This window comes from Caretta caretta, chromosome 24 (genome assembly GCF_965140235.1).
Source record: "Caretta caretta isolate rCarCar2 chromosome 24, rCarCar1.hap1, whole genome shotgun sequence".
Lineage (NCBI taxonomy): Eukaryota > Metazoa > Chordata > Testudines > Cheloniidae > Caretta > Caretta caretta.
The window spans coordinates 11,442,578-11,514,519 of NC_134229.1; the positions used below are offsets into that span (position 1 = coordinate 11,442,578).

At 46.2% G+C, this 71,942-nt stretch overlaps 1 protein-coding gene and 3 long non-coding RNA genes across 5 annotated transcripts in view; 2 read left to right on the plus strand and 2 right to left on the minus strand.

Moving 5' to 3' along the window:
- LOC125626181 (NACHT, LRR and PYD domains-containing protein 12) overlaps positions 1-4,523 on the plus strand; it is a 30,849-nt gene extending 26,326 nt beyond the window's left edge. For both annotated transcript variants that reach the window (XM_048828899.2, XM_075122962.1), the window contains 2 exons: positions 2,614-2,675; positions 4,024-4,523. In XM_048828899.2, the coding sequence (XP_048684856.2) occupies positions 2,614-2,675; positions 4,024-4,157 (196 nt within the window). In that variant the 3' untranslated portion in view covers positions 4,158-4,523. The remainder of the gene's footprint in view (positions 1-2,613; positions 2,676-4,023) is intronic.
- Positions 4,524-7,296: 2,773 nt separating this feature from the next.
- On the minus strand, positions 7,297-13,063 carry LOC142069951 (uncharacterized). Its single transcript, XR_012665912.1, has 2 exons — positions 12,197-13,063; positions 7,297-9,769 (listed from the first exon to the last, which is right to left on the minus strand). It is a non-coding gene; the product is annotated as an uncharacterized LOC142069951 (long non-coding RNA).
- Positions 11,435-41,008, plus strand: LOC142069952 (uncharacterized). The gene is made up of 4 exons (XR_012665913.1): positions 11,435-11,719; positions 36,959-37,168; positions 38,781-38,863; positions 40,074-41,008. It is a non-coding gene; the product is annotated as an uncharacterized LOC142069952 (long non-coding RNA).
- Positions 41,009-64,774: 23,766 nt separating this feature from the next.
- Positions 64,775-67,440, minus strand: LOC125626203 (uncharacterized). Its single transcript, XR_007353695.2, has 2 exons — positions 66,920-67,440; positions 64,775-65,709 (listed from the first exon to the last, which is right to left on the minus strand). It is a non-coding gene; the product is annotated as an uncharacterized LOC125626203 (long non-coding RNA).
- Between the last annotated feature and the right edge of the window lie 4,502 nt (positions 67,441-71,942).

Consider the following 71,942-nt stretch of genomic DNA (forward strand, 5'->3'; position numbering starts at 1 on the left):
TGCCCTGCCCGCAGCCAGCCCCTGTCTCCAGCCCCAGCCGCACCTCCTGCCCTGCCCACAGCCAGCCCGTCTCCAGCCACCCCCACACCCTCTGCCTGCAGCCAGCCCCTGCCACACCCCCTGCCCTGCCCGCAGCCAGCCCCTACCTCCAGCCAGCCCCTTTCCTGTCTCCAGCCAGCTCCACACCCCGTTGCCTCCAGCCAGCCCTGCACCCTCCTGTCTCCAGCCAGCTTCGCACCCCCTGCCCACAGCCAGCCCTGCACCCCCTGCCTCCAGCTAGCCCTGTCCCACGCCCCTGTCTGCAGCTGGCCCCACGTCCACTGGTGCCCCGCAGTTCCCAGGGCAGTAACCCTGCACACCAGCCTCAATGAGGGGGGCAGGGAGCAGCTGGGACCCACACATGTGCACACCCTAGGGTAACCAGACAGCAAGTGTGAAAAATCAGGACAGGGGGTGGGAGGTAATAGGAGCCTATATAAGAAAAAGACCCTAAAATCGGGACTGTCCCTATAAAATCGGGACATCTGGTCACCCTAGCACACCCCCAGGGAGTGGCAGGGACCCACACATGTGAAACGGAGCTCATTTCTAGTTCAGGTCCATCTTTTTAAAAAAGAACTTTAGGCAGGGTTAACACACACCTGTATTTTCCCAGACAGGTCAGGCTTTTTGGTTCTTAAATTGCCGTCCGGGAGGAATTTTTAAATTTTAAAAATTCCTCCCGGGAAAATACGAACGTATGGTAACCCTGTTGGTACAAAAAATACATACTGGGGCACATCCCTTAAACCAGAACTTTGTATAGGGAACCGGTTGTTAAGATTTTGGCAGCTCATCACTGCCTTCTACTGTCATAACTCCTGTTCCCTCCATACCCCTCTCCAGTGGATTTATGAAAGAGAGTAATGGTTGTCAGTGGAATTCTTTGCTGATCAGAGAACGGTCTGGGAAGGAGATGTTCAGTGTTGCCCAACCCATCTGACTTGCTATTGGATTCCTGTGTGCATACTCATTTGATTGACAATACAGGAACTCTGTGGATATAAGGGAGAGATGAGCAGTAGTAATAGGAGTCTGGTGGTTGGGATTTAGAAAGTTTTTAGGCTGTCTTGGTGGCTCAGTGCAGGAGACCAATGATGTCAATGGCCAACCATAGCGAAGAATTTGGCTCGGATTTTGACTATATAATAGGGCCACATGAGCACCCCATTGAAGAGATCTCTTCTGCATCCACAAAGATTGATCAGAGGGACAAGAGTTGACCGCTTGACTACTCTAGTCTCTTCCTTTCAAGGCTCCTTTTCCCCCCAGCAAATGTATCTAGATTTTTATACCATGCCCACTGGTGTGGTTTCTTTTTAGCATCTTCCCCACCTTGCTTCCCTCCAATCCACTCACAACGCAGCAGCCAAAATCACCTTCCTTGCTTATGTTTTGGACCCTACCACTCCTGTATTCAGCTCTCTCCACTGACTCCTCTGACCTATAGCATCAAATCACTTTCAGATTATGATCCTCACTTTCAAGGCTCTATGGCCAACATCCCTGATCTTGTAGCTTATCAGATCCCACCTCATCCATTTCACTTCACCAGCAGTTGCAGCCCCACTGTTCTTTGGGTGCTTTCTTCCACTGTTGTGTTTATGCCTCCTTTCAGGCCATCTGCTATGATCTCTCCCAGTGTGCCATCTTCTTCTCATTTTAATCCCACTGCTTCTGCAAAGCCCACTGATATAAATCCACCTCAATATCAAGACAGCACTGCCTCCTTCTATCACAAATATTAAAAAGTTCTTTATGTCCGATTGCTGGCTGTTTTTTTAAAATGCAAAAGTCATTGGGATAGGGACTTAGTCTCTTTAATCTCTTGTACAGCTCCAAGCACCCTGTTAGGAGGAGAGGCGGAGGGAACTGGGGTTATTTAGTCTGCAGAAGAGAAGAGTGAGGGGGGATTTGATAGCAGCCTTCAACTACCTGAAGGGGGTTCCAAAGAGGTTGGAGCTCGGCTGTTCTCAGTGGTGGCAAATGGCAGAACAAGAAGCAGTGGTTTCAAGTTGCAGTGGGGGAGGTCTAGGTTGGATATCAGGAAACACTATTTCACTAGGAGGGTGGTGAAACACTGGAATGGGTTACCTAGGGAGGTGGTGGAATCTCCATCCTTAGAGGTTTTTAAGGCCTGGCTTGACAAAGCCCTGGCTGGGATGATTTAGTTGGTGTTGGTCCTGCTTTGAGCAGAGGGTTGGACTAGATGACCCCCTGAGGTCTCTTCCAACCCTAATATTCTATGATTTAGTGCTTAACAAATAAAGATAATATTGAATGAGTCCTGCAGTAAGACACTAGCGTCTGTCATGGAGTTGTTTTTGCAGAAAAATGTAAGGTGCGATAGAGAAGTTAACTGCAACCTCTCAGAAAGACAGAGAGCATAGAGTCCTATAAACAGACTGATCCTGGAAGACAGATATTCCAGGTCTCTGGTAACATGTCCAATTCCTATAGGAATAGGACAGGACTACTGGCCAAAGTTTGCCTTGTAACAGTACTAGAGTTATAACCATTTGGGTTGTGGGTTCCCAGACAATAACCCTGCGTGTTTTCCCAATTTGTTCCTAGATTGAGTTTGAACGACTTCTCTCCAGCGGTGGAAAGGCAGCTGAGGAGCCTTCAGAGAGAAGGTCTGAAGATTCATATTTAAAGGACTCTTTAATCTGACAGGTTTCAGAGTAACAGCCGTGTTAGTCTGTGTTCGCAAAAAGAAAAGGAGTACTTGTGGCACCTTAGAGACTAACCAATTTATTTGAGCATAAGCTTTCGTGAGCTACAGCTCACTTCATCGGATGCTTCACGAAAGCTTATGCTCAAATAAATTGGTTAGTCTCTAAGGTGCCACAAGTCCTCCTTTTCTTTTAATCTGACAGTGCTGCTATGCTCTTCCATCCTGTGATAACAGCACTTGACTCTGGGAATTGCACCTCTCTGAATGCACTGCCTGGTTTAACCACCACTGGGATGATTTATTGTGGGAGTAAGACAGTGGGGGAAGGGGTGGCGGGGGGAAAATCTGATGCACATTGTGCTACACGTAAAACACCTGGAAATAACTTCCTGGAAACCCTGCCAAAACTTCCATCCCCAGCACTGGTGCAATGGGCTGCTCTTCTAATTCATTTCTTACTGCCATTAGTCAACTTGTTTGTTGGATTGAGATTCACTTACTCAGCAGATGGGTCTAACCAATCTTTATCACGGGAAAACATTCAGTAAGCAGTGATCATTTACAAGTGGGAAGCTCATCAGGATGATTCCATCGCAGTCACTTCCAGCGCTGGACAAAACACCTTCAACCTCCCTTTGTTACAGACTTATTTATGACTTTTTGTATGCTTTTCTTATGCTTATGTATTAGTCTCATTTCCATGTTAACTCTCCTCCTCTGTCAGTACAGGTTTAGTATTAGTTCAAGATGGGGTTTTCTAGCTTTTTAGTTACTTTATCTTTTCTTTTTCTCACAAATATGAGTACTCTTCAATTTCTTACACGTACACAAACTAAACATGATTACACTGCAGTTTCTTACACATGTACAGTTTTACTTATGCATACATTGTGAAATATTATCAGAAAAGACTCTTAAAATTGAAAGCAGGCTTCAATCAGGTCTAAATATGCTGTCATTCCCAACATAGTTTATTTCTTTTTGAATTGATTCCAAACCCATTGTTGTCATGGAAACTTCAGATTTGTATTGTTGTGTGACATGGCAACTACAGCAAAAAGAATTGCCATAAACTGAGTGTGATGCTGTGTATAAAGAAAGGTGGCCATTTCTATCACCATTGTTACCAGTGTCACACAATTTCCATAAATCTTGTACAAAGTATGTCATGTAAGGGATCAGTAAAAAGAGTTATGAATTGCTAAGTATGATTATCCTGTTTATATGCATGTATAATATTTGTATCTGAAGTTATGAATATTGGCTATGCACTTGTATCTTAAATGTGTTGTATTTCTGGGTGACAGCCTCCAGATATAGATTTCCATCATCTCCAGCGAGGCCGTTGGAGAAACTCATCCCACTCAGACAGCTTTGCCTCTGGATGCCTCAGACAGCGAGGAGCCAATGGCCGCCCCCCGTGATTCAGCAAAACATATAGGGGCATGGGATATGCTCATGTGACCTTGGACTAGGCACAGGGGCTGTGGGCTTTGTTTGGGACAGTAACTTTCCATGCACATGGCAGAAGATATAAAAGGCACTTGAGACATCTTCATTTTGTCTCTTTCCTGCTCCAATTCTCTGGACTGTGGATTTACAATTAAAAAAAAAAACGTATTTTGAACTATGGACTGAGAATCTTCCAATCTTTTGGACGTTACCAGAGAGACTTTTGCAAGCCAGCTGTCTGTAACATCACTGCTACAATCCTGATCTAAGGACCTTGGAATCATTTATATGTATAAATCTATTAATCCTTTTAACTCTGTTCTTTTCTTAATAAATCTTTAGTTAGTTTACTGAAGATTGGCTGACAGTGTGATATTTGGGTAAGATCTGAGGTACATATTGATCTGAAGGCAAGTGTCTGATCCTTTAGGATTAATAAGAACCACACATATGGTGAATTAGGTTTTCAATCACCCCTCACTATATTAGACCTCTTTGTCTGGATGGGAGCCAAGGGCTGGAGTGCCTAAAGGGGACTGTGTTTGGCTTCTGGTTAAGCAGTGTTATACTGCAGAGGCTCTTTTGCTACTGGCTCTGTGAATCTAATTTTAGAATACACCAGTTCTGGGGATTGCCTGCCCTATTTCTTGCACTCCGCCCTGACTATAGCATTCTCAGAGTGGTTCATCCCAGGCATCTGGTCACACCGAGTGCCATTCGGCCCTTTAGAAGCCTGCACTGGGGATGGCTCTGCTTTTACAGAGAGGACATCACAGCTCCTAAACGGCTCTGGCTATGACATTGTACTGAGATGCTGTTTCCTAGCTATGAGAGGCCTGCAGTTTGCATGTGTTCCTGTAACTCTTTCTGTAAAGAAGGGTGACACTGGGGAAATTTAGGAAGTTGTGTTTGGGGACGTCTACAGATGTGTGGCAGGTAGGTTTTGGGTTGGTCCCGGTTAGCAGAATTAGGAAGTGCAGTGTAAATTAAAGCAGCAACATTTGCCAACAGTTTTCTTTCAAGGGTTTCTGAGACATAGAATCATAGTATATTAGGGTTGGAAGAGATGTCAGGAGGTCATCTAATCCCGTCCCTTACTCAAAGCAGGACCAACACTCACTAAATCATCCCAGCCAGGGCTTTGTCAAGCTGGGCCTTAAAAACCTCTAAGGATGGAGATTTCACTACCTCCCTAGGTAACCCATTTCAGTGCTTCACCACCCTCCTCGTGAAATAGTGTTTCCTAATATCCAACCTAGACCTCCCCCACTGCAACTTGAGACCATCGCTTCTTGTTCGGTCATCTGCCACCACTAAGAACAGCCGAGCTCCGTCCTCTTTGGAACCCCCCTTCAGGCAGTTGAAGGCTGCTATCAAAACTCCCCTCACTCGTCTCTTTGTAGACTAAATAAGCCCAGTTCCCGCAGCCTCTCCTCGTAAGTCATGTGCCCCAGCCCCCGAATCATTTTTGTTGCCCTCCGCTGGACTCTCTCCAATTTGTCCACAGCCCTTCTGTAGTGGGGGGGCCCCCACAACTAGACGCAGTACTCCAGGTGTGGCCTCACCAGTGCCGAGTAGAGGGGAATGCTTATTTCCTGTTCTGTTCATACAAGTGTCTAATTTAGATGTTAAGTGGTTTTTATTCTATTCCTAGTTTATGTTTGTCTAATTTAGATTGCAATTGGTGGCCTATTACTGTTTAATAACAATGAAAATTACTAATAGCATTGCAGCCTGGGGTACCCCAAGCCCCAGTGCTCATAGAATCCCCTGCACCAGGCCCAGCTACTTGGGCTTGGTGCAGGAGGGATTTGGGCTACCAGCTGTCTGCCATCACATCTCTCTTTTTCTTTGTTAACTCTCAGTGTCCTGTGTCTGACTAGCTTGTTAGCCTCTCAGGGTACAGACCATGCATGAATCAAAACCTTTCAGGTCAGAATTGGAAATTGGGAGAAACCTTTGTTCAGGTGTCTAAATGGGAGTTGAGCTCATTTTGGAAATATAAGCATTAATCTCCCCCCCCCAGCTTTAAACTCTTAGGCAGGGACTGTGAGATTGTCCAATACCTAAAATGATGGCCCAGTGGTCAGGGCACTAGCTTAGGGCTTGAGAAACCCAGGGGCGATTCCCTCCTGTACCACAGGGACTTTGGGCCTGTTGCTCAGCCTCTCCATGTCTCAGTTCCTCATCTGAACCAGGAGGAGAACAGCACTTCCCTGCCTCCTGGGATGGGGTGGGGTCCTATGGTGCCGAGGGCCATGTAAGTACCATGGGTCAAGTGGGACCCTGATTTCAGAGTGGGACTGTAGGTGCTAGTGAAATAAAAATTAACCATAATAAATTAATAACAGAGCTGTTCTGGAGAGAGACAAGGTAGGTAAGGTAATTTCTCTGTGATTACAAACAGATTCCTGGATCTATTTTTTGCCTTGATCACATGGTTAGTGATCTAGGTACAGAACATGCTGTACTTTACCGGCAAGGTGTGTTTTAAGCCTTGCCTATTGTGTTATCTGTCCATAAATTCTAATATAACTTGTAATGTTTGCAGCACCAAATGCTGTAAATAAGGTTGCAACCTCACTACAACAAGAAATCCTTGTTTTCACTCAGAGCATTGTTGACAATGTTCTTTCTCCAGCACATTTACTGTCTGAAGAGAGTCCCATTGCTGGGTCTTGTGGTTCTAGCTCAAAACTCAGCAAGATCTCCCAAAGCTATCATGTTTTAAGGGCCGTTTCCCAATTCAATATCAGCAGGTGGCATATGACGGCCCTGCAGCCTTCTTATGCCTTCAAATGTCAATTGCTTTTCCCCCTAGACACAGGTGACGGAGTGTAAGATTAAAGAGGTGTACCACAATTCAGCAGCAAGCACTGCAGATGCTTCTGCAGCTTGGCCTTGTAGGTGCTCACCCTGGTGGGTCCCAGTTACCCCTTAGCACATGGCGAAGGGAAAGGGGATTTTACTAGGGCTCGCAGGAAAGGGAAAGGTTGCAAATCCTCTAGGTACAAAGGCTTAGAGTTTGAATTCAAAGGGAGTGTTGCCGGCACCCAGTGCCGAGAGGCTGAACAACAGCTTGAGTTGGTTCGTTACCCGGTGTGCTACACCCAATAATCACAACAGGGTGGAGAAGCAGAAAAGTTTATTTGCAGCTGCAAAAAGGTACAGGGAGAATAAAATCTCAAATCCTGCACACCAAGCAGGAAGTTACACAGGCTTTTATACATCCTTTTTCCCAGCATACTTATCCAATAGCAAGCTGCCCCAAGTATCCATATAGCCAGCCAATCCAGTTCCCAGCTAGTTCCCTGATTCTCTGTATCATTTGTTAAACTATACATAAAGCTGCTTTATTCAGCATTGTTCTTCCATATCTCCCCTGTTTGGCCTTGCTTAGTTTCAGGCAGTCTGACTCTGCAACATACTGTTGCAGATTCTCAGCATAACTGCTGTGTGTGCCTCCAGGCGGGGGGGCCAAGGACACTTGGGCCTAGTAAGCAGAGCTGCTGCGAGTGCCTCCAGGCAGGAGGGGGGCCAAGGACACCTGGGCCTAGTGCGAGGGGGCTTTATCGACACTCGTGGTCTTCCATCCCCTCGAGTTACCTAGTGGCCATGCCCCAGTGTCCCCAACAACTCCCCCCTTTGAGAACACTCAACAGCCTTGGCTCTGAGTTTTCTCACTTGGGCTACTTATTTTTTACAATATGACTTTGCATAAGCACTTTGTGATAGCCTGAAGAGAGTGACTTATTAACTTTTGCAAAAGGGCCCTAACACATGATACTGCACAGCACAATACCAGTAATATAAGCAATACAGGAAAGAGAATTTTCAATAGCAGGCTAAATAAACCACCAAGCCAAGACGACAAACCCCAGCCTGAAAACAAGGTTTGCAACCAATCGTTCTCTGGAGCAGTATAGGCAACCTGTGCTCCGACTCGGGCATGGGCCTCAGCCCGTACCACCTTTTCATAGATTTCATAACTGCTATTATTTACATATACACAACATCGGGGCCCGACGAGGGCACAAACCCCTCCTTGGGATGCCAAGAGATAGTCCAAAGCCAGCCTGTTTTGGAGGGAAAACGTCCTGAGCTGCTGTACCTTTTTATTTAAAGTTTTTACTGCTGACCCTAAATTACTAACCGAGATTTTTAACTCTAAGGCCACCTTCTTAAGTACCATCTGCAGCCTTACAGTCTAGCAGCCTATGCATGCCATGGCTGGCCCAGTAAACAGTGGCGCTATTCCCAGTACAGAGCACCCTACAAGCTTCTCGGTTGTGAGGGGATTCTTCATATTGCCCTCCAATGCCTTAGTCGCCGCAGGGTCTTTTCTCATGACTCAACAGAGGTGTCTCGGGCATTTCTAATCTTTCCTTTGGGCAGTGTGGCAGTTATGGAAAGATGAGGAACTCCATGAGCTATATAACAGCTACCTATCCAGTTGGCTGGCAGCACCCTGTAAGCCTTTCGGCCACATACAAAATAGTGACCCTGTAGGGCCCAGTAAGGACTGTTTAAGGGGATTCCTGGGATATTTAAGGCTGCTTTTTTAAACAATTTATATGCCCCTAAGGGGGCATCCCATCCTCCTGATTGGGTACAAGTGGGGGCATTTCTAATTGTGGCGTTCAAATTACACTCGCCATAGGGACCACTACAAACCCACCATTGGCTTGCTACATTGGAGATATTAACTGGACAGCAAGTTACATTTCCAAACCCCTTTTTTTGTGGTAAGATTAATTGTAAGTGTTTCCCTAAAAGGGGAGGAACCATTACACCCACACTGTTGGCCTCCCCTGTTGGTCTTTATCCAATACCCATCAGCCCACTGTGTAATAACACAGGAGCTCTTTCCCACAGGATGCCCATAGTGATCAGATTGGTTTCGGGTAAAACATAATACTTCCTCAGTGCGTACGGCAACTGAATACTCCAGGTCCTGATAGGTGGCCTGCTGTAAAGAGGTCTTATTCCAGAACGGCGAGTCCGTTCTTTCCTGCTCTTTGGTGGTGGCTAATTTTGCTAGGGTCAAGGGCAGCATGTCAAGGGGCATTCTCGTTTTGGGGGATAGTGGAGTTGGAGCACATACCCAGCAATCAGTCTGGTTTGTTAAAGTAGCAACATGGTACACAAGCAAAACAAAGGAGTTATGCTCCTGATATGCACAGTTTGGAAATACCAATACAGAGAATAACAATGTTACCCAATTAATTATGGCCAGAGTCTTCCCAACCCAGGGTCTCCAGTACCTGGGTGGGCCCATTTTAGCATTAAAGTGCCCGCTATTTGTGTCTTTTAAACAGTAGTTTTAGCCTGAGATCGTCACTAGATGAGGAGTCAGCAGGTTGGACGGTCCACTGTTCTGCTGACGAGGGGGCGGGTACTGCCTTCAGACGAGAGTGATGGATCCAGTTCTTGTGTCCCTCGATCTTTGCCACTGTATGGGAGACCAGCAGGACGGTATAGGGTCCTTTTCACTTTTCCTGGAGAGGCTTGTCTTTCCAGGTGCGAACAAGTACAGAGTCACCGGGCTGTAAGGAGTGAACGGGAGAGTCCAAGGGGAGAGGCTGAGAATTCTTGGTATACCTGTGAAGAGACAAGAGAACAGCAGACAGGGAACAAATATACTGTGACAAAAACCATTACCCAACTCCCATTCCCCTGACAGAACCGGGGTGCCATTCATAGGCCATGCCCTTTCAAACATAATTTTAAAGGGACTGAGCCCTAATCTACCCTTTGGGAGAATGCGGATACGGAGTATGATGAGGGGCAAAGCATCAGGCCATCGCAGTGAGGCTTCTTGGCACACTTTTGAGAGATGCCGTTTAAGGGTCTGATTGGTATGCTCCACTACACCACTGGCTTGTGGTCTCCAGGGCGTATGGAGTTTCCAGGGGATCTGTAAGGCATGTGAGATGCTTTGAATAATTTTTGACGTGAAGTGTGTCCCGTTGTCAGATTCCATCCACAGGGGGAGTCCAAAGCGAGGAACGATTTCCCTAACAAACTTGAGGGCCACTGTTCTGGCAGTGCAGTTACGGCATGGGAAGGCTTCTGGCCATCCACTGAACCGATCCACTATGACAAGGAGATATTTGAACCCTTGGGTCCGGGGAAACTCAGTAAAGTCTATTTGCCACACTTGTCCGGGGCCCGGAGTGGGTTCTAGGGCAGCTGGTGGCACAGGATGTCCCGGTCGGGGGTTATTCTTTTAGCAGACTAAGCAGTCCGCTTGTACCTGGGCAGCCAGGGGTCAGAGTCCGGAAGTGATAAAGTATTTTCCCATTAGCTGGATAAGTGCTTCCCTGCCAGCATGAGTGGTTTGATGTAGTTTCTGCAGCACTGGCCGGATTAGGCCCTTTGGTAAGAGGACCTTCCCTTTTGGGGGTGGAGCCATCCCTTCTTTCACAACAGCATAACCCGCCCTCCTTTGCCCATTTATTACAGTACTGCTACCATCAGTGTACCACTCAATCTGCATTTGGGAGGGGTACCTCCTTTAAATGCGGACGGCTGGAGTACTGGACACCTATGATCTCTAAACAGTCATGTTTCTGTTCCTCTGTTTCTGGCAAGAGAGTGGCTGGGTTAAGGGAGGGGCAAGGCTGTAGGGTGACTTCAGAGTTCTCTAACAGCTTAGCCTGGTACCGAGCAATCCGAGCCTGGGTGAGCCAAAGCCCTCCCTTTGCATCCAATAAGGCTCGGACCATATGGGGAGTATAGATTTGCATAACCCCTCCCAATGTTAGCTTCTCGGCTTCCTCAAGCACTAGGGCAGTAGCTGCGACCACCCGTAAACATGCCGGCCAACCCTTTGCAAACTGATCCAATTGCTTAGAAAAATAAGCCACGGGACGTCTCCATGCTCCTAACAGCTGTGTAAGCACTCCTAGGGCCACCCCCCTTCGTTCATGTACATACAACTGAAACGGCTTAGAGAGATCCGGCAGGTCCAGAGCTGGGGCTTCCATTAATTTTCTTTTCAGGATTTTAAATGCCCTATCAGCCTCTGGGGTCCAATAGAAGGGGTCATGATCCACTCCTTTTACAGTGGTACAGGGGTTTAGCCCACAGTCCAAACTCTGGGATCCATATCCTGAAAAAGCCTGCCATACCCAGAAATGCCCTGAGCCGCTTACAATTATTTGGAGAGGAACTTGACAGATAGATTCCTTTCTTTTTTTTTTTCGCTTGAATGCTGACGCTCCCCTTGCCTTAGCTGTAACCTGATCCCTCTCCACCTCAGACAACAGGGTTCTCCGGAGGATATTACAGTCCTCTCAATCGGCTTGTGACTACTGAGGCACCCCTCAAAGACTGAAATAAACCTGTTTGGGTTTGTTGAGAATTCCCCAGCCTGTGTTTTAAAAGCTGCTAAGTCTATTGGATTGAATGGCACATGGATGTAAACTTGCATAGTGGTAGCCTGATGTCCGTCTGCCCCTGGGCAAGCCACAACAGTCTCAGTAAGCAAAGGATAGAGTACCACCGAGGGGACAATCTCTGTAACCCGAGGCATCCTACCCTTATAAGGTAAGGGTGTGGGGGCCGAAGGGGACACCGGCTCTGCCGTTACAGTGGAGGTGGGGGTCTGGGGACTAACATTAGCTACTACCGAACCAGTCGGAGTCAGATTACAGCGCTGTAAAATATCTGGTCGAGTACATAAAGTCAGAAACAAATGCGCATACATATGTTCATTTCATTTCCTTGTTCTCTGACAGAACAGGAGTAACTGAAGGATCGTGTTGTAATTAATTGACTCTCCTGGTGGCCACCACTCCTGGTCCTCTAGTTGATATTGAGGCCAGTCAACTGTACAGAATCGTTTTAATTGGCTCTTAGTCATCGGATCCGCACCAAATACCTTCCAGTTTGCTAGAATGCACTCTAGGGGCGTACACCGTGCCCTAACCTCTGAGCTCTGTCCCTGTCCCATACCTACAGGGTAACTCTGGGCGTCCCCAGGTTCCAACAGAGCATATAATCTGGATTTTAAAAGGTTCCTACCTTATCCAAGGGACCGGTTCTTCACCGTGGCCTGCAGCTGCTCCTCCCCCATGTCTAAGGGACCGGTTCTTCACCGCCGTCCACAACAGCTTCTCCACTATATGAGTGCGTTGCACCATTGTGCCCTCTGGGGTCGATCAAATCGCGTCTGCTCCGAGGCCCCCGATGAACTCACCGGTGCGCGCTGGGCGTCGGTTCTCGCCGCAATCCTCGACCTCCAGGAGGGGTCCGGGCAAGGCTAAATTGCAGCCTCGTCGCCCACCCAGGGACGCCAAAAGCTGTTGCCGGCACCCAGTGCCGAGAGGCTGAACAACAGCTTGAGTTGGTTCGTTACCCGGTGTGCTACACCCAATAATCACAACAGGGTGGAGAAGCAGAAAAGTTTATTTGCAGCTGCAAAAAGGTACAGGGAGAATAAAATCTCAAATCCTGTACACCGAGCAGGAAGTTACCCAGGCTTTTATACATCCTTTTTCCCAGCATACTTATCCAATAGCAAGCTGCCCCAAGTATCCATATAGCCTGCCAATCCAGTTCCCAGCTAGTTCCCTGATTCTCTGTATCATTTGTTAAACTATACATAAAGCTGCTTTATTCAGCATTGTTCTTCCATATCTCCCCTGTTTGGCCTTGCTTAGTTTCAGGCAGTCTGACTCTGCAACATACTGTTGCAGATTCTCAGCATAACTGCTGTGTGTGCCTCCAGGCGGGGGGGCCAAGGACACTTGGGCCTAGTACGCAGAGCTGCTGCGAGTGCCTCCAGGCAGGAGGGGGGCCAAGGACACCTGGGCCTAGTGCGAGGGGGCTTTATCGACACTCGTGGTCTTCCATCCCCTCGAGTTACCTAGTGGCCATGCCCCAGTGTCCCCAACAGGAGCAAGAACGTTGCTTGTTTAGGTCCCTAGGGAAGTCCTATTGAGAATCAGGGATTTCAGCCCTCGTGCCTTGGGTCCAGTCTCTACTTAAGCAAATAGGAGCTTGTGGATTTCTAAGGCAGGCTCAGTTAGTGTCTCTCATTGGGGCCCATCTGCACCAGATCCCTGCACAGCCACTGTTGCTTCCCCCCAAGGACACTGTGTTAAGGCCTTCAGTGGCTGGGCAGCTGGTCAGGGGGGTTGTTGGAGGACCTGACCCTCCCTCTCCACCAGGTCCTGGCCTAGGAGTCTGTATCACTCAACCCCCTACAACAGGGGAGATGGATCTTTCTCCCAGTCAGGGTATGTGTTCAGGACCTGTTTTCCTGGGCTGCTGCCTATGAAAGTTCTTTAGTTTGGGGTGTGGCTGCACTGGTCCTGTTACCTTGCAGTTGGGGCACACCTGCAGGCTCCCCTTAGCAGGGGAAGGGTTACTTTTCTCCAGTAGCTGGCAGGTTGCTGGTCTGGTCCGTGCCTTCAGGCAGGCAAACTAAGAGCTTCTACCTTTTCACCAGTCAGCCCCTAACTGAGCCAGGCACCCTTCTTTTCTCCCCCTCCAGGCCTGGCCTTGGCTGCAGGTATAATTGGGCAGGGCTAGCTGAACTCACAGGTTTTCTTTAACCCCGACTGTGCCAGGCAGCACAGACATGCACTCCCTTGTGAACAACCAGCAGTTACAGCCTGTTCCACACCAGGCTCTGCATGCATGTGATTCCTGGGAAATCTTTCAGCCGCCATCGTCTTTGCGTGAATGTGAAGTTAGGAGTTTTGCACAGACTCTACGAACACTGCAGAGCTCAGAAGGGACTTGACAGTCTGGAGTAGGGCCAGTGTTATAAAGGGTAAGTGTTAAAGGGAAAGTGGATGATTATATACATTTTAAAAGAGAAAACTATAAGTTCAATAAGAAAGTGAGTAGCACAGCAGCTAACACTGTCTTTTAGAAGAAGATTTTAAGTGTAGCAGCAGAAGTATTGATCTAAGTTGGTGGAGATTCAGAAAAGAATAAAGAAATCAAAGCAGCTGTAAAACAGAACTTTGCAAAAATACAGCCGTTCACAGAGCCCTGGCCAAAACAAAAAAAGAGTTCTCTCACCTGTGAAAAATGAATTCAAAGCTGAAATGCAAAAATAAAATGTCAGTTTAGAAACATGAGTTGCTTAATTTAGAGGAGACCCACCGAAAAATGAAGAGGGTATTTTGATAGCCAAGGTGCTCGTGCAGAATGTCTCAGGGCTGGCCTCCCTGTACAATGCTGCAGCAGCACGACTGGTGCTTCAGGAAATACCCTACATGCTCCAACAGGGGGCTTCTCCCATTGGAACGGGCAATCCACTTCTCTGAAAAACGGTAGCTGGGGGGTGGGGGAGGGGGAGAGAATTCTTCTGGAGACCTAGCACTTTCTGCTTTCTATTTTCCACCCTGTGAGCGATGTAATTATACCAAGCTAATTTCCTAGTGTAGAGCAGGCCTCAGATAAAAAGCCTTTTCCAACAGCCAGTTGGGAGGATCCCTACCATGTAAGGACAAGCTAGTCCATCAGTATATCTGATTCAGGTAAAGCATGAGCAAGGGGTGGTGAATCAATGGTTACACCCTCTGCAGCTGAAAGCATACAGAGGGAGGCCCAGAAGTGAATCTACTTGTGGAACAACAGGGAAGTGGGAATATTTTTCTCTTTCAGGTATTTGGGACACAATGGTGACAGTGCACGTGGGGAAGAATGCCACCCTGGCCTTATGATTTCCAGGTACTCATGCAGGAAAGCCTATGGTGTTCTGGTACAGACTGGACTGTAGCCAAGGTGGAGGAACCTGTAGCATAAGGAACCTGTAGAGTTTTGGCCTGGGGAACCTAGAAGGGATACTGTGTTTAAATGGGATGGTAAAGTCTAACCTAACCATGCATAATGCACAGTTAACACATGCAGGAAATACTACAGTTAGTTTAGCAGATCATCGAATTGCTGCCCATGATCCAGCCCACCATGCCAAGAAAGTGCCTGAGACTTTGACCTTCTATTCGAATGTGATTAAGGATTGGCAGAGCACCATGCACTATCCCTCCTGAAAACACTAGAGAAACTGGATGCCTCCTACTCCAGAATTGAGGCAAGATGATGAACCATGCCCAGAAACAGAAGCAGGACCTGACAATGGACTAAATGATAAATTATAAACATCAGATTACATACAGTAGAGTACAGTACCAAATGATACCTGTAGTATTGAATAACCAATTTTTCATTACCACAGCAGCTCTGGCATGCAAAATACATGCACTTCTATATGCAAATTATTGCAAAAATAGTGCAAAATTTCAGACAGACAATCAATGGATTGGGTGGAATGAAGGAAATTTGGTGGCCTGAGAAGAGAGTCAGGGTAAGGGAGATAAGAGACACAGGACCAGTACTAGGAGATCAGCATGGACTCATATGGATATCACAGTATTGAGAGAGGTAAATCAGAAAACGAGAGTTCACTTACAAAACCTATTAACAAAGTTAAATAAATAAACAGAATGAGGATGCAGGGGAGGATGAAAAGGATATTCAGGATGCTAGGATAACAGGACAGCTGTTTAAGAAAGTGGAAAAAGAGCAATAAATGAAATAGGAAAAGTCATGAACCAGCCTGATGTATCAACTTAACTCACTACAGCAGTTTCCTACTGCAAGAGCTACAGGGAATTCCAGGCGAGGAAGTGCCTGGGTTCATAACAGATACGATGCCAGAACAATGGAATTAATAGGAGTAGGGTTTGGTGCTACCCAAGGGTCTATTATGCTGAGAAAAGATGCAAGCTTGATTAAACATGGATCCTTCTGTATTCCCTTGGGGTTTAGAGAGCACAGCCCCTTTAAAATCTCACCCTGAGACAGAGGAAGTGCTGGTTATTCCAGGGTGAGGAGGATAGAGAGGGAGAGGTGTGTGTGTGTCTGGAGCTCCAGACAAGAAGGCTGCAGGGAGCAGGCCCTCATGTAGTGGAGCAGCCAAGAACCACCTTTAAGCCCAGGAGGGTCAGAGCATCTGACTGGGGATGTCCCATGACAAGAGCCAGGAGGAAAGCAGACTCCCATCATTCACTTGTGGCTGACTCCCATCTCTCTCAGTCTACCTAAGGAAACCTCCTGCCAGGCGACCGACAGGAATAACTGTCCCTTTTCCCATGCAGAGTGCCCTCTGTCTCCTATAGGTGAGCCATGGGCCAGGTAGGAGGATGGAAGCTGTAGCCAACTGACTGGGAGACCCAGAAAACTGAAGGTCAAATGGAGCAAGCTGACTGATACCCCACAAAATCCAAACAACCTGGCCTTCACCCCCCAACTGTACCTTTGTTTGCCTGATTTATCAGATGTTCAGCTCTGTGTGAATAATGTCTCTTGTCCTATGATAAGTCCTGGAAGATGTGACGTGGAAGGTATTAGATACAATCAAAGAATATCTGGCCCGTGTCCATTGATTTAGAGGACTGTAAGACGTTGTTTCCTTTCTAAATGGTTGTTGCATTTAGAAGTGACAGCTATTGTCTAGCACAAGAAAAAAAAGGAATGTTAAAAGATAGAAGGCTATAAAAGTGTGGAACCCAGTCCCTAGTCCAGGCTAATACTGAAATACAATCCATGGAATGAATTAAACTTTCTGACTAACAGAAGCATCAAAGAAATTTGCCAATGGAAGCAGCAGGAAAACTAAGAGCGGATGTCCAAGTGCCAATGAAAATAAGCGATTGCTACCTCTGACCCTAAAACAGGGGATAACCCCCATGGACACCTCAGAGCTTTGCTGACCCTTGATGTAGGAAACACTCTCCCTCTGGTAGGGTCACAGAATGAAGCAAAATTGACTGAACCCACCAAGAAGTTGCAGAATCCACAAGTGCAACTGATGCCGGGACCAGCCGAGTGGAAAGTGCTCTCCCCAATGCCAGGGTTACTGGGTTAAGGAAAGTGGTGAAATTTTATTTTAAAAAATTGTATTTTTCCTTCTGTTCTTTAATGTAAAGAACTGAAGGTTCGCTGTTGAGTGTACACTCAGAGAGACCTCAAGTATCTGTGCTTTGGATTTTAAGCAATTAGTACCATATGAAGGCCCTGTGATGAAAGCCCAAACAAAATGGTCTAGGAGATATTTAAAACAATAAATTTCGGCTCCTGTGTGGGCAGTGCTTTAGCATGAGCTTCTGGGGGAGCAGTTTAGGATGACATCCTGGGAAGAGCTATTTAGGGCGAGGACTATGGAGAATGGTTTAGGATGAGCACCCAAGTGAGATTGGCTTTGCGTGAGTGACAGAGGGGAAGAAGTTTAGAGCAACATGTTGGGGTGGGTGGTTTAAGGTGAGTGTCTGAGCTGGAGAGACTTCGGTACAACACCTGAGGGATTGTTTTGGAGTGGGAACCTGGAGGGGGCCTGGGTCAGTATGAGCTCCTGGCAGAAGCAGTTTTGGGTGAGCTGTAATGGAGGAGCTGTTTAGAGGCACACTTAGGTGGGTAGGGCTGGATCATAATAAGAACACCTAGCTCTTATCTAGCATGTTTCTTCCATAGATCTCAAAGCATTTATGAAGGAGGCAAGTATCATTATCACCATGTTGCAGATGGGGAATCTGAGGCACACAGCAGGGAAGAGACTTGCCCAAGGTCCCCCAGCCAGCCAGCTGCAGAGTGAGAAATAGAGTGCAGGCCTCCTGAGTCCCACTCCAGTGCTCTAGCCACTTGCTCCACAGGTGCACATTCTGGACTCCCATAATGGTGAGTAAATTGCAACATTCATTTAAAACAAGTTACCTGATCTGAATGAGATCTGAGTGTGACCACTGCCACCACATCTGCCTGAGTCTGCCGAGAGCCTAAGATGAGAGCTCAAGCCTACTGCTCTGGGGGTCCCCTGCCAACACCACCACAGCAGAGGCTCCACATCAGACAGCACTTATGTGGGTGGGCCACTGTCACTACCAGCCCAAACAGGATGGGGCGATGTCTCGAGGGTAGGACATACAGCAAAGCCATAAGGCATCCTGGCCTCAGTAGAGGAGAATGTGTTTAGGGTCTTGGATTGCTTTACTCTGATCTTGTAGCCAAACCCCAGAATTTGTTACTCATGTTCACATCAGATTCGCCGCTGTTCTCAGCCCTGCCTTGGAGTCACCAGATATATCTGGGGTTTACTGGAAATCTGATTGTAAGTAGAGTGACCCTAATAAAGGTTAAATAAAAAGGAAAAGAAATGGATGAGATAAGAGATTGATATCACCAGAAGTCCCTCCTAGCCTCACTGTCAGTGGAAATGATGCACCAGAAATGACAGTGTTCCAGATCCTAGCATTATGACCTAAACCCTTACCCTTCTGGGGACTGCTAACCTCTTACACATCCTGATTCCCAGCTGGAAGACCTACCTTGCCTAATGAGGGAAACCAGTGGGATTTGGTGGATGGCCCAGATCCCTGTAGCACCACCCCTCATCATGATAAAGAACTTCAGCTGAAAGCTTTAGGTTATATCCCCTAAAATATGTGGAAAGGGGCTTGTTAATTGAAAATGAATGTAAAGCTAACTTTTAACTGAAATTACAGTACCATGTTTCTGCATGTGTAACTGCAGAGAAAATTGTACAAGGCAGACTTTTTTATAAAATAGCTTACAATAATACACACTATGTATTTTTATTCTACATTGTTGAATTAAAAGGGAAGGGGCATATGCAAAAGGTAAGGGAATCATAGACTGGAAGGGATCTTGAGAGGTCTAGTCCAGTCCCCTGCATCATGGCAGAACTAAGTTATCTAGACCATTCCTGACAGGTGTTTGTCTAACCTACTCTTTAAAATCTCCAGTGATGGAGATTCCACAACCTCCCTAGCCAATTTATTCCAGTGCTTAACCAGCCTGACAGGAAGTATTTCTTGATGCCCAACTTAAACCACTTTTGGTGCAATTTAAGCCCATTGCTTCTTGTCCTATCCTCAGAGATTAACAACCATTCTTCTCCCTCAACCTTGTAACATGTTGAAACTGTTATGTCCCCTCTCAATCTTCCCTTTTCCAGACTAAGCAAACCCAATTTTTTCAATCTTCCCTCATAGGTCATGTTTTCTAGATCTTTAATCACTTTTGTTGCTCTTCTCTGGAATTTCTCCAACATGTCCACATCTTTCCTAAAATGTGGCACCCAGAACTGGACACAATACTCCAGTTGAGACCTAATCAGCATGGAGTAGAGCGGAAGAATTACTTCTCATGTCTTGCTTACAACACTCCTGCTAATACATCCCAGAATGATGGTCACTTTCTTTGCAAGAGTGTTACACTGTTGACTCATATTTAGCTTGTCATCCACTATGACCCCCCAGATCTCTTTCCGCAGCAGTCATTTCCCATTTTGTATAAGTGCAACCGATTGTTCCTTCCTAAGTGGAGTACTTTGCATTCGTCCTTATTGAATTTCATTCTCTTTATTTCAGACCATTTTTCCAGTTTGTCCAGATCATTTGGACTTTTAATCCTATCCTCCAAAGGACTTGCAACCCCTCCCAGCTTGGTATTGTCCAAACTTTATAAGTGTACTCTCTATCCCATTATCTAAATCATTGATGAAGATATTGAACAGAACCGGACGCAAAACTGATTCCTTCACGACCCCACTCATTATGCCCTTCCAGCATGACTGTGAACCACCAATAGCTACTCTCTGGGAAGGGTTTTCCAACCAGTTTTGCACCCACCTTATAGTAGCTCCATCTAAGTTGTATTTCCCTAGTTTGTTTATGAGACGGTCATGCAAGACAGTATCAAAAACTTTACTAAAATCAAGATATATCATGTCTGCCACTTTGCCCCTATCCACTAGGCTTGTTACCCTGTCAAAGAAAGCTACCAGGTTGGTTTGACACACTTTGTTCTTGACAAATCCGTGCTGACTGTTACTTATTATCTTTATTATCTTCTAGATGTTTGCAAATTGATTGCTTAATTATTTGCTCCATTATCTTTCCAGGGACAGAAATTAAACTGATTTGTCTGTATTTCCCTTTTTATAGATTGGAAAAGGGAGAATATAGTGCCAGTCTTGTGGAATCTCTCCTATCTTCCATGACTTTTCAAAGATCATTGCTAATGGCTCAGATATCTCCTCAGTCAGCTCCTTGAGTATTCTAGGACATATTTCATCAGGCCCTGGTGACTTGAAGACATCTAATTTGTCTAAGTAATTTTTAACTTGATCTTTCCCTATTTTAGCCTCTGATCCTGCCTCATTTTCACCGGCATTCATTATGTTAGACGTCCAATCACCACCAACCTTCTTGGTGAAAACCAAAACAAAGAAGTCATTGAGCACCTCTGCATTTCCACATTTCCCCGCCTCAGTAACGGGTCTACCCTGTTCTTGGTCTTCCTCTGGCTTCTAACGTATTTGTAGAATGTTTTATTGTTACTGTGACAGGGTCAAGACTCACCATCGCTGGCACCTCCTGATGGTTGTTCCAGGAATTAGCTCTGTCCACTGCAAGGCATCCTCAGCACGTGGTGTCTTGCCCATTGTCCATTCTGCTGCCCCGCTTGGCAGCATCCACTTCAGGACACTGCCCTTCGGCAGTGCCCACTACTCCAGACTCACCCGCTTCGGGGGGCCAGGCAGGGCAGGGAGTTGGTTAACAGCAGTCTTTGGGACTCGCAACTGCATCAGTGGCCAACCACAACCCAAAGTCTATCTCCTTAGTTCAGGGGCAAGTTGCAGTCTGTATTGGCCACAACTTCTGTGGCCAGATGCAGTGTAAGGGGGGGAACCCAGGCCCACCTACTACTCTAGGTCCCAACCCAGGGACCCTCTAGCGGCAGCCTCTTTCTGCCCTCCTTAGTTCCCCTATTCTCCACCTATTCGTCCTGGGCCCCTTCCCCTATGGCCCTGTGCACCTTCTCAGCCCTTTGTAGCAGAGGCTAGAGCTATCATCTGCTAGGCCGGGCCAAGGTGCTAGCTCCTTGCTAGTCAGGGAGAGACTGACCTCTCGCTAGCTAGGCAGCCCTTTATATAGGGCCTAGCCCAGCCCTGATTGGCTGCCTCTTGCTCTGCCCTGATTGGCTCTCCAAAGGCCTTTGCCAATTGGCTGCTGGTCTGCGCAGCCTCTCTGGCCTGTTCCAGCCCTTTTTCTCATGGGGTGGGACAGCCACCCCACCACAGTTAGCCTTTATGTCTCTAGCTAGTTTGATTTCATTTTGTGCCTTGGCATTTCTAATTTTGTCCCTACATACTTGTGTTATTTGTTTATAGTCATCCTTTGTAATTTGACCTAGTTTCCACTTTTTGTAGGGCTCTTTTTTTGATTTTTAGATAATTGAAGATCTCCTGGTTAAGCCAGGGTGGTCTCCTGCCATACTTTCTATCTTTCCTATGCAGTGGGATAGTTTGCTCTTGTGCCTTAAATAATGAATGCAGCAGAGCTGAGGCATGGTAAGTTCTGAGACCCAGCATGCTGATTGGGTGAAAGGTCTAGTTTACCGTGTCCTTAAACAGCTGAATTGTTCCTCTATGACAGGTGATGAGTCACTACATTTACCTTATGTCTGTTAGACGGTGAATGTTTTCTCAAAGACAAAGGGAAAGCCAGGTGTCAAAAAAAACGGATGGACCATCACCTATCAAGTGGCCATTCTTGGCAAGAAGTTGCCGGGAGGGGTGGGGGGGGAGGGAAGGGACAAAGAGATCTATATCTTAGCAAAGAAACAGCATGAGGTCTCCTTCCTCCACCAGACCTGAAGGAGCAGAAACATGGGATTAGTGGCCCTGGGCTGGATTCAGGGCTGGGGGGCGGGGACTGGGAAGGGGAGACACGTGGTGTGGTCATGTGTCCTCCCCTCTAGATTGTACCCCCGCAATTTAGGGGGGCACCAGTTGTCTAAGGGGTGACATGTAGGTCATATGACCCCCCAGATTTCTGCCAGGGTGGGAGTTGGGCTGAGGGGACGTGCCTGGGAAAGGCACCAGCCGGAGGCACTCCTGCTGTACCCCACGAGGTGGCGCCCAGAGCAGAGGAGCGAGACCGGGCTGGCAGCACAGCTCTCTGCCAGAGGGGGCGCGGGAAAGCCTGCTGAGTCTGTCCCTCTTCGCCAGCAGCCACATGGCCCCAGGGAGAATAACTCCTCTTCACTGCAGACACCGGCATGGTGACATGAGTTTTAAACCAGAAAGGAAAGTTATTTACCTGTTTGTGTACGTGTCTAGACTACCCTGCCAGGGGTGGGCAAACGGGAGCTCAGGGAGTCGGGGCAGTGGTGGGGGGAGGCAGTGAGGCCTGGTGGTGCTGGGGGTGGTGGTGAGGGTGTGGGGGAGGCAGCGGGAGCCAGGGGCGATGTCGGGGGTGGGGGGCTGGGGGAGCCACAGGGGTAAGGATGCCAAAATTCATAGGCAGGAGTTGTAGACCAAGCTGGATGAGCAAGCATCTCAGAGAGGTGATTAAGAAAAAGCAGAAAGCATACAGGGAGTGGAAGATGGCAGGGATCAGCAAGGAAAGCTACCTTATTGAGGTCAGAATATGTAGAGATAAAGTGAGAAAGGCTAAAAGCCATGCAGAGTAGGACCTTGCAAAGGGAATTAAAACCAATAGTAAAAGGTTCTATAGCCATATAAATAAGAAGAAAACAAAGAAAGAAGTGGGACCGCTAAACACTGAGGATGGAGTGGAGGTTAAGGATAATCTAGGCATGGCCCAATATCTAAACAAATACTTTGCCTCAGTCTTTACTAAGGCTAATGAGGAGCTTAGGGATAATGGTAGCATGACAAATGGGAACGAGGATATGTAGGTAGATATTACCATATCTGAGGTCGAAGCGAACAGCTTACTGGGACTAAATCGGGGGGCCCAGATAATCTTCATCCAAGAATATTAAAGGAATTGGCACATGAAATTGCAAGCCCATTAGCAAGAATTTTTAATGAATCTGTAAACTCGGGTTGTACCGTATGATTGGAGAATTGCTAACATAGTTCCTATTTTTAAGAAAGGGAAAAAAGGTGATCCGGGTAACTACAGGCCTGTTGCTTTGACATCTGTAGTATGCAAGGTCTTGGGAAAAAAATTTGAAGGAGAAAGTAGTTAAGGACATTGAGGTCAATGGTAAGTGGCACAAAATACAACATGGTTTTACAAAAGGTAGATGGTGCCAAACCCACCTGATCTCCTTCTTTGAGAAAGTAACAGATTTTTTAGACAAAGGAAATGCAGTGGATCTAATTTACCTAGATTTCAGTTAGGCGTTTTGATGCGGTGCCACATGGGGAATTATTACTTAAATTGGAAAAGATGGGGCTCAATATGAAAATTGAAAGGTGGATAAGGAATTGGTTAACAAGGAGACTGCAGCGGGTCATACTGACAGGTGAACTGTCAGGCTGGAGGGAGGTTACCAGTGGAGTTCCTCAGGGATCGGTTTTGGGACCAATCTTATTTAATCTTTTTATTACTGACCTCGGCACAAAAAGTGGGAGTGTCTTAATCAAGTTTGCAGATGATATAAAGCTGGGAGGTATTGCCAATTTGGAGAGAGACCGGGATATCATGCAGGAAGATCTGGATGACCTTGTAAACTGGAGTAATAGTAATAGGATGAAATTGAATAGTGAGAAGTGTAAGGTCATGCATTTAGGGATTAATAACAAGAATTTTAGTTATAAGCTGGGGGCGCATCAGTTAGAAGTAACAGAGGAGGAGAAGGACCTTGGAGTATTGGTTGAGCACAGGATAACTATGAGCCGCCAATGTGATGTGGCCGTGAAAAAAGCTAAAGCGGTCTTGGGATGCGTTAGGCAAGGTATTTCCAGTAGAGATAAGGAGGTTTTAGCACCGGTGAGACCTCACCTGGAATACTGTGTGCAGTTCTGGTCTCCCATGTTTAAGAAGGATGAATTCAAACTGGAACAGGTACAGAGAAGGGCTATTAGGATGATCCGAGGATGGAAAACCTGTCTCATGAAAGGAGACTCAAGGAGCTTGGCTTGTTTAGCCTAATCAAAAGAAGGTTGAGGGGAGATATGATTGCTCTCTGTAAATATATGAGAGGGATAAATACCGGAGAGGGAGAGGAATTATTTAAGCTCAGTACCAATGGGGACACAAGAACAAAGGGATATAAACTGGTCATCGGGCAGTTTAGACTTGAAATTAGACAAATGTTTCTAACCATTAGAGGAGTGAAGTTTTGGAATAGCCTTCCAAGGGAAGCAGTGGGGGCAAAAGACCTATCTGGCTTTAAGATTAAACGCGATAAATTTATGGAGGAGATGGTATGATGGGATAACATGATTTTGGCAATTAATTGATCTTTAAATATTCATGGTAAATAGGCCCAATGGCCTGTGATGGGATGTTAGATGGGGTGGGATCTGAGTTATTATAGGGAATTCTTTCCTGGGTATCTTGCCCATATGCTCAGGGTTCAGGTGATGGCCATATTTGGGGTTGGGAAGGAATTTTCCTTCATGGCAGATTGGAAGAGGCCCTGCAGGTTTTTTGCCTTCCTCTGCAGCATGGGGCATGGGTCACTTGCTGGAGGATTCTCTGCTCCTTGAAGTCTTTAAACCAGGATTTGAGGACTTCAATAGCTCAGACATAGGTGAGAGGTTTATCGCAGGAATGGGTGGGTGAGATTTTGTGGCCTGCATTGTGCAGGAGGTCAGACTAGATGATCATAATGGTCCCTTCTATGAATCTATGAAACTACAAGTTCACCCAAGGTGCCATATTTCCTCTTGATGATTCTGGGAGGTGCGGCCTTAAGCGTGGGCAACATGGTTACGGGGAGCAATGCTCAAGAGGCTGATGCTGGAGGGTGCCTTTGCAGTCACCGGGAAGTTGAACGTAGCTGTGGTGTGGTGGGGAGGGCCTGCCAGTGTGCTCCCCGCCCCACTATCTGCAGTTACCAGTTGCCTAGGTCCTTTCATGGTGTGGCTGGTGTAGATATGTGGGTAGAGTTGGCATCGAGGTTTGTTGCATGGATTGGTTCCTGAGTTAGAGTTACTAGGGTGCGGTGTGTAGTTGCTGGTGAGAATATGCTTCAGGTGGCGGGTTGTCCGTGGCCAAGGACTGGCCTGCCTCCCAAGGCCTGTGAAAGTGAGGGATCGTTGTCAAGGATGGGTTGTAGGTCACTGATAATGCAATGGAGATGTTTTAGCTGAGGACTGTATGTGGTGGCCAGTGGAGTTCTGTTGGTTTCTTTCTTGGGCTTGTCTTGCAGCAGGAGGCTTCTGGGTACACATCTTACCTCCTGCTTCAAGACAAGCCCAAGAAAGAAACCAACAGATGTCTAGTTGGCATCCGGTATCAAGCGGAGTGCCCCAGGGATCGGTCCTGGGGCTGGTTTTGTTCAACATCTTTATCAGTGATCTGGATGATGGGATGGATTGCACCCTCAGCAAGTTCACAGATGACACTAAGCTGCGGGGAGAGGTGGATACCCTGGAGGGTAGAGAAATCTGATGAGGTTTAACAAGGACAAGAGCAGAGTCCTGCACTTAGGAAGTAAGAATCCCATGCACCGCTATAGGTTGGGGACCGACTGGCTAAGCGGCAGTTCTGGAGAAAAGGACCTGGGGATTACAGTGCACGAGAAGCTGGATATGAGTCAGCAGTGTGTCCTCATTGCCAAGAAGGCCAAAGGTATATTGGGTTGTATTAGTAGGAACCCTGCCAGCAGATCAAGGGAAGTGCTTATTCCCCTCTATTCAGCACTGGTGAGGCCACACCAGGAGTATTGCATCCAGTTTTGGTTCCCCCACTACAGAAGGGATGTGGACAAATTGGAGAGAGTCCAGCGGAGGGCAACGAAAATCGTTAGGGGGCTGGGGCACAAGAATGTGGGTGAATGTTTTCTCAAAGACAAAGGGCAAGCCAGGTGTCAAAAAAAACAGATGGACCATCACCTATCAAGTGGCCATTCTTGGCAAGAAGTTGCCGGGGGGGGGGGAAGGGACAAAGAGATCTATATCTTAGCAAAGAAACAGCATGAGGTCTCCTTCCTCCACCAGACCTGAAGGAGCAGAAACATGCCCATGTTCCCTTGGTGCACTCATTTCTGCCATAGATCCTGTTTCTCAATGAACACAGTCACTTTGTTTGACAATTTGACAAGAGCTGAGTGGTGCCCTCGCCTGCTAATATTAGTTGATTCAGGGGATCAAAGATATCAGCAAGATAAGCAAGCCAAGCCAGCCAGTTCTCCTCTGAGAATCTACCTGTAGATTTGTACATTTGCTCGTCCAAAAATACTTTCAGAGACTCACAAAGCTCAGAAATGCAATTCAAAACCTTTCCCTTGGAAAGGCGTCTGACCTCAGTGTGTAGGAGAAGGTTGTGATGCAATTTACCCATTTCTGCACACATTGCCGAAAAAAATACATACATTCAATCGGTGTGCTTTGATAAAGTTAACAACTTTTATTGTCTCGTCAAGTACATCTTTCAGGTCATCTGGCATCATTCTCATGATGAGGTTCTCCCTGTGAGGCACGCAGTGTGTTACTTTTGCAAATGGTGCAACATCTGTAATTTTTTTTGCACCCCCATTATGCCTCGCCATTATTGCAACTGCACCTTCTGTGCACACACCATAACACTGCCCCTAGTCTAGGTCGTTGCTTGTCATGAAATTATCCGGATACTTAAAAACCTCATCACTCGTTGTTTTTGTTGGTAGTGATCTGCAAAACAGCAGATCTTCTGTTTTCCCGTCACAGATGTATCACACATAAACCAACAGCTGAACCTCACCAGACACATCCCAAGATTCATCAGTTGTAAGCTTTATTTCCCACCTACTTGAATCCTGTGTAACAACTGGTGTTTCATGTCAGCTGCCACATCTGTAATTCACCTTTTAATGGTGTCGTTTGATGCTGGCGCATTCTTCAATTTATTAGCAGCTTCATCCCCTAACATTTCATAGCACATATCCATTGCAGCTGGCATCATGAAAGTTTCAGCAATTGCACGTGACTTTCTGTTTTTAGCGATGCTACTTGCAACATTGTAGGATGCTTTGAGAGCCTTCTCTTGTACAGTTGACACAGTGTATATTGTCTTTTTTGATTTTAGTAAGAAATTTCCCCTTCTTTCAAAATATTCCACTGGCTTGTCAGTGGTTTCCACATGCAAAGACCTCAGATGTCTTGTAAGTTTTACCAGCTTAAGTGCTTCTTTGGAAAGATCTTCTCCACAAATTCTACACTCGGGTCTTGATTCTCCATCAACACATACATACACACATAAAACCAAGTACCCTCACTTTTTGCTTTTTTTGAAGGGGGTTCAATTTTGCTTCTTTCCTTCTGTTCTGTCTTATTTGAGATGTTGTCTGCTTAATGAATGGCCAAACTAGACTGTCGTTTTATGAATAACAAACTTATCCACTATAGAAATTAAACCAATTAATTATATTTCACAGTTGCAGCTGAAATGATCATTAGCAGAGGCGACATGTAACTATTGAGAATTGGGGGGACACAATCTAAAGGTTCTGGGGGTGCACGTGACCATCCCATGTGTCGCCTCTGGATCTAACAGAGGTTTTCAAGCTGTAGGGCTTATGTTTGTTTTTTCTGTATTTATATTGTAAAAAATTAATTAAAAAGGTTTAAATGAACTGTTTTGCAAAACATTTTGATGAAAATAAATATTTGTATCAAAAATGTTGGCCAAAAAATGTTGCACAGCTCCACACAGCAGTGTTGAAGTCAATGGAGCGTTATCAATGCGCACTGTGTTACAGCCTGAACTCTTGGCAGTGTAGTCAACCCAGTTATTCAAAAATCATGAGTCAGGCTCTGAAAATTGTGAGATTTGATTGAAAATCACAATTTTCTAGTTTTAGTGCGCTAGCTCAGTCCGAGCTGCAAATTACAACTCCAGCTCCAATGCAGACGTACCCACAGGCTCTCTTTGCCCTGTAGTACTATTTATGAAGCCAAGGTGTGACTGTCTCATGGTATTTCCATGATCTGAGAACTTGAAGATGTGTGAGCGAGCACTGGCTCCCTGTGCAGGAGTGTAGGTTTACACACTTGCCCAGATTCACAGAGGTATTTAGGTGCCATGCTCACAATGATTTCAACAGGAATTAGGTGCTTAAGGAGCTCTGTGAATGTGGGCCACAGTGGTTGGTAAATAAGGAATGGACCAGAAAGGAAGCCAGAAGGCTGGTATTATGATGCAGAATGACTTTAATGTCAAAAAGAAGAGGAGTACACCTCAAGAGACAGAAAGAATGCAAAATAGAAATAATATATTTCAGGGGTTTCAAGAAAGTCTACAATGAATCAATAACTCAAAGATGATGCATTTCACACCAGATGTTTTTCTATCTTCATCACTGTAGAGTTTGACAATCAAGTCCTGGTTGCAACCATGTAAAGATATTTGTTTAATCACAGTCAGAATCAAACGAGACAAAACACAAGTTCAGCCAAAAAGGAAGCTGCTTCTCCAATATACAACATTTATAGTCCTGTCGAAAACAATGGTACATATTCATGAAACAAATGGTACATATTCATGAAAAGGCTCTAACACATAGGGCTAGATTCTCATTGACACTAAGACCCCTTTTACATGGCTCTTTAATGAACATTAAAATGAGTGTTCATTGTTTTGACCCACCAATTAGGCCCCTGCTTCATTTACCGTGTCAGAGGGGCCTAAAGGGGCCTTCATGGACTTGAGATTCACGCCTAAACAGATTATTCTAGAAGAAGCAGAGCGTATGGAAGGCAGTGGAGGAAACAATCATCAGGTGTAACCTGGGAAATATTAATATGGGGCAGATTTACTGAGCTGCTGAGCACTCACAGCTCCCATGGGAGTCGAGGTCGCTCTGCATTTTTGAAAGCCATTGTCCATAAGCTCATCTGGGAATCTGTATCCTGTGTTCCGTTTCCTGGTCTTTCCATGTTCTGGGTCTATTCCTCCTGGGCGAAACAGGGCCAACCCTTTCCATAGCCGTACCCCCAGCCCCAATGGCAAGGATAAGGGTACCAACAACCTTTGGGATAGCCCCAACAACACTTGAACGGCCTTCGGTAATACCATGGCCTACAGTAGCCGTAACCTCTGGAACCACCCCAGCCCCCATAATGGTAGGGCTTATAATACAATTCGTCACTAAAGTTTTCATCAAAAGTCATCTTTCTGTGTTGGAGGTAAACCTGAAACACACAGAAGAGAAAAGAGTCAATACAGTAGAACCTTAAAGATACGAACACCAGAGTTACAGACTAACCGGTCAACTGGACACCATGGGGAACCAGAAGTAAGCTATCAGGCAGCAACAAAGCCAAAAACAAACAAAGAAACAAAGAAACCAGCAAATACTGTACAGTGCCTAACAATTGCATCTTAAAGTTAGGCACATCTGAGCTGCCTATCCTACCCTACTCCATACTTGGCACGGTGCAGGGCAACCACTTACAGGTAGGAGGTGGTGAATGCTGTTTTCCCCCCTCCCTGCCTCCGGCTGGAAGGGGAACAAGCTTGCAAGTTCAGAACACAGGAAAGAAATTTCCCGAGGGGCTACTGAAACTTGGTCTGGAGTGTAAGCTGCTGGAGTCGGAGCCGAGCTCCTGCTTGCATGCGACGCTCTGGTGCCCCAGGGTGCCTCATTCACCACGCTTGCTAGGCGGCTAGAACCAGCTGCCTGCTCTACCCCCACTCACCAGGCCACTACTGCAGAGCTGTGACCCCCCACTCCGAGCAGTCTGCCCTCAGGAGCATCCCATAATGGCTTGTTCAGAATTACGAACATTTCAGAGTTATGAACAACCTCCATTCCCGTAACTGTGAGGTTCTACTGTATAATGCATGGGAGTTGGTGGAATAAATGGGTCAAAGCTCAGTGGAGAAAGAGTGAGAGAGCAGGGAAATGATGACGTAGACCCTCAGTTGCTGGCTACGTGTTGCCTCCCATTTCATCCTCCTAATCCTCTTCTTCCACACACTCTTAACCTCCTTCTCAATCAACCCCTTTGATCCCCTCTCAATCCCTTTCTCTGAAAAATACTGTCCGTAGATTACACATATGTTATAGGCCATTTTTACCTTGCGTGAATGAGATATTTATTCCCTTTTACAAAATGTTTATACAAAGTATGTCAAGGACAAAGTTCATAATGTTAGTTTCCTAGCGCGGATTTTGCCTCAGCAGTCGGACCACTTCTCTCCGTAAGCAGATTGTGGTGTTTTCGTTTGTCAAACTTGCGAGACAGCAATGCTTGCGACTGAATGAATGGCAAATGAATATTCTTTTTTCTGTACAAAATACTAAGGACCAGATTATGAGCTGGATTAAATCGACTCAGCTACACTGATATCAGTGGATCTATGGTAATTTACCCCAGCCTAAGATCTGCATCTAAAATTGCTACCTGCACACAGAAGAACATAGGAACTGTCAGACTGGAGCAGATCGGTGATCTATTGAATCCGTTGTCCTGTCTGAAACAGTATGGAGTACGAGCCATTTCCGAATGAAGTAGAACACTGAAATGTCCCCTTATGGAAGAAAGTGTGGTAGTTTCTTCCCAAAATGACTCAAAGAAAGCTGCACTGTGAGATTATTCAGAGCTACCAAAGGGATTCCAATTTCCTGTCTCTGGTGAGGAGTCATAGGAACTCGGTGTTGGAAACACATATGTGGCTCTGCAAATCCCGCCCTTAACTTCTAAAGCATGAATCTGCTAATACCTGCAACTTAACTACATAAAGTTGTGAAAAAACTCCTCACAAGTGCTGAGAATCACAGAGACAACATAGAAGATTCAGGCCTGAATTGAAAACATTACTAGTGTGACACCTCAGTAGTTATCAAGAGATTGATTGAAATCAGACTTACCCAGGTCACCGAGGAGAGTAAGTGAAGAGAAGAGGTTAGAAGATCCCTGTGTGGCAGGAGCTTTTATACAGTTTCTGAAACTGCCTGGAGGATCGAAGACACCATTTGTGCAGGAGGTCCTTATTAGTTACAAAACACATTTTGTTGGACTCTTTGTTGTGACTCTTTCAATTTATTTAATTGTTTCCTCAGTGTTTATGTTCATTAGTGTAATCTCAACCTCTCAGGCAAAGTACAACGTGCAGGTTTCTTTTATATGAACATTTTCATGGGTAGACTACATTCCTGGTATCATTCTCGTGACTTCCTTGGAGTTACAGTGGGAATGTATCTGAAGCAAATTCAGATCTGGAACTGAGCATCATTAGCATGTACAAGAATCCAGTCTGGTCTTTCAAAGCCATGCTGGTCTTTGTTTGGGATATTCTGGCATTAACCACTGCAATGTCAGGGAGCCTGTGCTCTGCATGCTCTGCACATCTACCATAAAGCATCTGATTCAATTCACGCTGTAATGAATGGTATTTCTCCATTGACTTCAGTGAGTTGTTCTTGAGGCCCTATGATTTGGCATTCACTCTGGTGGAGGGCACTACAAGGCCTATAAACCTCTGAAGACCCTGCGGGGAAGTTCATTTGAATATATAGAACTTTAATGACTGTTTGTGAAGTACTTTGGTATCCTGAGTTCTAAGGACACCACTTAACATCTGATACAAGTTTTTGTTTCCTTATTTTCTATGCAAATAAAAAGAGGCACATTATGCAGAAGGTCACAGAAGGAGTCAGTTGCAGAGACAGAAATAAAACCATGTGGTCAGATTTATCATGCCACATGCTACTTGCTGGGTTGAACATTATTAGACTGCATTAAAAGACAACATTAGTTAAGTGTCTTGTGAGTTTTTTTTAGCTTCTTTATACGCAACTTATATGCAGGGTGCAATTTGTAATGAAAGAGGTGCCATACCTGACCTGTCCTGCCGACAGGTGGGCTTTGAATGATTCCTTAAAATGGATGTTAATTATTTATGGTAAACAATCTGTTCCACCTTCTATTTAGCTGTGACATTTGAATACATTTCTCAGACTTGAAGAAGAGCTCTCTGTAAGCTGAAAACCTTGTCTCTCTCCCCATCAGAAGCTGGTCCCATCAACAATATATTGCCTCACCCATCTTTTCTCTCTAAAATCCTGGGACCAACAGGGTTACAATAACATCTTTTCCTAGTGAGCTGTTTGGAAGCCAAGAATGTGAAGGGATACCCAGATACATTTGATAGTCTCTAACGTACCACAAGAACTCCTCTTTTTTTTTATTGATACAGACTAAAACGGCTGCCCTGCTGTACCCTGTCACCATGGATCGTTGAGTGTACTTTGGAGCAGTTCTCTGAAGCTATCCCGTGACACTTTTTCCTGAGAGCATTCTCCCCACTGGGGAAGTGTCCAGCTATTGCTCACCTGCTGCTAATTACTATTAGATACCTCCAGGAGCTATCCCACAATGCCCACCATGACCACTTTGGACACCATTTTGAACTCTGCTCTCCTGCAGCCAGGTTCACAGGACTGTGCCCCTCCCCTGTTAAAGTCCCGGGAAATTTTGAACTTGCTCTTCCCGTTTGCTCGGTGTGGAGAGCTGACATAGCTACTGAGCATGGGGGCTCCACACAGCAAACACGTTCCCGCCTGGCATACAGGGAAGATGGTGGGTCTCCTGGGTGTGTGGGAAGAGGAGGCGAAGCAGGCACAGGTCCGCTCCAGCCGCAGAAAGTTACTCCGGGCGTGGAGGAGAAGGGCCATGACGGCAAAACGCAGCAGAGCAGAGTAAAAATAAAACAGCTGCGGCAGGCACAGCAGGCAGAGCAGGAGGCTAAGAGTTGGGTTTGATGCAGCTCCACAGACATGCCGCTTCTATGAGGTGGGAGATGAGTTCAGGGAAGTGGTGTCTAGCTCCCCACCCCCCTGCATTGTGCTCCTCTCATACCATTGTGTTCATTACCCACAGGACGATATTGCAGAGCCGTGCAGGACCCATGCTTTCTGACATGGATGGATGACTCGAAGGTTACCAGGGCAGTTGCAAAGCAGCTGGAAACGAGTAGGATGCCTATGGAATGATGCGATTGAGAAACCTGCATCATGTGACACTGAGCCGACCTTAATGAGGCATTGCAAGCCCTTCCCGAAACACCCTGGGGCCGGTTGCACTGTGGGATAGCCACCCACTGTGCGCTGTTGTCTGTGCCAATGCAAGATCTGCTACTGTATCTATGCTCTGCTGACACAAGGAGCAGAGTGTGGAAATGCAACAGCAGTATATTCATAGCGGTGGTCGTGTGTCGACTTAACTTTGTAGTGCAGACATGGCCTTAGGTGCCACTCTCCCAGTGATTTCAGGAGGAGTTAGGCATCTAAGGAGCTCTGTGAAGTTGGGCCACAGTGCTTGGTAAATAAGGCACGGAGCAGAAAGGAAAAGCAGAAGGCTGGTATTATGATTCAGAATGACTTAAATGTGAGTAAGAAGAGGAGTACACAGCATGAGACAAAAAGAATGCAAAGTAGAGAGGATATATTTCAAGAGTTTCAAGAAGGTCTGCAATCCATCACTGGCTCCAAGGTGATGCATTTCACACCAGATGTTTTTGGTTCTTCATTACAGCTGTAAAGTTTGACCATCAAGTCCTATTTGCAACCATTTTAAGGTGCTAGGTTCATCCCAGTCAGAATCAAATGAGGCAAAGTACAACTTATGCCACAGATGACACTACTTCTCCACTATACAACTGATATAGCAAAGTTGAAAACAAAAGAATGGTATCTATGCATGGAAGGTCTAGAACACAGAGGGCTTCATTCTCATTGTCACTACGACCCTTTCAAACTGCTTTGTAAGAAGACTTCAAGTCAGTGTCAATGTTTTATTCACCCTCATTTAAGGGCTCTGTTTAATTTACTGTGTCAGAGGGACCTAAAGGGGCCTTCATGGAATTTTTGTTTGTCAAACTTGTGAGGCAGCAATACTTGCTAATGAATGAATGGCAAATAAATATTATTTTTTTCAGGACAAAATACTAAGGACCAGTTGTGAGCTGGGTTAAATTGGCTCAGTTATACTGACTTCCGTGGAGCGATGATAACTTACCCCAATTTCAGATCTGCTTCTAAAATTGCTACTTCCAGAATAAGAACATAGGAACTCTCAGACTAGGTCAGACTAGGTCTATTGAATCCATTATTGTGTTTCACACAGTAACGAGTACCAGCCACTTCCGAATGAAGTAGAGCACTGAAACGGCCCTTTACAGAAGAAAGTGGAGGAGTTTCTTCCCAAAATGCCTCAATGAAAGTGGCGCTATGAGATTATTCACATCTTTCAAAGGATTAAATTTCCTGTCTTCAGTTAGAAATCATAGGATCTCGGTGTTGGAAACACATATGTTGCTCTGTAAATTGCACCCTTAATTAAGTGTTCTAGCTACAAGACTAAAATTGTTCCATCCACTCCAAACAGAGCTTCCTCTAACCATGGAAAGGGAAGAGCATTTCTTCGATTTTCAGATGTCCTTGTAGTCAACAGAGCAGTAACAATTTACAGCAGCTCAGGATCTGGCCCATAATCTATAAAATGGAATTTTATACACAAGTGAACCACGGGCCAGCTATTTAATAAAAATCAAAAAGCGACAAATTCTGAGGCTAGATATCAGGACCTGATTATGACCTACAAATGAGAGAAATTGAAATACATATTTAAAGTGACCCTATTACTTAAAACATAGACATCTTCTGTGAACAAGCTGTTACTATTGTAATCATATGACATTTGCATATATAGAACTTTAATGGCTGTTTGTGAAGTGCTTTGGTATCCTGAGTTCTAAGGATACCACTTAACATCAGACAAGAATGTTAGTCTCTTTATTTTCTATGCAAATAAACAGAGGTCCATTGTGCTGAAGGTTACACAAGGAGTCAAGGGCAGAGATAGAGCTCAAACCACATAGTCCAATTTCTCATGACACATGCTACTCTCTCAGTTGAACATTCTTAGACTGAATTACAAGACAACATTAGTCAAGACGGGTTGGATCACAGCAAACCCCTTGGGAACTGCCAACTGATATGCTGAGACTACCCCGAGCCTGTTACCCCTGGCAGCTTGGGACTTCAGCGCCCTGCCTGGTTCGAGCCAGAGACGCTAGCCTGCTGCCAACCCGGACCCAGGTCTGAACTACGTCCCCTAACAACTGCAGGCTTAACTGAAAACGGCCTAAGAAGTGTTCCTGTTTCTAACACTCAGATGCGCAGCTCCCAAGGGGTCCAACCCCAAATAAATCCATTTTACCCTCCATAAAATCCATAAAAATCCATTTGACCCCTGTGGGCCTGCCTACCCCGTCATTTTCCCCGCCCATGGAAAATCCATATATTCCATTGTAATCAATTGATTGACAGTGGCTCTGAGCCTAATAAGCGAGGTGACACTCCGTCAGCTCTGTACGTAATAAACTCCTATGCTTGATCTCTACATGTGTGGATTTATGTCCTTCATGATCCCAAAGTTTGTTGCTACCCTTCCCCTTGCCACGGGGGTGGGGATACGGCTACGGAAAGGGTTGGCCATGTTTCGCCCATGAGGAATAGACCCGGAACATGGAAAGACCAGGAAATGGAAAACAAGATACAGATTCACGGTTGATCTGATGGGCAATGGCTTTCAGAAATGCAGAGCGACCTCAGCTCCCATGGGAGCTGTGAGTGCTCAGCACCTCAGTAAATCTGCCCCATATCTCTATTTCCCAACTTACACTTGCTGACTGTTTCCTCCCTCTCTTCCGTACTCTCTGCTTCGTCTAGAATAACTTGTTAGGGCATGAATCTAAATTCCATGAAAACTCCTTTACTTCAATAAAGATGGAAGTGGCCTATTCCACTGTGATATATATACCAATGTCACATATGCCATCATGCCATCAGCAATGCCCCTCTTCCATGTACATTGATGAAACCGGACAGTCTCTATGCAAAAGAATAAATGGACACAAATCAGACATCATGAATTGTAACATTCAAAAACTGGTAGGAGAGCACGTCAGTCTCTCTGGACACTCAGTAACAGACTTAAACGTGGCAATTCTTCAACAAAAAAACTTCAGAAACGGACTTCAACAAGAAACTGCAGAACTGGAATTAATTTGCAAACTGGACACCATCAAATTAGGCCTGAATAAAGACTGGAAGTGGATGGGTCACTAGAAAAAGTAATTTTCCCTCTGCTGATACTCACACCTTCTTGTCAATGGTTGGAAATGGACGACGTCCACCTTCATTGCATTGGCCTCGTTAGCACTACAAAAGTAATCAACTGTTGAGAATAGGCCACTTCCACCTTAATTGAATTGGCCTCGTTAGCACTGACCCCCCACTTGGTAAGGCAACTCCCATTTTTTCAAATATATACTGCTTACTGTGTTTTTCACTCCATGCATCTGATGAAGTGGGTTTTAGCCCACGACAGCTTATGCCCAAATAAATTTGTTCGTCTCAAAGGTGCCACAAGGACTCCTCGTTGTTTCAAAGAAGTGTGTTTCTCTTAATGAAGCCCCAGGGCAGGAGCACATGTAACAAGAAACCTAAGGTCATTAACTCCAGATCCAACTTTGGCTCCTGCAAAATAAAGTGCAAAGTTCCTGTGCCTGCCCATGCCAACCTTCCAGAGCTGGAGGGAGATCACCCCCTAGTACAGGCTGTTCCGCTTGTAGTCGCCTCCCCCTCCTCAGTTTCCTCTTGTTGTTTGAATGGTCACTAGGCTGGAGCAGGGAGTCCTCTTCATTGCACCCAGGCTGTTCTATTTGGGATCTCCAGGCTGACCCCTTAGAGGGGTCGTACACTCCTTCTCATACCTCCAACTTTGAGTGGCCCTATCAGTGCACTCATTGAATGTTCACAACTTCATCTGTTCTCCAGGGCAGCAGACCGGCTGTAATGCTAAGTACCATTGGGTGAGGCAGGCATTTCAGTCCTGCCTTGTCTGGAGCCAGCGCAGAGCTGCATTATCGGTGAGCAGGACAAATGGTGTTGCAAACAGGGAGTCCATCACTTGCCAGTGTCTGGGCAAAGATTCTTTTTTGAGGGCCATGAATTATGTCTCCTTCTCCAGGAACTGTGTATTGGAAGGTAAGATGGAATCAGTGGGGCGAAACTATGACCAGAGACGATGTGTGGGAGGAGGGAGGAGGGGGCCAAGTGCCCCCCAGATTGGCCTGGCGGGGCAGGGAGGGAGAGGGGCTCTGTCCTTCTCTCCCCGCGCTTCCCCCACTCGGCACATTCAGCCGCTCTCCCTGGCAGCCAGGTGGGAAGAGCGATGGAGCTGCTGTAGCCTGTGAGAGCCTGGCTGGGAGGCAGTGGTGGCCGGTTCCCTCCCTGGGCTCAGCTTCCACGGGGCAGGAGGGAGGCTCTTGGGCCCTGTCCCCACAGCAGAGCGCGGGCAGGGGCTACCTGCTGCCGTCCCAGCTGCAGGGCATAGGGGATGAGTGAGCGAGAAACATGCCGGAGGGGAGAGGGGGCTCCTGCTCTTTCGGCCCCTGTCTCTGGCAGTTGGGACAGCAGTGGTCCTCCCCATGCCTGGGCCCTGGGAAAAGGGCCGAGGGAGAAGGAGCTCCCCTCCCCTTCCTGCACCTGTGTCCAGGCAGGGTGTGGACCGCAGCTGCTTCCCAGCCAGGCTCTCTCAGGCAGAAGCAGCTGTGTCCCTCTCCCCTTGCAGCTGCCAGGGAGAGCGGTGCAATGTGCTGAGGGTGAGGGGAGACACATATGGAGAGAAGGAGAGAACCCCCCTTTACCCATTCCATAGGTATCCTGGGATGGGGAGAGTGCAGTGGCCCTGGGCTGGGTGCAGGGGTGCAGCACTGGGCATGGGAGACGTTACCTGAGGGGGGGACCTCTGTCCTACTCCCACTGTGCTGGAGACTTCTGAAGAGCAGGGCTCTCCAGAACCGCAGTGGCGGAAGGAGCAGAATGTGGGGCCGCTTGGTGGCCCCATGCCAGCCATTCTGGAGTGGCTTTACCGACCCCAGCCCCACCCCCAGCCCTGTCCTCTGGCCGGGCTGCTGTACAGACCCCAGACAGGAGACTCAGGTGTGTGGAAGGGCTTGGAGCGGTACAGCCACGCTGGAGAAGCTGCCGACGTGGGGCTGTTCTGTGTCTTTGCAGTACAATGTACTGGCTAGAATAAATATCTGACTGGTACGGAATACCGGACTTACCGCCGTACTTGCACCACTAGGAGAGACACTTATTTGGACTACAGTAACTCCTCACTTAACGTTGTAGTTATGTTCCTGAAAAATGCGACTTTAAGTGAAACGATGTTAAGCGAATCCAATTTCCCCATAAGAATTAATGTAAATGGGGAGGGGTCCCTGAAAAATGCTCTCTCCCTCCTACGAATTGCAGGGAGAACTGTGCAATGCCACCAACACCTGCCCACATGGCTTACCAGGACCAAAGTGGAGACCTCCATCTAATGGCAGACTTTGCACCTGTTACAGCTCTGACAATCTTTTACATCATTCCCATTGTAACTCCTGCGGAGGAATGAATGTGTCCCATAAAACTTTTCAGATGAAAGAAACCTATAGGCTGTCTGGTGCATGTCAGACCATGTGAGGTTGAAAACACATGGTAATAATCCTGAAAACAAATTATATCAATTGAAGGAGTGACTCGCACAGCATAATATGTTTTCTAACTAATTAAGACCTTGAGCAAAAGGGTGTCTCGTATTCTCCAGGCAGTCTAAGAAATTGTATAAAAGCGCTCGCAACTCCAGGCTCCTTAACAACTTCTCTTGACTTATCCTCTTCAGCAACCGGGGTAAGTCCCATTTGTTTCATTCTCTCGAGAGCTATTGCGATGTCCCGTTAGTCACGGTTTAATTTAGGACTCAATCTTGCGCATGACTTTGTGATTATTGGCACGGTAAAGGGGGTTTGCCAATAACACAGTAGTTGTTAAGTTGCAGGCACTGATGCGTTCATGGTTTAGAAGTAAATGCTTCAATTTTCAGAGGTGCCTAGGCATTTGGGAGAGGAGTTCATGTTTACTATCACTAGGAATTAGGTGTTGGAATCCCATCAGTAGCTTTCAATAATTCCATATTCAGCTTTAAAGTTAGGGGAGTTAGGATGAAACTTCCCCAGTTTTTTTCAGAATAGGTCACTGTGTTGTTCCTTATTCTGTAGCAGAAGGTACTCGGCCAGATTTCAGACAGAATAATCAATGAGAAGGAGCTGTGGTCTGATCCAGCATGGAAATTTCTATGTTCCTACCTGCTCTAGTAGCAATGTTAGATGCAGATCCAAAGCTAGGTAAATTAGCCTAGACCCTTGAACTCAGCTGAACAGTGCCCTTATCTACCCGCTCAGGACTTGGCTCTTAATGTTTTGTTTTGAAAAAAGTATTTTAGAACATAAGAACGGCCATACTGGGTGAGATCAATGATCCAACTAGCCCAGTATCCTGTCTTCCAACAGTATCCAATGCCAGGTGCTTGAGAGGGAATGAACAGAACATGTAATCCTGAAGTGATCCATCCCGTCACCCCTTTCCAGCATATGGCAAACAGAGACTAGGGACATTTCAGAGCACGGTTTTCCCTTCCTTTATTAGCAAGTATTGTTGGCTCAGAAAGTTTAGAAGCCAAACTGCCAGTCTGTTATTCAGAAGAAAGGGGTTTTCATGCTGAGGTTAAATCCTCTCAAGGAAATTAAGATTAGCAAACTAGTCCCTGCCATCCTTTGTTTAAACCATTTGTAAAAGAGAGTAAAAATCCCAAGTGTACATGATAGAAATAGTCTATAGCAGATATTTATTTTGCTGTCAGAGGAAGGATTGAGAGGGACTCAAAAGGGCTGGTTAAGAGGGAGGGTAGGAGTGAGTGGAAGAAGGCGGCTAGGAAGAGGAACTAAGAGGCAACATGTATCCAGGAACTGAGGGTCTGGGTCATCATTTCCCTGAGCATTGAACCTTTTACTCTATGACCCTAGTGCATTATGTTGACTCTTTTCCCTGTTGTGTGTTTCAGGTTTACCTCCGACACAGAAAGATGACTTTTGACGAAAACTTTAGTGATGAATTGTATTACAAGCCCTACCACTATGGGGGCTGGGGTGGTTCCAGAGGTTACGGCTACTGTAGGCCATGGTATTACCGAAGGCCGTACAAGTGTTGTTGGGGCTATCCCAAAGGTTGTTGGTACCCTTACCCTTGCCATTGGGGCTGGGGGCACGGCTATGGAAAGGGTTGGCCATGTTTCGCCGAGGAGGAATAGACCCGGAACGTGGAAAAACCAGGAAACATTAAGCAAGATTCGCAGATGAGTTTGTGGGCAATAGGTTTGAGAAATGCAGAGTGCCCTCAACTCCCATGGGTGCTGTGAGTGCTCAGCATCTCAGTAAATCTGCCCCATATCTCTATTTCCTCGGTTACACTGGTTGACTGTTTCCTCTACTGCCTTCCAGACTCTCTGCTTCTTCTAGAATAACGTGTTTGGGTGTGAATCTTAATTCCATGAAGGCCCCTTTAGGTCACGCTGACACAGTAAATGAAGCAGGCTCCTTACAAAGTCCTGCAAAGGGGTCTTAGTGTCAATGAGAATCAAGCCCTACGTGTTCTAGTCCTTTTATGCATTTGTGCCATTTGTTTCTGCTTTCAACTTTGCTTTATATGTTGTTTACTGGAGAAGTAGTTTCGTCCTTGGTTTTAGTTGTGCTTTGTCTCATTTGATTCTGACTGTGATGAAACTAATACCTTAAAATGGTTGCAAAGAGAACTTGACTGTAAAATCTACAGCTGTGATGAAGAATGAAGAACATCTGGTTTGAAATGCATCACCTTGGAGCCAGTGACTCATTGTAGCCCTTCTTGATACCTTGGAGATATTATTTTAATACTGAATTCTTTGTGTCGCTTTCTGTGTACTTGTATTCCGATTCACATTAAAATGCTTCTGAATCATAATATCATCCTTCTGAGTTTCCTTTCTGCTCCCTTCCTTATTGACCAGCCAGTCTGGCCCAGATTCACACAGGTAATTTGGTGCCTAAGGTTACTCTGGAATTGAGGGATGTGTAACCCCAGAATTTCTTCAAGCTAATTGTGGTCCTATTGTATGCATTCCGCCACCATGAATTGCTCAAATAGAACATCATGTAGTTTAGGGTTAGTCTGGACAAGGGCTTTTGGAGGCGAGTTTGAATACTGGCTGCACGTTTGTAGTTTCTGCTAACCAGAATGGGAAGTGGGGAGAAAAGAATCAACAAATTGAGACTGAAAGAAAATAAGTGAATGGAGACCTTGAGTTTGGGTGACTGAGATAGAAGCTTATTATGGCTAAGGTTGTTAGGAAAGTTTTGTTGATAGGCAATTGATTGAAGTTAGGAGAAGTGATGACCCAGTAGGGGTCACTATGAACTACAGGTTTTGTAAAAATTAGTTCTAAAAAGAGGCGATAATAGAGTGTACTTTGGAGGAGTTCTCTGACGTTATCCTGAGAGACAGCATACTCCCCAGTGGGGAAGTGTCTAGCCATTGCTGACCTGCTGCTAATTACTAGATACCATCTGAGATTTTAGGTAATTATTTGGGATGTTCTAAAGCTATTGCTTACGTGCGTGTGTGCTTAAATCTAAAAAATATTAGTTGTAGATACGAGCACGCTTGCTGTATCATCCAGGAACTAACTAGTCTAAAGAAGTGTGTTTCCCTGAATGAAGCCCCAGGGCAGGTGCCCATGGAACAATCCTAAGGCCATTACCTCCAGATCCAGGTTTGGATCCTGCAAAACAAAGGGGACACAAAGTTCCTGCACCTGCTCAGGCTAACCTTCCAGAGCTGGAGGGAGATCCCCCTTTCTTACAGGCTGTTCCTCTTCTAGGCTCCTCCCCCCCTGCTCAGTTTCCTCTTGCTGTTTGACTCGTCCCTCTGGCGGAACAGGGAGTCCTCTTCATTGCACCCAGGCTGTTCTATTTGGGAGCGCCAGGCTGACCCCTTAGAGGGGTCGTACACTCCTTCTCATACCTCCCTCTTTGAGTGGACCTATCAGTGCACTCATCGAATGTTCACGTCTTCACCTGTTCTACCCAGAACCGGACCGGCTGTAATGCCAAGTACCAGTGGGTGAGGAAGGCATTTCAGTCCAACATTGTCTGGAGCCAGCTCAGAGCTGCATTATCGGTGAGCAGGACAATTGGTGTCACAAACAGGGAGTCCATCACGGCCGAGTGTCAGGGCAAACATTCTTTTTTGAGGGCTGTCAGGGTTCCCTCCCTACTCTGAACTCTGGGGTACAGATGTGGGGACCCGCATGAAAGACCCCCTAAGCTTATATTTTACCCGCTTAGGTGAAAACTTCTCTATGCCACTAATTCCTTCGACTGATATTGCTGCCGTCACCAAGGGATTTACACAAAATATTCAGGGAAGGGTGACTTAGAACCCCTAGCCCCCAAAATATCCCCCCAAGCCCCTTCAGCCCCTTTCCTGGGGAGGCTTGAGAATAAACTTCCAACCAGTAGTTTGCCTTAGCAATGTGAGCACAGACCAGACCCTTTGTCTTCAGGACACTGAAATCAATCAGGTTCTTAAAAGAAGACCTTTATTTTAAAAGAAAAAAGTAAAAGAATCACACCTGCAAAATCAGAATGGAAGGTAATCTCCAGGAGCTGTTTACTGGTAGACAAGATGGAATCAGTGGGGTAGAAGTATGACCGGAGATGACGTATGGGGGAGGAAAATGAGGGGGTCAAGTCCCTCCCAGATTGGCCTGGTGTGGGCAAGGAGGGAGAGGGGCTCTGTCCTTCTCTCCCTGTTCCCCCCTCCCCCGCTCCCATTCCATGTTCAGCCGCTTTCCCTGGCAGCCAGGCAGGAAGGGCGACGAAGCCGCTTCTCTCTGTGAGAGCCTGGCTGGGAGGCCATGGTGGATCCCTGGGCGCGGCTGTCGGGGGACAGGGAGGGCAGGCTCCGGATCACTTGGCCCCTGACCCCGCAGCAGGGCTTGGGCAGGGGCTTCTCGCTGTTGCCCCAGCTGCGGGGCACAGGGGACAAGTGAGCCAGAAACATGCTGGGGGCAGTGGGGGCTCCTGCTTGTTCAGCCCCTGTCTCCGGCAGCTGGGACAGCAGTGGTCCTCCCTCTGTCCTGGACCTGCTACGGGGGGACAGGGGCCGAGTGAGCCAGAGCACCCTCCCCACCCAGCAACCGAGCCCAGGCAGGGAGTGGTTTGCTGTCACCCCCCACACAGGCTCTCTCTGAGGCACGAGCAGTTGCCAGGGAGAGCGGCTGAACATACCGGATACATACTGGATGAGCAAGCATCTCAGAGAGGTGATTAAGAAAAAGCAGAAAGCATACAGGGAGTGGAAGATGGCAGGGATCAGCAAGGAAAGCTACCTTATTGAGGTCAGAATATGTAGAGATAAAGTGAGAAAGGCTAAAAGCCATGCAGAGTAGGACCTTGCAAAGGGAATTAAAACCAATAGTAAAAGGTTCTATAGCCATATAAATAAGAAGAAAACAAAGAAAGAAGTGGGACCGCTAAACACTGAGGATGGAGTGGAGGTTAAGGATAATCTAGGCATGGCCCAATATCTAAACAAATACTTTGCCTCAGTCTTTACTAAGGCTAATGAGGAGCTTAGGGATAATGGTAGCATGACAAATGGGAACGAGGATATGTAGGTAGATATTACCATATCTGAGGTCGAAGCGAACAGCTTACTGGGACTAAATCGGGGGGCCCAGATAATCTTCATCCAAGAATATTAAAGGAATTGGCACATGAAATTGCAAGCCCATTAGCAAGAATTTTTAATGAATCTGTAAACTCGGGTTGTACCGTATGATTGGAGAATTGCTAACATAGTTCCTATTTTTAAGAAAGGGAAAAAAGGTGATCCGGGTAACTACAGGCCTGTTGCTTTGACATCTGTAGTATGCAAGGTCTTGGGAAAAAAATTTGAAGGAGAAAGTAGTTAAGGACATTGAGGTCAATGGTAAGTGGCACAAAATACAACAGGGTTTTACAAAAGGTAGATGGTGCCAAACCCACCTGATCTCCTTCTTTGAGAAAGTAACAGATTTTTTAGACAAAGGAAATGCAGTGGATCTAATTTACCTAGATTTCAGTTAGGCGTTTTGATGCGGTGCCACATGGGGAATTATTACTTAAATTGGAAAAGATGGGGCTCAATATGAAAATTGAAAGGTGGATAAGGAATTGGTTAACAAGGAGACTGCAGCGGGTCATACTGACAGGTGAACTGTCAGGCTGGAGGGAGGTTACCAGTGGAGTTCCTCAGGGATCGGTTTTGGGACCAATCTTATTTAATCTTTTTATTACTGACCTCGGCACAAAAAGTGGGAGTGTCTTAATCAAGTTTGCAGATGATATAAAGCTGGGAGGTATTGCCAATTTGGAGAGAGACCGGGATATCATGCAGGAAGATCTGGATGACCTTGTAAACTGGAGTAATAGTAATAGGATGAAATTGAATAGTGAGAAGTGTAAGGTCATGCATTTAGGGATTAATAACAAGAATTTTAGTTATAAGCTGGGGGCGCATCAGTTAGAAGTAACAGAGGAGGAGAAGGACCTTGGAGTATTGGTTGAGCACAGGATAACTATGAGCCGCCAATGTGATGTGGCCGTGAAAAAAGCTAAAGCGGTCTTGGGATGCGTTAGGCAAGGTATTTCCAGTAGAGATAAGGAGGTTTTAGCACCGGTGAGACCTCACCTGGAATACTGTGTGCAGTTCTGGTCTCCCATGTTTAAGAAGGATGAATTCAAACTGGAACAGGTACAGAGAAGGGCTACTAGGATGATCCGAGGATGGAAAACCTGTCTTATGAAAGGAGACTCAAGGAGCTTGGCTTGTTTAGCCTAATCAAAAGAAGGTTGAGGGGAGATATGATTGCTCTCTGTAAATATATGAGAGGGATAAATACCGGAGAGGGAGAGGAATTATTTAAGCTCAGTACCAATGGGGACACAAGAACAAAGGGATATAAACTGGTCATCGGGCAGTTTAGACTTGAAATTAGACAAATAAGTATAAGTAGGGGCATAGCGAGCAGATCGAGGGACGTGATCGTTCCCCTTTATTCGACATTGGTGAGGCCTCATCTGGAGTACTGTGTCCAGTTTTGGGCCCCACACTTCAAGAAGGATGTGGATAAATTAGAGAGAGTCCAGCGAAGGGCAACAAAAATGATTAGGGGTCTGGAACACATGAGTTATGAGGAGAGGCTGAGGGAGCTGGGATTGTTTAGCCTGCAGAAGAGAAGAATGAGGGGGGATTTGATAGCTGCTTTCAACTACCTGAAAGGGGGTTCCAAAGAGGATGGCTCTAGACTGTTCTCAATGGTAGCAGATGACAGAACGAGGAGTAATGGTCTCAAGTTGCAGTGGGGGAGGTTTAGATTGGATATTAGGAAAAACTTTTTCACTAAGAGGGTGGTGAAACACTGGAATGCGTTACCTAGGGAGGTGGTAGAATCTCCTTCCTTAGAGGTTTTTAAGGTCAGGCTTGACAAAGCCCTGGCTGGGATGATTTAACTGGGATTTGGTCCTGCTTCGAGCAGGGGGTTGGACTAGATGACCTTCTGGGGTCCCTTCCAACCCTTATATTCTATGATTCTATGATACTATGAAATGTTTCTAACCATCAGAGGAGTGAAGTTTTGGAATAGCCTTCCAAGGGAAGCAGTGGGGGCAAAAGACCTATCTGGCTTTAAGATTAAACGCGATAAATTTATGGAGGAGATGGTATGATGGGATAACATGATTTTGGCAATTAATTGATCTTTAAATATTCATGGTAAATAGGCCCAATGGCCTGTGATGGGATGTTAGATGGGGTGGGATCTGAGTTATTATAGGGAATTCTTTCCTGGGTATCTTGCCCATATGCTCAGGGTTCAGGTGATGGCCATATTTGGGGTCGGGAAGGAATTTTCCTTCATGGCAGATTGGAAGAGGCCCTGCAGGTTTTTTGCCTTCCTCTGCAGCATGGGGCATGGGTCACTTGCTGGAGGATTCTCTGCTCCTTGAAGTCTTTAAACCAGGATTTGAGGACTTCAATAGCTCAGACATAGGTGAGAGGTTTATCGCAGGAATGGGTGGGTGAGATTTTGTGGCCTGCATTGTGCAGGAGGTCAGACTAGATGATCATAATGGTCCCTTCTATGAATCTATGAAACTACAAGTTCACCCAAGGTGCCATATTTCCTCTTGATGATTCTGGGAGGTGCGGCCTTAAGCGTGGGCAACATGGTTACGGGGGGCAATGCTCAAGAGGCTGATGCTGGAGGGTGCCTTTGCAGTCACCGGGAAGTTGAACGTAGCTGTGGTGTGGTGGGGAGGGCCTGCCAGTGTGCTCCCCCGCCCCACTATCTGCAGTTACCAGTTGCCTAGGTCCTTTCATGGTGTGGCTGGTGTAGATATGTGGGTAGAGTTGGCATCGAGGTTTGTTGCATGGATTGGTTCCTGAGTTAGAGTTACTAGGGTGCGGTGTGTAGTTGCTGGTGAGAATATGCTTCAGGTGGCGGGTTGTCCGTGGCCAAGGACTGGCCTGCCTCCCAAGGCCTGTGAAAGTGAGGGATCGTTGTCAAGGATGGGTTGTAGGTCACTGATAATGCAATGGAGATGTTTTAGCTGAGGACTGTATGTGGTGGCCAGTGGAGTTCTGTTGGTTTCTTTCTTGGGCTTGTCTTGCAGCAGGAGGCTTCTGGGTACACATCTTACCTCCTGCTTCAAGACAAGCCCAAGAAAGAAACCAACAGATGTCTAGTTGGCATCCGGTATCAAGCGGAGTGCCCCAGGGATCGGTCCTGGGGCTGGTTTTGTTCAACATCTTTATCAGTGATCTGGATGATGGGATGGATTGCACCCTCAGCAAGTTCACAGATGACACTAAGCTGCGGGGAGAGGTGGATACCCTGGAGGGTAGAGAAATCTGATGAGGTTCAACAAGGACAAGAGCAGAGTCCTGCACTTAGGAAGTAAGAATTCCATGCACTGCTATAGGTTGGGGACCGACTGGCTAAGCGGCAGTTCTGGAGAAAAGGACCTGGGGATTACAGTGCACGAGAAGCTGGATATGAGTCAGCAGTGTGTCCTCATTGCCAAGAAGGCCAAAGGTATATTGGGTTGTATAAGTAGGAACACTGCCAGCAGATCAAGGGAAGTGCTTATTCCCCTCTATTCAGCACTGGTGAGGCCACACCAGGAGTATTGCATCCAGTTTTGGTCCCCCCACTACAGAAGGGATGTGGACAAATTGGAGAGAGTCCAGCGAAGGGCAACGAAAATCGTTAGGGGGCTGGGGCACATGAATGTGGGTGAATGTTTTCTCAAAGACAAAGGGCAAGCCAGGTGTCAAAAAAAACAGATGGACCATCACCTATCAAGTGGCCATTCTTGGCAAGAAGTTGCCGGGGGCGGGGGAAGGGACAAAGAGATCTATATCTTAGCAAAGAAACAGCATGAGGTCTCCTTCCTCCACCAGACCTGAAGGAGCAGAAACATGCCCATGTTCCCTTGGTGCACTCATTTCTGCCATAGATCCTGTTTCTCAATGAACACAGTCACTTTGTTTGACAATTTGACAAGAGCTGAGTGGTGCCCTCGCCTGCTAATATTAGTTGATTCAGGGGATCAAAGATATCAGCAAGATAAGCAAGCCAAGCCAGCCAGTTCTCCTCTGAGAATCTACCTGTAGATTTGTACATTTGCTCGTCCAAAAATACTTTCAGAGACTCACAAAGCTCAGAAATGCAATTCAAAACCTTTCCCTTGGAAAGGCGTCTGACCTCAGTGTGTAGGAGAAGGTTGTGATGCAATTTACCCATTTCTGCACACATTGCCGAAAAAAATACATACATTCAATCGGTGTGCTTTGATAAAGTTAACAACTTTTATTGTCTCGTCAAGTACATCTTTCAGGTCATCTGGCATCATTCTCATGATGAGGTTCTCCCTGTGAGGCACGCAGTGTGTTACTTTTGCAAATGGTGCAACATCTGTAATTTTTTTTGCACCCCCATTATGCCTCGCCATTATTGCAACTGCACCTTCTGTGCACACACCATAACACTGCCCCTAGTCTAGGTCGTTGCTTGTCATGAAATTATCCGGATACTTAAAAACCTCATCACTCGTTGTTTTTGTTGGTAGTGATCTGCAAAACAGCAGATCTTCTGTTTTCCCGTCACAGATGTATCACACATAAACCAACAGCTGAACCTCACCAGACACATCCCAAGATTCATCAGTTGTAAGCTTTATTTCCCACCTACTTGAATCCTGTGTAACAACTGGTGTTTCATGTCAGCTGCCACATCTGTAATTCACCTTTTAATGGTGTCGTTTGATGCTGGCGCATTCTTCAATTTATTAGCAGCTTCATCCCCTAACATTTCATAGCACATATCCATTGTAGCTGGCATCATGAAAGTTTCAGCAATTGCACGTGACTTTCTGTTTTTAGCGATGCTACTTGCAACATTGTAGGATGCTTTGAGAGCGTTCTCTTGTACAGTTGACACAGTGTATATTGTCTTTTTTGATTTTAGTAAGAAATTTCCCCTTCTTTCAAAATATTCCACTGGCTTGTCAGTGGTTTCCACATGCAAAGACCTCAGATGTCTTGTAAGTTTTACCAGCTTAAGTGCTTCTTTGGAAAGATCTTCTCCACAAATTCTACACTCGGGTCTTGATTCTCCATCAACACATACATACACACATAAAACCAAGTACCCTCACTTTTTGCTTTTTTTGAAGGGGGTTCAATTTTGCTTCTTTCCTTCTGTTCTGTCTTATTTGAGATGTTGTCTGCTTAATGAATGGCCAAACTAGACTGTCGTTTTATGAATAACAAACTTATCCACTATAGAAATTAAACCAATTAATTATATTTCACAGTTGCAGCTGAAATGATCATTAGCAGAGGCGACATGTAACTATTGAGAATTGGGGGGACACAATCTAAAGGTTCTGGGGGTGCACGTGACCATCCCATGTGTCGCCTCTGGATCTAACAGAGGTTTTCAAGCTGTAGGGCTGATGTTTGTTTTTTCTGTATTTATATTGTAAAAAATTAATTAAAAAGGTTTAAATGAACTGTTTTGCAAAACATTTTGATGAAAATAAATATTTGTATCAAAAATGTTGGCCAAAAAATGTTGCACAGCTCCACACAGCAGTGTTGAAGTCAATGGAGCGTTATCAATGCGCACTGTGTTACAGCCTGAACTCTTGGCAGTGTAGTCAACCCAGTTATTCAAAAATCATGAGTCAGGCTCTGAAAATTGTGAGATTTGATTGAAAATCACAATTTTCTAGTTTTAGTGCGCTAGCTCAGTCCGAGCTGCAAATTACAACTCCAGCTCCAATGCAGACGTACCCACAGGCTCTCTTTGCCCTGTAGTACTATTTATGAAGCCAAGGTGTGACTGTCTCATGGTATTTCCATGATCTGAGAACTTGAAGATGTGTGAGCGAGCACTGGCTCCCTGTGCAGGAGTGTAGGTTTACACACTTGCCCAGATTCACAGAGGTATTTAGGTGCCATGCTCACAATGATTTCAACAGGAATTAGGTGCTTAAGGAGCTCTGTGAATGTGGGCCACAGTGGTTGGTAAATAAGGAATGGACCAGAAAGGAAGCCAGAAGGCTGGTATTATGATGCAGAATGACTTTAATGTCAAAAAGAAGAGGAGTACACCTCAAGAGACAGAAAGAATGCAAAATAGAAATAATATATTTCAGGGGTTTCAAGAAAGTCTACAATGAATCAATAACTCAAAGATGATGCATTTCACACCAGATGTTTTTCTATCTTCATCACTGTAGAGTTTGACAATCAAGTCCTGGTTGCAACCATGTAAAGATATTTGTTTAATCACAGTCAGAATCAAACGAGACAAAACACAAGTTCAGCCAAAAAGGAAGCTGCTTCTCCAATATACAACATTTATAGTCCTGTCGAAAACAATGGTACATATTCATGAAACAAATGGTACATATTCATGAAAAGGCTCTAACACATAGGGCTAGATTCTCATTGACACTAAGACCCCTTTTACATGGCTCTTTAATGAACATTAAAATGAGTGTTCATTGTTTTGACCCACCAATTAGGCCCCTGCTTCATTTACCGTGTCAGAGGGGCCTAAAGGGGCCTTCATGGACTTGAGATTCACGCCTAAACAGATTATTCTAGAAGAAGCAGAGCGTATGGAAGGCAGTGGAGGAAACAATCATCAGGTGTAACCTGGGAAATATTAATATGGGGCAGATTTACTGAGCTGCTGAGCACTCACAGCTCCCATGGGAGTCAAGGTCGCTCTGCATTTTTGAAAGCCATTGTCCATAAGCTCATCTGGGAATCTGTATCCTGTGTTCCGTTTCCTGGTCTTTCCATGTTCTGGGTCTATTCCTCCTGGGCGAAACAGGGCCAACCCTTTCCATAGCCGTACCCCCAGCCCCAATGGCAAGGATAAGGGTACCAACAACCTTTGGGATAGCCCCAACAACACTTGAACGGCCTTCGGTAATACCATGGCCTACAGTAGCCGTAACCTCTGGAACCACCCCAGCCCCCATAATGGTAGGGCTTATAATACAATTCGTCACTAAAGTTTTCATCAAAAGTCATCTTTCTGTGTTGGAGGTAAACCTGAAACACACAGAAGAGAAAAGAGTCAATACAGTAGAACCTTAAAGATACGAACACCAGAGTTACAGACTAACCGGTCAACTGGACACCATGGGGAACCGGAAGTAAGCTATCAGGCAGCAACAAAGCCAAAAACAAACAAAGAAACAAAGAAACCAGCAAATACTGTACAGTGCCTAACAATTGCATCTTAAAGTTAGGCACATCTGAGCTGCCTATCCTACCCTACTCCATACTTGGCACGGTGCAGGGCAACCACTTACAGGTAGGAGGTGGTGAATGCTGTTTTCCCCCCTCCCTGCCTCCGGCTGGAAGGGGAACAAGCTTGCAAGTTCAGAACACAGGAAAGAAATTTCCCGAGGGGCTACTGAAACTTGGTCTGGAGTGTAAGCTGCTGGAGTCGGAGCCGAGCTCCTGCTTGCATGCGACGCTCTGGTGCCCCAGGGTGCCTCATTCACCACGCTTGCTAGGCGGCTAGAACCAGCTGCCTGCTCTACCCCCACTCACCAGGCCACTACTGCAGAGCTGTGACCCCCCACTCCGAGCAGTCTGCCCTCAGGAGCATCCCATAATGGCTTGTTCAGAATTACGAACATTTCAGAGTTATGAACAACCTCCATTCCCGTAACTGTGAGGTTCTACTGTATAATGCATGGGAGTTGGTGGAATAAATGGGTCAAAGCTCAGTGGAGAAAGAGTGAGAGAGCAGGGAAATGATGACGTAGACCCTCAGTTGCTGGCTACGTGTTGCCTCCCATTTCATCCTCCTAATCCTCTTCTTCCACACACTCTTAACCTCCTTCTCAATCAACCCCTTTGATCCCCTCTCAATCCCTTTCTCTGAAAAATACTGTCCGTAGATTACACATATGTTATAGGCCATTTTTACCTTGCGTGAATGAGATATTTATTCCCTTTTACAAAATGTTTATACAAAGTATGTCAAGGACAAAGTTCATAATGTTAGTTTCCTAGCGCGGATTTTGCCTCAGCAGTCGGACCACTTCTCTCCGTAAGCAGATTGTGGTGTTTTCGTTTGTCAAACTTGCGAGACAGCAATGCTTGCGACTGAATGAATGGCAAATGAATATTCTTTTTTCTGTACAAAATACTAAGGACCAGATTATGAGCTGGATTAAATCGACTCAGCTACACTGATATCAGTGGATCTATGGTAATTTACCCCAGCCTAAGATCTGCATCTAAAATTGCTACCTGCACACAGAAGAACATAGGAACTGTCAGACTGGAGCAGATCGGTGATCTATTGAATCCGTTGTCCTGTCTGAAACAGTATGGAGTACGAGCCATTTCCGAATGAAGTAGAACACTGAAATGTCCCCTTATGGAAGAAAGTGTGGTAGTTTCTTCCCAAAATGACTCAAAGAAAGCTGCACTGTGAGATTATTCAGAGCTACCAAAGGGATTCCAATTTCCTGTCTCTGGTGAGGAGTCATAGGAACTCGGTGTTGGAAACACATATGTGGCTCTGCAAATCCCGCCCTTAACTTCTAAAGCATGAATCTGCTAATACCTGCAACTTAACTACATAAAGTTGTGAAAAAACTCCTCACAAGTGCTGAGAATCACAGAGACAACATAGAAGATTCAGGCCTGAATTGAAAACATTACTAGTGTGACACCTCAGTAGTTATCAAGAGATTGATTGAAATCAGACTTACCCAGGTCACCGAGGAGAGTAAGTGAAGAGAAGAGGTTAGAAGATCCCTGTGTGGCAGGAGCTTTTATACAGTTTCTGAAACTGCCTGGAGGATCGAAGACACCATTTGTGCAGGAGGTCCTTATTAGTTACAAAACACATTTTGTTGGACTCTTTGTTGTGGCTCTTTCAATTTATTTAATTGTTTCCTCAGTGTTTATGTTCATTAGTGTAATCTCAACCTCTCAGGCAAAGTACAACGTGCAGGTTTCTTTTATATGAACATTTTCATGGGTAGACTACATTCCTGGTATCATTCTCGTGACTTCCTTGGAGTTACAGTGGGAATGTATCTGAAGCAAATTCAGATCTGGAACTGAGCATCATTAGCATGTACAAGAATCCAGTCTGGTCTTTCAAAGCCATGCTGGTCTTTGTTTGGGATATTCTGGCATTAACCACTGCAATGTCAGGGAGCCTGTGCTCTGCATGCTCTGCACATCTACCATAAAGCATCTGATTCAATTCACACTGTAATGAATGGTATTTCTCCATTGACTTCAGTGAGTTGTTCTTGAGGCCCTATGATTTGGCATTCACTCTGGTGGAGGGCACTACAAGGCCTATAAACCTCTGAAGACCCTGTGGAGAAGTTCATTTGAATATATAGAACTTTAATGACTGTTTGTGAAGTACTTTGGTATCCTGAGTTCTAAGGACACCACTTAACATCTGATACAAGTTTTTGTTTCCTTATTTTCTATGCAAATAAAAAGAGGCACATTATGCAGAAGGTCACAGAAGGAGTCAGTTGCAGAGACAGAAATAAAACCATGTGGTCAGATTTATCATGCCACATGCTACTTGCTGGGTTGAACATTATTAGACTGCATTAAAAGACAACATTAGTTAAGTGTCTTGTGAGTTTTTTTTAGCTTCTTTATACGCAACTTATATGCAGGGTGCAATTTGTAATGAAAGAGGTGCCATACCTGACCTGTCCTGCCGACAGGTGGGCTTTGAATGATTCCTTAAAATGGATGTTAATTATTTATGGTAAACAATCTGTTCCACCTTCTATTTAGCTGTGACATTTGAATACATTTCTCAGACTTGAAGAAGAGCTCTCTGTAAGCTGAAAACCTTGTCTCTCTCCCCATCAGAAGCTGGTCCCATCAACAATATATTGCCTCACCCATCTTTTCTCTCTAAAATCCTGGGACCAACAGGGTTACAATAACATCTTTTCCTAGTGAGCTGTTTGGAAGCCAAGAATGTGAAGGGTCCAGGAAGGTTCAGGATCAATGGTAAATATGGGGTACATATTGTCAAGACAACTGGGGTTTTATTTGGGACTCTGCAACTTGTTCCTCTCTGACCTTCAACAAAGTGTGTGCTCTGGTTCACTGCATAAAAAACAGGGATCATCACATCCAGTGGATGTTCTACTTCCTCAGGACGCTGAGTATCACAGAGCATCACAAACACTCATTAAGGTTGTTCATATCCAAAGCAGTAGATTTTTATGATATTAATAGTTTGATATTGGAAGACTCACATTAAAAAAATTGCATGTCAAGGTGATCTGTTTCCGAGTGGTAGCCGTGTTACTGTATATCAGCAAAAAGAATGAAGAGTACTTGTGGCACCTTAGAGACTAACCAATTTATTTGGGTATAAGCTTTCATGGGCTAAAACCCACTTCAATGTACACCTTCAAGTCAGCGGCACTGCGATGGGTACCCACATGGTCCCACAGTATGCCAGCATTTTTATGGCTGACTTAGAACAACGCTTCCTCAGCTCTCATCCCCTAACGCCCCTACTCTACTTGCATTACATTGATGGCATCTTCATCATCTGGACCCATGGAAAAGAAGCCCTTGAAGAATTCCACTATGATTTCAACAATTTCCATCCCACTGTCACCCTCAGCCTGGACCAGTCCACACAAGAGATCCACTTTCTGGACACTACAGTGCTAATAAGCGATGGTCACATAAACACCACCCTATACCGGAAACCTACTGACTGCTATACTTACCTACATGCCTCCAGCTTTCATCCAGACCACACCACACGATCCATTGTCTACAGCCAAGCTCTAAGATACAATCGCATTTGCTGCAATTCCTCAGACAGAGACAAAAACCTACAAGATCTCTATCAAGTGTTCTTAAAACTACAATACTGACCTGCTGAAGTGAAGAAACAGATTGACAGAGCCAGCAGAGTACCCAGAAGTCACCTACTCCAGGACAGGCCCAACAAAGAAAGTAACAGAACGCCACTAGCCGTCACCTTCAGCCCCCAACTAAAACCTCTCCAGTGCATCATCAAGGATCTACAACCTATCCTAAAGGACGATCCCTCACTCTCACAGATCTTGGGAGACAGGCCAGTCCTCGCTTACACACAGCCCCCCAACCTGAAGCAAATACTCACCAGCAACCACATACAAATTGGCTGCGCAGACCAGCAGCCAATTGGCAAAGGCCTTTGGGGAGCCAATCAGGGCAGAGCAAGAGGCAGCCAATCAGGGCTGGGCTAGGCCCAATATAAAGGGCTGCCTAGCTAGGGAGAGGGACAGGCTTCTGAAGCAAGGAGCTAGCACCTTGGACAGAGCAGTGCTGGGCAGGCTCGGGGGAGCAGGCGATAGCTCCAGCTCCAGCTCCAGCTCCAGCTCCAGCTCCAGCTCCAGCTCCATTAACTGCCAGGCTGCAGACTCTGCTACAAAGGGCAGAGAAGGTGCACAGGGCCATAGGGCAAGTGGCCCAGGAGGAATAGGTGGAGAACAGGGGAACTAAGGAGGGCAGAAAGAGGCTGCTGCTAGAGGGTCCCTGGGTTGGGACCTAGAGTAGTGGGTGGGCCTGGGTTTAGAAGTTAAGGGTGGGATTTGCAGAACCATATATGTGTTTCTGACACTGAGTTCTCACCACTCCCAACCGAAGATAGGAAATTGGAATCCGTTTGGTATCCCTGAATAATCTTAGAGCGCAGCTTTCATTGAGGCATTTGGGGAAGAAACTCCTCCACTTTCTTCCACAAAGGGCCAGGCAGTGTTCTCCTTCATTCAGAAGTGGCTGGTACTCACTATTGTTTGAGACTGGACTAGGGATTCAGTGGACCACTGGTCTGATCTACTATAACAATTCTTATGTTCTTATGTACGCAAGTAGCAATTTCAGATGCAGTTCTTAGGCTGGGGTAAGGTATCATAGCTTCATTGAAGTCAGTGTAACTGAGCCGATATAACCCAGCTCACAGTCTGGTCCTTCGCACTCGAAGTAGGAAGTGGGAGACAACACGTAGCCAGGAACTGAGGGTCTAGGTCATCATTTCCCTGCTCGCGCTCTCTCTCTCTCTCTCTCCATGGCCTCCAATACACTAATAACTGAGTTTGACTCTTTTATTCCACCAGCCCCTGTGCATTGTGTTGACTCTTTCCCTTGTTGTGTGTTTCAGGTTTACCTCCAACACAGAAAGATGACTTTCGATGAAACTTTTAGTGATGAATTGTATTATAAGCCCTACTATTCTGGGGGCTGGGGTGGTTCCAGATGTTACGGCTACCGTAAGCCATGCTGCTACCAAAGGCCATACAAGTGTTGTTGGGGCTATCCCAAAGGTTGTTGGTACCCTTATCCTTTCCACTGGGGCTGGGGGTACGGCTATGGAAAGGGCTGGCCGTGTTTCGCCCAGGAGGAATAGACCCGGAACATGGAATGACCAGGAAACCTAAAGCAAGATACAGATTCATGTCTGAGTTTATGGGCAATGGTTTTCATAAATGCAGAGCGCCCTCAACTCCCATGGGAGCTGTGAGTGCTCAGTAAATCTGCCCCATATTTATATTTCCTATTTTACAGTTGTTGACTGTTTCCTCTAGTGCCTTCCATACGCTCTACTTCTAGAATAATCTGTTTATGCATGACTCTTTAATTCCATGAAAGCCCTTTTAGGGAACTCTGACATAGTAAATGAAGCTGGAGCTTAATGGGTGTGTCAAAAACATTTACACTCATTTTAAGGTTCGTTAAAGAGCCAAGTAAAATCTTAAGGATGTTTAAAGATCCATTTAAAGAGCTCTATGTGTAAGTGAGAATCAAGGCCGATGGGCTCTAGCCTTTTCATGAATATGTACCATTTCTTTCTGAGTTCAACAGTGCTATAAATGTTGTATTCTGGAGAAGCAGTACTTTTTGGCAAAAGCTGTGCTTTCTTTTATTTGATGCTGACTGTGATGAAACAAGTACCATAAAATAGTTGCAAACTGGACTTAATTATCAAACTCTATGGCTGTGTTGAAGAGCGAAGAACATCTGGTGTGAAGTACATCACCTTGGAGCCAGTGATTCATTGTAGGCCTTCGTGAAACCCTTGAAATATATCCTCTCTGCTTTGCATTCTTTCTGTCACTTACTGTGTACTGCGCTTTTTTTTCACATTCAATTCATTCTGCTCCATAATACCAGCCTTTTGGTTTTCCTTTCTGCTCCATTCCTTATTTACCAATCACTATGGCCCAAATTCACAGAGCTCCTTAGGCGCCTAAGTCCTCTGTGAGCTATGTCTACGCTACAAAGTCAAGTGAACTTAGGTTACGTCCACCTACAGCCACCACTGTAATTATACCGCTGTTTCATGTCCGCACTATGCCTCTTGTGTCAGCAGAGCATATCCACTGCAGCAGCTCCTGCATCGAAACAGAGAACAGTGCTATTAGCCAGGAGGGCATGGATGATGTCCCTAGCCTCTGTTTGCCAGAAGGTGGGAATGGGTGACAGGGGATGGATCACCGGATGATTACCTGTCCTGTTCATTCTCTCTGGGCACCTGGCATTGGCCGCTGTTGGAAGACAGGATACTGGGCTTGGTGGACCTTTGGTCTGACCCAGTATCAACGTTCTTATCATAGAAGATTAGGGTTGGAAGAGACCTCAGGAGGTCATCTAGTCCGATCCCCTGCTCAAAACAGGACCAACACCAACTAAATCATCCCAGGCAAGGCTTTGTCAAGCCGGGCCTTAAAATCCTCTAAGGATGCAGATTCCACCATCTCCCTAGGTAACCCATTTCAGTGCTTCACCCACACCCCTAGTGAAATAGTGTTTCCTAATATCGAACCGAGACCTCCCCCACTACAATTTGAAACCATTGCTTCTTGTTCTGCCATTTGCCACCATTCAGAACAGCCGAGCTCCATCCTCTTTGGAACCCCCCTTCAGGTAGTTGAAGGCTGCTATCAAATCCCCACTCACTCTTCTCTTCTGCAGACTAAATAACCCCAGTTCCCGCAGCCTCTCCTCATAAGTCATGTGCCCCAGCCCCCTAACGATTTTCGTTGCCCTCCTCTGGACTCTCTCCAATTTGTCCACATCCCTTCTGTAGTGGGGGGACCAAAACTGGATGCAATACTCCTGGTGTGGCCTCACCAGTGCTGAATAGAGGGGAATAATCACTTCCCTTGATCTGCTGGCAGTGTTCCTACTTATACAACCCAATATACCTTTGGCCTTCTTGGCAATGAGGACACACTGCTGACTCATATCCAGCTTCTCGTGCACTGTAATCCCCAGGTCCTTTTCTCCAGAACTGCCGCTTAGCCAGTCGGTCCCCAACCTATAGCAGTGCATGGGATTCTTACTTCCTAAGTGCAGGACTCTGCTCTTGTCCTTGTTGAACCTCATCAGATTTCTCTACCCTCCAGGGTATCCACCTCTCCCCGCAGCTTAGTGTCATCTGTGAACTTGCTGAGGGTGCAATCCATCCCATCATCCAGATCACTGATAAAGATGTTGAACAAAACCAGCCCCAGGACCGATCCCGGGGGCACTCCGCTTGATACCGGATGCCAACTAGACATCTGTTGGTTTCTTTCTTGGGCTAGTCTTGAAGCAGGAGGTAAGATGTGTACCCAGAAGCCTCCTGCTGCAAGACAAGCCCAAGAAAGAAACCAACAGAACTCCACTGGCCACCACATACAGTCCTCAGCTAAAACATCTCCATTGCATTATCAGTGACCTACAACCCATCCTTGACAACGATCCCTCACTTTCACAGGCCTTGGGAGGCAGGCCAGTCCTTGGCCACGGACAACCCGCCACCTGAAGCATATTCTCACCAGCAACTACACACCGCACCCTAGTAACTCTAACTCAGGAACCAATCCATGCAACAAACCTCGATGCCAACTCTACCCACATATCTACACCAGCCACACCATGAAAGGACCTAGGCAACTGGTAACTGCAGATAGTGGGGCGGGGGAGCACACTGGCAGGCCCTCCCCACCACACCACAGCTACGTTCAACTTCCCGGTGACTGCAAAGGCACCCTCCAGCATCAGCCTCTTGAGCATTGCTCCCCGTAACCATGTTGCCCACGCTTAAGGCCGCACCTCCCAGAATCATCAAGAGGAAATATGGCACCTTGGGTGAACTTGTAGTTTCATAGATTCATAGAAGGGACCATTATGATCATCTAGTCTGACCTCCTGCACAATGCAGGCCACAAAATCTCACCCACCCATTCCTGCGATAAACCTCTCACCTATGTCTGAGCTATTGAAGTCCTCAAATCCTGGTTTAAAGTCTTCAAGGAGCAGAGAATCCTCCAGCAAGTGACCCATGCCCCATGCTGCAGAGGAAGGCAAAAAACCTGCAGGGCCTCTTCCAATCTGCCATGAAGGAAAATTCCTTCCCGACCCCAAATATGGCCATCACCTGAACCCTGAGCATATGGGCAAGATACCCAGGAAAGAATTCCCTATAATAACTCAGATCCCACCCCATCTAACATCCCATCACAGGCCATTGGGCCTATTTACCATGAATATTTAAAGATCAATTAATTGCCAAAATCATGTTATCCCATCATACCATCTCCTCCATAAATTTATCGCGTTTAATCTTAAAGCCAGGTAGGTCTTTTGCCCCCACTGCTTCCCTTGGAAGGCTATTCCAAAACTTCACTCCTCTGATGGTTAGAAACATTTCATAGTATCATAGAATCATAGAATATAAGGGTTGGAAGGGACCCCAGAAGGTCATCTAGTCCAACCCCCTGCTCGAAGCAGGACCAAATCCCAGTTAAATCATCCCAGCCAGGGCTTTGTCAAGCCTGACCTTAAAAACCTCTAAGGAAGGAGATTCTACCACCTCCCTAGGTAACGCATTCCAGTGTTTCACCACCCTCTTAGTGAAAAAGTTTTTCCTAATATCCAATCTAAACCTCCCCCACTGCAACTTGAGACCATTACTCCTCGTTCTGTCATCTGCTACCATTGAGAACAGTCTAGAGCCATCCTCTTTGGAACCCCCTTTCAGGTAGTTGAAAGCAGCTATCAAATCCCCCCTCATTCTTCTCTTCTGCAGGCTAAACAATCCCAGCTCCCTCAGCCTCTCCTCATAACTCATGTGTTCCAGACCCCTAATCATTTTTGTTGCCCTTCGCTGGACTCTCTCTAATTTATCCACATCCTTCTTGAAGTGTGGGGCCCAAAACTGGACACAGTACTCCAGATGAGGCCTCACCAATGTCGAATAAAGGGGAACGATCACGTCCCTCGATCTGCTCGCTATGCCCCTACTTATACTTATTTGTCTAATTTCAAGTCTAAACTGCCCGATGACCAGTTTATATCCCTTTGTTCTTGTGTCCCCATTGGTACTGAGCTTAAATAATTCCTCTCCCTCTCCGGTATTTATCCCTCTCATATATTTACAGAGAGCAATCATATCTCCCCTCAACCTTCTTTTGATTAGGCTAAACAAGCCAAGCTCCTTGAGTCTCCTTTCATAAGACAGGTTTTCCATCCTCGGATCATCCTAGTAGCCCTTCTCTGTACCTGTTCCAGTTTGAATTCATCCTTCTTAAACATGGGAGACCAGAACTGCACACAGTATTCCAGGTGAGGTCTCACCGGTGCTAAAACCTCCTTATCTCTACTGGAAATACCTTGCCTAACGCATCCCAAGACCGCTTTAGCTTTTTTCACGGCCACATCACATTGGCGGCTCATAGTTATCCTGTGCTCAACCAATACTCCAAGGTCCTTCTCCTCCTCTGTTACTTCTAACTGATGCGCCCCCAGCTTATAACTAAAATTCTTGTTATTAATCCCTAAATGCATGACCTTACACTTCTCACTATTCAATTTCATCCTATTACTATTACTCCAGTTTACAAGGTCATCCAGATCTTCCTGCATGATATCCCGGTCTCTCTCCAAATTGGCAATACCTCCCAGCTTTATATCATCTGCAAACTTGATTAAGACACTCCCACTTTTTGTGCCGAGGTCAGTAATAAAAAGATTAAATAAGATTGGTCCCAAAACCGATCCCTGAGGAACTCCACTGGTAACCTCCCTCCAGCCTGACAGTTCACCTGTCAGTATGACCCGCTGCAGTCTCCTTGTTAACCAATTCCTTATCCACCTTTCAATTTTCATATTGAGCCCCATCTTTTCCAATTTAAGTAATAATTCCCCATGTGGCACCGCATCAAAACGCCTAACTGAAATCTAGGTAAATTAGATCCACTGCATTTCCTTTGTCTAAAAAATCTGTTACTTTCTCAAAGAAGGAGATCAGGTGGGTTTGGCACCATCTACCTTTTGTAAAACCCTGTTGTATTTTGTGCCACTTACCATTGACCTCAATGTCCTTAACTACTTTCTCCTTCAAATTTTTTTCCCAAGACCTTGCATACTACAGATGTCAAAGCAACAGGCCTGTAGTTACCCGGATCACCTTTTTTCCCTTTCTTAAAAATAGGAACTATGTTAGCAATTCTCCAATCATACGGTACAACCCGAGTTTACAGATTCATTAAAAATTCTTGCTAATGGGCTTGCAATTTCATGTGCCAATTCCTTTAATATTCTTGGATGAAGATTATCTGGGCCCCCCGATTTAGTCCCAGTAAGCTGTTCGCTTCGACCTCAGATATGGTAATATCTACCTACATATCCTCGTTCCCATTTGTCATGCTACCATTATCCCTAAGCTCCTCATTAGCCTTAGTAAAGACTGAGGCAAAGTATTTGTTTAGATATTGGGCCATGCCTAGATTATCCTTAACCTCCACTCCATCCTCAGTGTTTAGCGGTCCCACTTCTTTCTTTGTTTTCTTCTTATTTATATGGCTATAGAACCTTTTACTATTGGTTTTAATTCCCTTTGCAAGGTCCTACTCTGCATGGCTTTTAGCCTTTCTCACTTTATCTCTACATATTCTGACCTCAATAAGGTAGCTTTCCTTGCTGATCCCTGCCATCTTCCACTCCCTGTATGCTTTCTGCTTTTTCTTAATCACCTCTCTGAGATGCTTGCTCATCCAGCTTGGTCTACAACTCCTGCCTATGAATTTTTGCATCCTTACCCCTGTGGCTCCCCCAGCCCCCCACCCCCGACATCGCCCCTGGCTCCCGCTGCCTCCCCCACACCCTCACCACCACCCCCAGCACCACCAGGCCTCACTGCCTGCCCCCACCACTGCCCCGACTCCCTGAGCTCCCGTTTGCCCACCCCTGGCAGGCTAGTCTAGATACGTACACAAACAGGTAAATAACTTTCCTTTCTGGTTTAAAACTCATGTCACCATGCCGGTGTCTGCAGTGAAGAGGAGTTATTCTCCCTGGGGCCATGTGGCTGCTGGCGAAGAGGGACAGACTCAGCAGGCTTTCCCGCGCCCCCTCTGGCAGAGAGCTGTGCTGCCAGCCCGGTCTCGCTCCTCTGCTCTGGGCGCCACCTCGTGGGGTACAGCAGGAGTGCCTCCGGCTGGTGCCTTTCCCAGGCACGTCCCCTCAGCCCAACTCCCACCCTGGCAGAAATCTGGGGGGTCATATGACCTACATGTCACCCCTTAGACAACTGGTGCCCCCCTAAATTGCGGGGGTACAATCTAGAGGGGAGGACACATGACCACACCACGTGTCTCCCCTTCCCAGTCCCCGCCCCCCAGCCCTGAATCCAGCCCAGGGCCACTGCACTTTCCCCACCGCAGGTTATATATGGGGTGGGGGCTCTGTCCTTCTCTCCCTGCGCCTCCCCCCCTTGGTATGTTCAGCCGCTCTCCCTGGCAACTGCTCGTGCCTCAGAGAGAGCCTGTGTGGGGGGTGACAGCAAACCACTCCCTGCCTGGGCTCGGTTGCTGGGTGGGGAGGGTGCTCTGGCTCACTTGGCCCCTGTCCCCCCGTAGCAGGTCCAGGACAGAGGGAGGACCACTGCTGTCCCAACTGCCGGAGACAGGAGCTGAACAAGCAGGAGCCCCCACTGCCCCCAGCATGTTTCTGGCTCAGTTGTCCCCTGTGCCCCGCAGCTGGGGCAACAGCGAGAAGCCCCTGCCCAAGCCCTGCTGCGGGGTCAGGGGCCAAGTGATCCGGAGCCTGCGCTCCTTGTCCCCCGACAGCCGCGCCCAGGGATCCACCATGGCCTCCCAGCCAGGCTCTCACAGAGAGAAGCGGCTTCGTCGCCCTTCCTGCCTGGCTGCCAGGGAAAGCGGCTGAACATGGAATGGGAGCGGGGGATGGGGGAACAGGGAGAGAAGGACAGAGCCCCTCTCCCTCCTTGCCCACACCAGGCCAATCTGGGAGGGACTTGACCCCCTCATTTTCCTCCCCCATACGTCATCTCCGGTCATACTTCTACCCCACTGATTCCATCTTGTCTACCAGTAAACAGCTCCTGGAGATTACCTTCCATTCTGATTTTGCAGGTGTGATTCTTTTACTTTTTTCTTTTAAAATAAAGGTCTTCTTTTAAGAACCTGATTGATTTCAGTGTCCTGAAGACAAAGGGTCTGGTCTGTGCTCACATTGCTAAGGCAAACTACTGGTTGGAAGTTTATTCTCAAGCCTCCCCAGGAAAGGGGCTGAAGGGACTTGCGGGGATATTTTGGGGGCTAGGGGTTCTAAGTCACCCTTCCCTGAATATTTTGTGTAAATCCCTTGGTGACGGCAGCAATATCAGTCGAAGGAATTAGTGGCATAGAGAAGTTTTAACCTAAGCGGGTAAAATATAAGCTTAGGGGGTCTTTCATGCGGGTCCCCACATCTGTACCCCAGAGTTCAGAGTAGGGAGGGAACCCTGACAGCCCTCAAAAAAGAATGTTTGCCCTGACACTCGGCCGTGATGGACTCCCTGTTTGTGACACCAATTGTCCTGCTCACCGATAATGCAGCTCTGAGCTGGCTCCAGACAATGTTGGACTGAAATGCCTTCCTCACCCACTGGTACTTGGCATTACAGCCGGTCCGGTTCTGGGTAGAACAGGTGAAGACGTGAACATTCGATGAGTGCACTGATAGGTCCACTCAAAGAGGGAGGTATGAGAAGGAGTGTACGACCCCTCTAAGGGGTCAGCCTGGCGCTCCCAAATAGAACAGCCTGGGTGCAATGAAGAGGACTCCCTGTTCCGCCAGAGGGACGAGTCAAACAGCAAGAGGAAACTGAGCGGGGGGGGAGGAGCCTAGAAGAGGAACAGCCTGTAAGAAAGGGGGATCTCCCTCCAGCTCTGGAAGGTTAGCCTGAGCAGGTGCAGGAACTTTGTGTCCCCTTTGTTTTGCAGGATCCAAACCTGGATCTGGAGGTAATGGCCTTAGGATTGTTCCATGGGCACCTGCCCTGGGGCTTCATTCAGGGAAACACACTTCTTTAGACTAGTTAGTTCCTGGATGATACAGCAAGCGTGCTCGTATCTACAACTAATATTTTTTAGATTTAAGCACACACGCACGTAAGCAATAGCTTTAGAACATCCCAAATAATTACCTAAAATCTGAGATGGTATCTAGTAATTAGCAGCAGGTCAGCAATGGCTAGACACTTCCCCACTGGGGAGTATGCTGTCTCTCAGGATAACTTCAGAGAACTCCTCCAAAGTACACTCTATTATCGCCTCTTTTTAGAACTAATTTTTACAAAACCTGTAGTTCATAGTGACCCCTACTGGGTCATCACTTCTCCTAACTTCAATCAATTGCCTATCAACAAAACTTTCCTAACAACCTTAGCCATAATAAGCTTCTATCTCAGTCACCCAAACTCAAGGTCTCCATTCACTTATTTTCTTTCAGTCTCAATTTGTTGATTCTTTTCTCCCCACTTCCCATTCTGGTTAGCAGAAACTACAAACGTGCAGCCAGTATTCAACGTCGCCTCCAAAAGCCCTTGTCCAAACTAACCCTAAACTACATGATGTTCTATTTGAGCAAGTCATGGTGGCGGAATGCATACAATAGGACCACAATTAGCTTGATGAAATTCTGGGGTAACACACCCCTCAATTCCAGAGTAACCTTAGGCACCAAATTACCTGTGTGAATCTGGGCCAGACTGGCTGGTCAATAAGGAAGGGAGCAGAAAGGAAACTCAGAAGGATGATATTATGATTCAGAAGCATTTTAATGTGAATCGGAATACAAGTACACAGAAAGCGACACAAAGAATTCAGTATTAAAATAATATCTCCAAGGTATCAAGAAGGGCTACAATGAGTCACTGGCTCCAAGGTGATGCATTTCAAACCAGATGTTCTTCATTCTTCATCACAGCTGTAGATTTTACAGTCAAGTTCTCTTTGCAACCATTTTAAGGTATTAGTTTCATCACAGTCAGAATCAAATGAGACAAAGCACAACTAAAACCAAGGACGAAACTACTTCTCCAGTAAACAACAAATAAAGCAAAGTTGAAAGCAGAAACAAATGGCAGAAATGCATAAAAGGACTAGAACACGTAGGGCTTGATTCTCATTGACACTAAAACCCCTTTGCAGGACTTTGTAAGGAGCCTGCTTCATTTACTGTGTCAGCGTGACCTAAAGGGGCCTTCATGGAATTAAGATTCACACCCAAACACGTTTTTCTAGAAGAAGCAGAGAGTCTGGAAGGCAGTAGAGGAAACAGTCAACCAGTGTAACCGAGGAAATAGAGATATGGGGCAGATTTACTGAGATGCTGAGCACTCACAGCACCCATGGGAGTTGAGGGCACTCTGCATTTCTCAAACCTATTGCCCACAAACTCATCTGTGAATCTTGCTTAATGTTTCCAGGTCTTTCCACATTCCGGGTCTATTCCTCCTCGGCGAAACATGGCCAACCCTTTCCATAGCCGTGCCCCCAGCCCCAATGGCAAGGGTAAGGGTACCAACAGCCTTTGGGATAGCCCCAACAACACTTGTACGGCCTTCGGTAATACCATGGCCTACAGTAGCCGTAACCTCTGGAACCACCCCAGCCCCCATAGTGGTAGGGCTTGTAATACAATTCATCACTAAAGTTTTCGTCAAAAGTCATCTTTCTGTGTCGGAGGTAAACCTGAAACACACAACAGGGAAAAGAGTCAACATAATGCACTAGGGTCATAGAGTAAAAGGTTCAATGCTCAGGGAAATGATGACCCAGACCCTCAGTTCCTGGATACATGTTGCCTCTTAGTTCCTCCTCCTAGCCGCCTTCTTCCACTCACTCCTACCCTCCCTCTTAACCAGCCCTTTTGAGTCCCTCTCAATCCTTCCTCTGACAGCAAAATAAATATCTGCTATAGACTATTTCTATCATGTACACTTGGGATTTTTACTCTCTTTTACAAATGGTTTAAACAAAGGATGGCAGGGACTAGTTTGCTAATCTTAATTTCCTTGAGAGGATTTAACCTCAGCATGAAAACCCCTTTCTTCTGAATAACAGACTGGCAGTTTGGCTTCTAAACTTTCTGAGCCAACAATACTTGCTAATAAAGGAAGGGAAAACCGTGCTCTGAAATGTCCCTAGTCTCTGTTTGCCATATGCTGGAAAGGGGTGACGGGATGGATCACTTCAGGATTACATGTTCTGTTCATTCCCTCTCAAGCACCTGGCATTGGATACTGTTGGAAGACAGGATACTGGGCTAGTTGGATCATTGATCTCACCCAGTATGGCCGTTCTTATGTTCTAAAATACTTTTTTCAAAACAAAACATTAAGAGCCAAGTCCTGAGCGGGTAGATAAGGGCACTGTTCAGCTGAGTTCAAGGGTCTAGGCTAATTTACCTAGCTTTGGATCTGCATCTAACATTGCTACTAGAGCAGGTAGGAACATAGAAATTTCCATGCTGGATCAGACCACAGCTCCTTCTCATTGATTATTCTGTCTGAAATCTGGCCGAGTACCTTCTGCTACAGAATAAGGAACAACACAGTGACCTATTCTGAAAAAAACTGGGGAAGTTTCATCCTAACTCCCCTAACTTTAAAGCTGAATATGGAATTATTGAAAGCTACTGATGGGATTCCAACACCTAATTCCTAGTGATAGTAAACATGAACTCCTCTCCCAAATGCCTAGGCACCTCTGAAAATTGAAGCATTTACTTCTAAACCATGAACGCATCAGAGCCTGCAACTTAACAACTACTGTGTTATTGGCAAACCCCCTTTACCGTGCCAATAATCACAAAGTCATGCGCAAGATTGAGTCCTAAATTAAACCGTGACTAACGGGACATCGCAATAGCTCTCGAGAGAATGAAACAAATGGGACTTACCCCGGTCGCTGAAGAGGATAAGTCAAGAGAAGTTGTTAAGGAGCCTAGAGTTGCGAGCGCTTTTATACAATTTCTTAGACTGCCTGGAGAATACGAGACACCCTTTTGCTCAAGGTCTTAATTAGTTAGAAAACATATTATGCTGTGCGAGTCACTCCTTCAATTGATATAATTTGTTTTCAGGATTATTACCATGTGTTTTCAACCTCACATGGTCTGACATGCACCAGACAGCCTATAGGTTTCTTTCATCTGAAAAGTTTTATGGGACACATTCATTCCTCCGCAGGAGTTACAATGGGAATGATGTAAAAGATTGTCAGAGCTGTAACAGGTGCAAAGTCTGCCATTAGATGGAGGTCTCCACTTTGGTCCTGGTAAGCCATGTGGGCAGGTGTTGGTGGCATTGCACAGTTCTCCCTGCAATTCGTAGGAGGGAGAGAGCATTTTTCAGGGACCCCTCCCCATTTACATTAATTCTTATGGGGAAATTGGATTCGCTTAACATCGTTTCACTTAAAGTCGCATTTTTCAGGAACATAACTACAACGTTAAGTGAGGAGTTACTGTATCCAAATAAGTGTCTCTCCTAGTGGTGCAAGTATGGCGGTAAGTCCGGTATTCCGTACCAGTCAGATATTTATTCTAGCCAGTACGCTGTACTGCAAAGACACAGAACAGCCCCACGTCGGCAGCTTCTCCAGCGTGGCTGTACCGCTCCAAGCCCTTCCACACACCTGAGTCTCCTGTCTGGGGTCTGTACAGCAGCCCAGCCAGAGGACAGGGCTGGGGGTGGGGCTGGGGTCGGTAAAGCCACTCCAGAACGGCTGGCATGGGGCCACCAAGCGGCCCCACATTCTGCTCCTTCCGCCACTGCGGTTCTGGAGAGCCCTGCTGCACTCTCCCCACCCCAGGATACCTATGGAATGGGTAAAGGGGGGTTCTCTCCTTCTCTCCATATGTGTCTCCCCCCACACCCAGCACATTGCACCGCTCTCCCTGGCAGCTGCAAGGGGAGAGGGACACAGCTGCTTCTGCCTGAGAGAGCCTGGCTGGGAAGTAGCTGCGATCCACACCCTGCCTGGACACAGGTGCAGGAAGGGGAGGGGAGCTCCTCCTCCCTCGGCCCTTTTCCCAGGGCCCAGGCATGGAGAGGACCACTGCTGTCCCAACTGCCAGAGACAGGGGCCGAAAGAGCAGGAGCCCCCTCTCCCCTCCGGCATGTTTCTCGCTCACTCATCCCCTATGCCCTGCAGCTGGGATGGCAGCAGGTAGCCCCTGCCCGCGCTCTGCTGTGGGGACAGGGCCCAAGAGCCTCCCTCCTGCCCCGTGGAAGCTGAGCCCAGGGAGGGAACCGGCCACCACTGCCTCCCAGCCAGGCTCTCACAGGCTACAGCAGCTCCATCGCTCTTCCCACCTGGCTGCCAGGGAGAGCGGCTGAATGTGCCGAGTGGGGGAAGCGCGGGGAGAGAAGGACAGAGCCCCTCTCCCTCCCTGCCCCGCCAGGCCAATCTGGGGGGCACTTGGCCCCCTCCTCCCTCCTCCCACACATCGTCTCTGGTCATAGTTTCGCCCCACTGATTCCATCTTACCTTCCAATACACAGTTCCTGGAGAAGGAGACATAATTCATGGCCCTCAAAAAAGAATCTTTGCCCAGACACTGGCAAGTGATGGACTCCCTGTTTGCAACACCATTTGTCCTGCTCACCGATAATGCAGCTCTGCGCTGGCTCCAGACAAGGCAGGACTGAAATGCCTGCCTCACCCAATGGTACTTAGCATTACAGCCGGTCTGCTTCCCTGGAGAACAGATGAAGTTGTGAACATTCAATGAGTGCACTGATAGGGCCACTCAAAGTTGGAGGTATGAGAAGGAGTGTACGACCCCTCTAAGGGGTCAGCCTGGAGATCCCAAATAGAACAGCCTGGGTGCAATGAAGAGGACTCCCTGCTCCAGCCTAGTGACCATTCAAACAACAAGAGGAAACTGAGGAGGGGGAGGCGACTACAAGCGGAACAGCCTGTACTAGGGGGTGATCTCCCTCCAGCTCTGGAAGGTTGGCATGGGCAGGCACAGGAACTTTGCACTTTATTTTGCAGGAGCCAAAGTTGGATCTGGAGTTAATGACCTTAGGTTTCTTGTTACATGTGCTCCTGCCCTGGGGCTTCATTAAGAGAAACACACTTCTTTGAAACAACGAGGAGTCCTTGTGGCACCTTTGAGACGAACAAATTTATTTGGGCATAAGCTGTCGTGGGCTAAAACCCACTTCATCAGATGCATGGAGTGAAAAACACAGTAAGCAGTATATATTTGAAAAAATGGGAGTTGCCTTACCAAGTGGGGGGTCAGTGCTAACGAGGCCAATTCAATTAAGGTGGAAGTGGCCTATTCTCAACAGTTGATTACTTTTGTAGTGCTAACGAGGCCAATGCAATGAAGGTGGACGTCGTCCATTTCCAACCATTGACAAGAAGGTGTGAGTATCAGCAGAGGGAAAATTACTTTTTCTAGTGACCCATCCACTTCCAGTCTTTATTCAGGCCTAATTTGATGGTGTCCAGTTTGCAAACTAATTCCAGTTCTGCAGTTTTTTGTTGAAATCTGTTTCTGAAGTTTTTTTGTTGAAGAATTGCCACGTTTAAGTCTGTTACTGAGTGTCCAGAGAGACTGACGTGCTCTCCTACCAGTTTTTGAATGTTACAATTCATGATGTCTGATTTGTGTCCATTTATTCTTTTGCATAGAGACTGTCCGGTTTCACCAATGTACATGGAAGAGGGGCATTGCTGATGGCATGATGGCATATGTGACATTGGTATATATATCACAGTGGAATAGGCCACTTCCATCTTTATTGAATTGGCCTCGTTAGCACTGACCCCCACTTGGCAAGGCAACTCCCATCTTTTCATATATGTATTGCTTTCCATGGTGGCTAGGTGTTACCCAGGGTTGTCAGAACCCAAAGCAGTGGTAACTTAACTGTTTCACTCCAGGCAGTGACAGGAATAAATCAATGGGAACACAGCACTTCCAGCTGATGAAAACTTGATGCTAGTAAGCGTGCTCTTCTCTAAAACTAACATTTATTAGATTTAAGCACACACAGACATAAGCAATAGGTTTAGAACATCCCAAATAATTACCTCAAATCTGAGACGGTATCGAGTAATCAGCAGCGGATCAGCAACGGCTGGACACTTCTCCACTGGGGAATATGATGTCAGGAAAAATGTCTTGCAGGATAGCTTCACAGAACAGTTCCAAAGTACACTCTATTATCTAGTCTTTTTATAACTAATTTTTACAAAACCTATAACTGCTAGTGACCCCTACTGGGTCATCACTTCTCCTAACTTCAATCCATTGCCTATCACCAAAACTTTCCTAATATTCTTAGCCATAATAAGCTGCTACCTAAATGTCACCCAAACTCAAGCTCTCCATCCACTTATTTTCTTTTAGTCTCAGTTGGCTGGTCAGTGAGGAATGGAGCAGAAAGCAAAACCAGAAGGATGATATTATGATATGACAGAATCATTTCAATGCATCTCGGAAGCCAAGTACACAGAAAGTGACAGAAAGAATTCAGAATTAAAATAATATTTCCAAGGTTTCAAGAAGGTCTACAATCAGTCACTGGCTCCAAGGTGATGCATTTCATACCAGATGTTCTTTGTTCTTCATTACAGCTGTAAAGTTTGACAATCAAGTCCTCTTTGCAACCATTTTAAGGTATTAGGTGGATCCCAGTCAGAATCAAATGAGGCAAAGCACAACTTATGCCACGGAAGACACTTCGTCTCCAGTAAACAATTTATACAGCAAATTTGAAAACAAAAGCAAAGGGCAGACATGCAGGAAAGGGCTAGAACACGTAGAGCTTGATTCTCCTTGACACCTTTGCACAGCTTTGTCAGGAGCCTTCAAGTGAGTGTAAATGTTTTTTCACCCAAACTTAAGGCCTCTGTTTAATTGTTTGTGTCAGAGTGAGGTAAAGGAGTTTTCATGGAATTTAGATTCATGCCCTAACAGGTTATTCTAGACGAAGCAGAGAGTACGGAAGAGAGGGAGGAAACAGTCAGCAAGTGTAAGCTGGGAAATAGAGATATGGGGCAGATTTACTGAGGTGCTGAGCACTCACAGCTCCCATGGGAGCTGAGGTCGCTCTGCATTTCTGAAAGCCATTGCCCATCAGATCAACCGTGAATCTGTATCTTGTTTTCCATTTCCTGGTCTTTCCATGTTCCGGGTCTATTCCTCATGGGCGAAACATGGCCAACCCTTTCCGTAGCCGTATCCCCACCCCCATGGCAAGGGGAAGGGTAGCAACAAACTTTGGGATCGTGAAGGACATAAATCCACACGTGTAGAGATCAAGCATAGGAGTTTATTACGTACAGAGCTGACGGAGTGTCACCTCGCTTATTAGGCTCAGAGACACTGTCTAAGAATGTTCAACTGTTCAACTGAGAGAGTAGCATGTGTCATGAGAAATTGGACTATGTGGTTTGAGCTCTATCTCTGCCCTTGACTCCTTGTGTAACCTTCAGCACAATGGACCTCTGTTTATTTGCATAGAAAATAAAGAGACTAACACTCTTGTCTGATGTTAAGTGGTATCCTTAGAACTCAGGATACCAAAGCACTTCACAAACAGTCATTAAAGTTCTATATATGCAAATGTCATATGATTACAATAGTAACAGCTTGTTCACAGAAGATGTCTATGTTTTAAGTAATAGGGTCACTTTAAATATGTATTTCAATTTCTCTCATTTGTAGGTCATAATCAGGTCCTGATATCTAGCCTCAGAATTTGTCGCTTTTTGATTTTTATTAAATAGCTGGTCCGTGGTTCGCTTGTGTATAAAATTCCATTTTATAGATTATGGGCCAGATCCTGAGCTGCTGTAAATTGTTACTGCACTGTTGACTACAAGGACATCTGAAAATCGAAGAAATGCTCTTCCCTTTCCATGGTTAGAGGAAGCTCTGTTTGGAGTGGATGGAACAA